Raw genomic sequence first — 71379 nt, 5'->3', positions numbered from 1 at the left:
TCCATTCTAAACAAGGAACCACTGTAGCTTGTTTGTTGGTGATGATGGGGAAGGAGAGAGGTTGCCAGAATGTAGGGCTGAGCAGCAGATGAAAGCGAAGGGACTTGATGTTGGGCTGGATACAGGCACGAAAGGGAGGAAAGAAGTGTCAAGCTGACACCATCTTTCTGGACATGTTTCACATAGGAGGAACCATGAAAGAACTAGGTTTGGTAATGTAGAGCTGTGCAATTAAGGTGATGAAGTTCTTTACATACTGAGATATCCAAGATTGTTAAGTGTCTGCTTGGTGTTCTGAAGAGAGGAGTGTGGTCTAGCTATACAAATTCGAGAGTCTTTTGCCTGTGAGTGATCTTGACACACACAGGGTGACTGAGATTATCCAATGGTATGAGAAAGAGTCTAGGGACCAGGAGGATCTTTCTTTTTAAGAGAACAGCAGCCTATTTCAGGACACCACTGAAGACCACTGAAAGAAAGGTAAGAGGGAATAGCTGGGGATTTAAAGTAGGTGACAGGCAGATATAAAGAAGATTGTTCTGTGCAGTGGCTAAGGCACTGTCTCCTGCCTGGAGGGTCAGGGAATGGAGCTCTAATTCCAGCTCTTTGATCTTGGGCTAACATCTTCTCACTTTTTGCCTATGAATTGTAAGGATAATAGTATGTTTTCTCCTGCATCTTGTGGTTCAGGGGAGGGTCAGATGAGATGATGTAGGGGGAAAAAAGCTTTGCAAGCTGCCATTTTCACAATGGATTACAAGGCTGCCTTGTGATGGTTGTGTTTAACTTCACTTCAGAATCAAAGGAAAATGTATGCTTTTTCAGCATATGTTGGATTGGCACAGAGCAAAGGGACTGTCTGATTTTTTTAAATGTCTCTAAAAGGTTTTTACATTTTAGCTGAAGTCATTGTGCTCTTTTATTCAGAATAATGGACAAAGTGATGGGGACCTGATGATTTGATGTACTTCAAAGATACCCAGAGCCAGTCAAGGTCTAGAGAAGGACATCTCATTTGATTAAGAGTGCAGAGAGCGTATTTTAAAAAGTAAGGGGTTGATAAAAGAATTAGGGCTCTACATTCTGGAAAGCCACAGGCTAAGAAAAGGGCATGATTGAAATTTATGAAATAATGAAAATCATAGGATAAAAATATGAACTTATTAAGTCCCAGAGGATAAAACTAAGAACATTTTTTTTTTTTTATCATTTTAAAGAAATAGTTTTAGGGCAAAGTAAAAATAGTACTTCTTTCAACACAGGAATGGTGAGCACAAAGATCTTATTACTTTCAAAGTTTGCTGGGACCCGAGTCAAATCAAAGAGATTTACAATATTAGAGGTCAGATTCATGGGGATTATAAAAGTAGCCTAAAATAATGTGGTGAAATCGTCCACGTCTTGAAGGGAAACATCACGGGGAGCAGCTGGGGTAGGCTTCCGGTCTCTGTCTGACATTCTTGTCCAAATCAGGATTCTAAGTGGGCATGCTGAAAGCTGAAGGTACAGAGAAGGGCTCAGAGAACCTTCCTGCAAACATGACCTCTCTGACCTTAAAGAGTCACTTCTTAATTTCACTTGCTTCGTCTTTTGATTTTCACGTGTGCATGCACAGATGTGAACATGCATGTGAAGACCAGAGGTCAACAGCTTCTTCGGGAGCTGCCTGCCTTGATTTTTGAGGCTATCATTGGGGTCTGGGGCCTTCTGAATAGGCTAGACTGACTGGCCAGTGTGTCCATGGACCCGTCGGTCTCTGCCTCCCCTGTGACCCTTCAGGGATGCTGCCCACAGCTCCCGTGGATAACCCGTCACCCCTTACCTCTTCACAGCTTCCTTTGCAGATGATAAACTTTCTGGCTTAATTTTTATCTTCTCCTTTAAAGGTTCATTAAAAAAATAAAGTTTTCCACAAGGAGACCCCGTGATCCTGCTTTTACTGACCCAGATAGTCTAAGAGCAGGTATTTTAAGAGACAGGCAGCGGCTCCTCATCTGGGGACCTAGGCTGGCTGTCAGGAGCCTGGAGCTCAATGTAATAATAAAATATTAATACTATTTCCCGTATGTGAAATGTTCTTCTTGTTTCTCCTTCCTTCTCAAACCCTCCTTCTCCTTTGGTGTAGTGTAGAAAAAGCTCTGGCTTTCAGGGCAAAAGTCTCCTGAGTTAAGCGCTGTCTGATCTTGGGTGAATCACGTCACACCTGTGAATCTTAGTTTACCCCCTGTAAAACAGACGCTAGACTCTCTTGGTGAGAGAGCTACGGGACAGCATCCGACCAGGCTGGTGGAGTTGGACCCAAAGAAGTACCAGATGCCAGTTAGGCCAATTGGATAATCGTGGCATCAATAACCTCTGTTTTTGAGCTTCTGTTTTGGTCTATTTACAAAATACAGATAAATTTTTCTTTTCTTTTACTTTATTTATTTAGGTGTTTTGAGGCAGGGTTAATGTGTAACAGCTCTGGCTGTCCTGGAACTCACTTTGTGGCTCAGACTGGCCTTGAAGTCAGAGACTTGCCTCTGCTTCCTGAGTGCTGGGTCTAAAGCTGTGAGCCACCATGCTCAGGTACATTTGGACTTTTTAACTATACTTAGTCTTTCATATCGGCTCTAATCTTTTTCACATCCCCGTCTGGCACATTAATTCTTGCAGGGTGGGGCTGTGCATTTTATTTTTCCATGTCAATGTTGCAGAAATGGGTACTTAATCCCTGATCATTGATTGCTAGAACACACTTAGTTTCACTAAATTTGGGACGTGTATACAACACGGGTCATTTTCTCGGCCTTCACCTCTCCAGGTGCGCTACATTCTGCTAATGGGGAGCTAGCAGGAAATCTTTCAGGCTTTCATTATCTTGTCAATTTGTGGCTTCTCGTCAAATATGAGCTATTCATGTATGAAGATATTGCTGACCTGCCCTGAAAGGAAAGTTTGTTTGCATTGTCTACTGAATCTGTGGATGGTTTTTCCCTGAATCAGCCATTCTTTCCCTCAGGGGTCTTTGAGGACACCCCTTCTCCAAGCAAGGTGCTTGCCTTTCAGACCACTCTCTCCTCTGCGTGGACACTGAGGTCCATAAAGAAAGTCCATTGCTGACTCTTGTCTAGCTGGAGTGACAGGGAGATTTTCACAGTGGCCCAAAGAGCCTGTGTTCTTTGTGTAAGAATGTCATTCCTAGCTGTCCCTAAATCACAATTCAACCCCTTCTTGAATTGTTCCACAGAAAGGATATGTTGACATTATAGGCCTTTGTAACCTGTTGGACATATGTATATATTTGCATATATAATCCAGCTAAGATTAGGTATTCTAGGGAAAGATTGGTTTACGTAGTTAAGGTTCAAATGAGAAATGTATTCCATAGTCTCATATGTTGAAATATAAAGTCCTCAGCTGGTGGCACTCTTTTGTGAGATTTAGAAACCTTTGGACATGGAGCCCAGCTGATGACTCATAGGGCTACAGGGGCAGACTTTGAGGGTCACATTCTAACCTTGCTTCTGGTCTAGCCTTCTCTACATCCTGGTTATTCACTGCTAGAGATGTGAGGGAGCCACCTCACACTGCCACCACCATGAACACTGTTACCTACGTCTTCTTTCAGGTATTTTGTCCCATCGACAAGAAAATAATACACACACACACACAAACACACACACATTCGAGGATGGGCAGCCATGAACCAAGAAAAGCCAGGACGGTTGGAAGGCAGCAGCCACTGGGGAGAAGCATGGCTAATGCTTGCTTTTGAACTTCTGGCTCTGGAAAAACGAGAAAGCAAGTTCTTACAGTTTTAAGTTTGCGTGTTTATGGAATGCTGCAGGAAATCAGCGTGCTGCCTATGAGTCTTAAGAAAATGCAGTCATGCCTCACACAACATCTTCCAGCCAAAAGTGGACCCGCAAATGTCACAGCTGTCCCGGAGGGAGCACCGGAGTGGGGTTGAGAGCTCCTGCCTCGTGACTTTGTGGACAGGCACCCATCGTCACATTTTGTGATGACGGTTGAAACAAGCCCGCGGTGATGTCAGCTGACCGGAGCACAGCGAGAACAGTTACACGGGCAGAGGGCATGTGACTGCTCCTGGTGTATGCAGTCACTCTCCCGCACATACTCCGTGTCATGTCAGAAGATGCTCCTTCCACTTAGGAAAGGCTTTACTGTAAACAGTGATCGGCAGCCTCCCGCCACCTATTCAGGCCTTCCACAGCTCTTGACTGCGGCGGGAGGCTGCACCGAGTGATTGACTTACACAACGCAGGTTGGAGTGTTTGCTCTCTCGTGTTCACATGATCACAACACCACGTAACGAGGCACTTCTCGGGACACAACCTGGTCACTAAGTGACATGTGATTCTACAAAAGAGAGGCTCTAAAAATAACCTATTATTCACTGTCCCCTGAATAGCTATGGTGGCAATCCTGCCGTGCTTTACTGGTGATTACCTAAACATAAGACTCCCAGCCTCTGATTCCTACACAATTCTGTATAGGTTCTGTGTGGTGTGTGTGTGTGTGTGTGAGCGTATAGAGGCCATAGGCCAACATCCTGTGTCTTCTTTGATTGCTCTTCCCCTTAATTAATGTTTTAAAAGATTTATTTACTTTTATTTTATGTGTATGAATGTTTTGACCGCGTGTGTGGATGTGCACAGTGTGTTTCTGGTCACCGTGGAAGTCAGAGAAAGTGGAAGGTTTCCTGGAAATAGAGTTTCAGATGGTTGTGAGCCATCATGTGGATGGTAGAAACCTAACCTGAGTCCTCTATGAAAGTGTTCTTAACTGCTGAGCCATCTCCAGCCTCATCTCCTTTGAGCCACATCCTCACACTGACCTGAAGCTCACCATCCAGTGGGACTGACCAGCTAATGAGCTTCAAGAACCTGCCTGTCTCCTTCCTTCTTTGCCACCCCTGCTGTGCTTGGCTCTTCATGCAGGATCCAGGAATGTGAACCTGGGTCCTCCGGTTTGTGCAAAAAACACTTCCCTGTTAAAGCTGTACTTTGATACACTGTTTATTTTACCTGATCCTCCATTACCAAGATCCCAGTCCTCTCCCCCTTCACCTTCAACTTCTTTAGCTCTATTTTTTTGGGTGGTGGTTGGGGACATTTGGGACACTCCAGAAGTGAGCTTATGTTCCAGACTTATGTTCCTCATGGCCATTCCTTGAGCATCGTGTCTTCCCACACCTCCCCACCCAAGTTCTAGGTCCCTAGAACAGCCACAAACTCGCCTATCTGTGGCTCCTCTCCTCCATGAGTGAAGCTTGGGGTTCCTCTTGATCTCCTGTGTTTTTTTCTTTTACCACAACTGCTGGCCTCCCTTGGTTGCTCTATTTCCCGCTTACGTTATTCTTCCCCAGTTATCTGGAGTCACTCCTCTGGCCTCCCCTCCTTCTGCTGCCACTGCCCAAATGGGCAATGAGAGGCATAATGATGGCTTGCTCCTTCCACCATGTGGGTTCTACAGGTCCTTAGGCCTGGCTGCAAGAGCCTTCACCCACTGAGACAACTTGCTGGACCCAAGTCACATGTATTAAAATTAACTTGATTTTATGTGTGTGGATGCTTTGCCTGAAAGTGTGACTGTGCACTACATGCGTGCCTCCTGCCATGGAGCCCAGAAGAGGGGTAAAGATTCCCTGAATTTGAATAGACGCTTTTAAACCACCGTGTGGGCACTGGGAATGGGACCTGGATTCTCTGAGAGAGCGACCAATGCTCTTAACCATGGCGTTTTAAAAGTACTCCCAGATCACTGAATTATGTGGCCGTATTTGGGAACCTTTCTGGTACAGATGATTCAAATTATATTTTGGCCTCTCAGATACCTAACCTGCTTAGTTCCTAATGACTCTTTCTCCTACCTCATACTGTCCCAGTCACACACTGTCACAGCCATACTCTGGAGAGGTCACTGCAGGCACTAGCCCCACATTCAATGTTCCTCATGCCCTACTTTGACTCTCCCCTCTTCACGTCCATCTAGCTCCCTCTAAAGCCTTAACTGTAACCGTTCTTCAGCCTTCCCAGTCCGCCATATACTTGTCATTACCCTCGTATCTCAATAACCACCCTTTCCAACATGAGTACAGGGTACCCACTCAACTCTCATGCCTCTGACCGTCTCACCTGGGAAACTCCCCAGACATGACAAATCTCTCTCTTACTGAAGACTGAACCCTCAGGCTTGCACAGATAGACCAGGCAAGGGCTCTGTCACTAAGCTACATCCCCAACCCAGGCTGACTTTGAATTTTCTATTCTCCTACTGCTACCTCCCAGGCAGCTAGGATAAGACGTCTGGCCAGACTTGCTAAATCCCTACTCCCATTTATCCCTGCATCTGAGCAGCCAGTGCAAGATAGACAGATCCAGCAGGATTATTGGGTAATTTAGGAACCCAGTGTTCCAGTAGCTGCAGCTAAGCCACTTTTCTGTTCTCTGAGAGGTTGTTTTACAACTTATGGCCACAAAATTACTCTCTCTGCTATCTCCTGGCTTCCTCCTCCACCATGGCGCCGCTCCGTCCCATTTCCAGACATTTGCACTTGCCCCATCTCAACACTTCCACCCACTTATCAGCATGGAAACCCCTTACATGCGGCGTCTCCCCTTCTGGGAGAAGTGTTCCCTGAGGCTTCTACCCAAAGCAGGCTGGCACCCCACCCCGGCCTTTCATCTTTTGACTCTTCCTCACAGTCTTTTAACATCATCTGACAGTTGGTGCTTATTTTTATTTCCTTTTGTAGCATGTACCCTCTGTGAGGGCTTCCTGTTAGTCTCTTTCATAACGCACATTAGTTTTTCATAAATCTTAGACCAGTTCTATGATTCGTCGATTTTGCTGAAGTGACAGCTCTTCTCTACGCAAGTCTGGCACTGAGAGCCTCTTCTAGTCTAGTTAATACAGACATGTGTCATTCACTTCTGACTCACACATGTTTACTTGACACACAGCCTTATGGTGACTGAGCATCTTGAATTCTCTAAACTTTCCACATTAGGCATTTGTTGTTCACCTAATTTTATGTCCATCCATATACTACCCTTTATTTATCTATTAATATCAAAATTTTCATACAATATATTTTGTGCTCCCTCAATTCCTCCCCCATTTGTTTTAATTTTAAAAAGTGCCCTCTCCTGTGTTCTGTTGTGGAACATGTGTTGGATGTTTGGTTATTCATCAGTTAAGAGCGCGAATTATCCAGTTTCTTGCCGTTGAAATAGACGAGGGATCAGTTGACCACCTCCACGTCATCATTCTGCGACAGGCATTTTCACAAATGATTTCCGAGTCATCCCTGGCAGCATTATCAGTATGGGCTGGCCACCTCTTCCAGCAGTGTCCCTGTGTGGGCCTGGGCCTTGGTTCCTTGTCACTCCCAAGCGGGGGGGGGGGGGGGGGTAGTCTGCTTCTGACAAAAGCCTCTCAGCAGGGGAGGGCTGTGGGAGCTCTGGGCCAGACTGGTGCTTCCCATTCCTTAGTGTGACTTGTCTGTTCCAGAAGAGGATAAGAACATCTTCAGCATTTGTGAGCATGTCTGGAGTGGAAAAAGAACACACAAACACTGCTGCCGCCACCGCCCCTCACCACCCCCACCCCCACCCCCCAAACCCATTTAAGATTCAGCAAAGAACTCAGAAGAATAAAGGTTCGGGCAAGCTACCACTTGTCAGTGGTTTTCACATCATAAAAACACCTTTCTGAGTTTTTTTCTTTCCCAATTACCTAAAAAGTTTTCCCCGGACACACTTAAAACTGTAAAGAAAAGTCATCTAGCACCCCACTGCTCTAAGATATCTAGTCAGCACTTCATAAACTTTCAGACTTTCCTTCAAAGAGACTATTTTGCAGAAAGAGGACATAACAGATGCTATTTTATCTTTGAAAAAGTGACTTCTGCTCTCCCAATGCTTCTCTCTCACATTTTCTCAAAGGAAGGACATATTAGCAGCTGCCACCGCACATCTCTTATGACCATTATCAATGTAGGTACATATAACCAAAGTATAACCTTATATGATCATATATAATTATATATATATGAATAAAATGGAAAAAGGGATGTTACAATTTTTTCTGCTCAAGAGTAAGTCAGAAAATGCTGCATGTCGATGGTGTCAGCTCTGAACTGTCAGTTATTAGTCTCGCCTTACAGCATATTTGCAGGAGTTTACGCAATTGTACCTTCTATTTTTAGCAAAAACCTTTTCTTGCCATTCTAAACACATAACTTAAAAAAAAAGAACTACCATTAATCCTGATACAGTTGTTGTCATAATTGCTAAAAAAAAAAAAAAAAAAAAAAAAAAAGCCAGTATGACGTTTAGTCTCTTCTGGAATTTTCATCAGACATGCAGAGGGCTGTGTGGTTTGCTCCCTAAACTTCCAAGCGGTGCCCTGTTTAGTAGGACCTTCTCAATATGGTGATCAGATCATGTTTCCAGCCTCAGGAGCTGCTACTAAAGTATTCCGTGGGGAAGCTGCTGCTGAAACAGAAAGGTTCTGTGTGGCTGACGTGGCACGGCAGTTTGCAGTGTCTGCCAGCTGTGAGGAACAGCAGGCTGTCATGATGGGATGTAGCAGAAGCAGCTGCGGCAGCCCCCGACTTAGGAGCAAAGATGTAAGTACTTATTTTCACCACTAACAACTTCACTCAGACCAAACCCAAACTGAAGAAAACTAAGAGGGAATATAATTCCCCCCCCCCCCCCAGAGACCCTTCTAACAGATTCATTAGAAAAGCGTTTAGTCTGGACCAGAGAAGACAGGCATTCCGGCCAGCACATGGTTTCATCAGAATGAAGAGCTTGGCAAGATCCTGTTTGAGAAACAAAAACAAAAACCCAAAACAAACCTTCAGTTCAATGGTGTCTGATGCTGCCTTAGACCCTCATTGTGTACGGGACTGCGCACTCTGGCAGGGGCCTCCCCTTGTTGGTTGGAATGCATGGCTAACGTGCGTGTAATTTCAACTTTCATAAAAACTGAGGCAAGTTTGATTAGGGCAAGATGAAAGGAGCCTCAGCAATTACCGTGTTTGGGGAGAGGATAGAGCCTGTTGAATATTTTAAGGAGGACTCAAGCTGGCTAGAGCTGACTTAGAGACAATGTGGAAACTTCTGTTCTCAAGCTGCATAGATGACGAGGGGCGCAGTGCCTGCCAACTCTGTGACAAATGAGGACTTGGCACACATCCGTTGAGCAAGCGGTGGCTCTGTGGCTGCTGTTCCCAAGGTTTATATCCTGAAGTCGTGTCCAGAGTTCCTGGTATTTGCAGAGCTCACAAACCATGTGTTGGCAGGTTGGTGATTCTTTTCCTCTTTCTTTTTGTGGATGCTCTGTGCTCTGATCATCAGCTTTGTGTGAAACCTCACGAGGGACCACCTGCCATCTACCTGGAGTGCAGTTAACTTATTGACCAACAGATATTTTTAATTGCCACCTCTCTGCTGAGAATACCTAAGCAAACAAGGCAGAAGTGGCTGCCCCTGTGGAGTTTGCAGCTCGGTAGGAAAAAACAGATGTTATGAAAGGAGGAGTGACCACTGGGCTGGGAGGAGAGAGATCTGGATTTGTGGTCCTGGCATGGGTCCCGATGAGCCATATGGCACTCTGGGCTCCAGCTTATGTGCTGTAAAGTAACTGCACTGGGATGGATAAGCTCCTCGGTAATTGATTCCTCACCTAGTGTGAGGTTCCCACTTGCTGAACAGTTTCTCACACAGCTCTGGATTTTATCCACATCCAAAAGGATGGATATTTTCCTTATGAATGCATCTCAGCCATCACCAACTGGGCCTCATCACATTGTGATATTCTGAAACAATGCGGAAAGATCCTTCTAGATGGGGCCCACAAGCAGTATGCTATTGTCAGGAACAAAGGTTGCTTACAAGAATTGCCTTAAAAGTAGTGATTCTAAACCACCTCATCTTAGATGTCTGGGTTTCAACTTTCACATGGTTGGTGCCTGGAAAAAGTACCCTCATAGCCGATGACTTTTGGGGGAGAGAGAGACAAAATGAAAGCTCTTAACATGACTTGAAAGAAATTTAACAGAGTCAAAAAAATACCTCCTTGAGGCTCAACTCAAGGAAAAAATACCTACTATTAGTGGCTGTGTAGAGTGTCTTGGCTTCCAGAAACTCATCACCACGGATCAACCGATTACATTGGAAACCATAGGAAATTCATAAAGTGTTTTTAATAGAGTGATAGATGAAATAGATTTCTTTAACATAATTATTATACACATATTCCCCCATCAGTCCTACCTCGCCTTGCTTAAAAAATTATCTATATGGATCTTCATACATCCCTTGCTGTCTGTCCTTCTGCATTTATTGCTGTTCTTCATGGTTTTTGGTTGTTTGCTGCTGTTTGAGACAAGGCCTGCCTGAAGCTTCCTATAGAGTCTAGGCTGGACTTGAACTCTTTCTCCTCCTACCTCAGGCTCTCCAGTGCTGGGACTACAGGCATTTGGCACCATACCCAGCTAAGGTGTGCTTTTTACCTGGACAAATCTCCTCTATTGGGCCTTCTGTCCCTGTCAGTCTCCTCAGGGACTAACGCAGCCACATCCCAGTCCTTCATTTTCCTGCTTCTTCAGCCTCTCCTTTAATTGGTTTCCCATTTGTGTTAAGTAAGGGTCTCCCATTTTATATCAATCCGCTAATTAGCAAACCAGCCAATGAAAACACACAGCTAATTTACATCATCTGCCCTCTTCTCCCTGGCCTGATCCTGCCATCTACCCCATGGAACTGAATTGACATGGTATCATTCTCTCTCTTCACTCTCCCCTCCTCCTCTCTCCTTTTGCTTGATACAGGATCTCACATAGCCCAGGTTGCTCTTCAGTCACTAGGTCATAAGGCTCACTTACTAATCTTTCTGCTCCATGCTGTTGTGACTCGGCCTTTTCAGTCCTCATGGACTCTTCTTTCTCCATTTCTCACCTAAACTGTAATTTTGAAGCCTGTGTTCACCTTTGATGGTCTCATTCTTTGCTGGGATTTTAATTACGACTTGGGTGTTGATGCTGCCTAACTTAGAGGACATGGAATCTTCAGGAAGGAAGCAGCGCACAAAGAGATGAACATCACCAACCACAAATGTACGTATGTCTCTTCATACTTCTCTTGGGAGCTCCTGACTCATAGTTACCACCTCAGACTTCTCCTCAAGCTTTCCCAGAGACAACTAAACCCCCCCCCCCAACATGCTTCTCCCATTAAAATTCTTGATCATGGACATCAGCATTCACAGTCACCAGTCTAGGACCGTGTAAGCCCAATCTCCAGATCCTGCTTATTCCAACTCCCTGCTGTCTCTCGAATCTGACACTCACCCAAGATCAGTCTTTCTTTCTACCAGTCGCTTAGTTTGGCCTCTCCTTACCTGTGGTCTGGATTTCTGGAACTATTGTCTCCACTAAATGCCAATATTGCTTTATTTGCCTTACCACCTAATGTCGAAAACACACGAGACAGAATTATGTCTTTTTTTGTATTCCTGATGCTTACATGGTACACAGTGGTTACCTAATAGGCTATTGCTGAGGGAGCTAATGGGTGGTGAAGTAAATGGCCACTTGCACTACCCATACTGGCATTGTGCTAGCTCAGCTAACCCAGTGGGAGGCATTTTCTTTTTTTTTCTTCTCCAGTGGCTTCAGGATAAGTTCTAGATGTCGGAGACATCACCATCTCCAGACTCCAGTTCAGTGATATGACTCTGGACATATGCTGGACAATTAAGTCTCTGTGGCTAGGGAGACAGGAAGCTCTTATATTTATGACTGAAATTTGTGCCCAGTCCTGGACCAAAAGATAGGGTATGTGTATGTCTCATATGTAGTATACAAGTTAAGAACAAACAGGGAAGCTTTTGAAAGGAAAACTGATGAATTATTGCCAGAAATGAGAGGTTGTTAGGCAGGCAGATATAGCAGATTTTTTTTTTTTTTAAAGTAAAGAACGCACGTCTTGGAAGAGGTGGGACTATGTGCCTTTCTCCTAGGGTGAGTGAGGAGCTGGGGTGGGCTCTGCAGTCTTAACTGACAACAGTGCCCTTTTGCATCCTAGGCTCAAAACACCAAGCCTATGACCCACCCACTGACCATGATTGCTGTGCACCCTAGGCCTTCCTTTGCTTATGACCTTTTTCTAGAGTGCACCCAACTTCCCACAGCACACTGCTCTCCTTCATCTATTTCCAGGAGCATGCACTCTTATCTTTCAGGTCTCCGTTGAGGCTGCTTTCCTTTGAGAAGCCTTCTTTGACCGGGTGTGACACCTTCACAGTGGATTTCATTTGCTTTCTACTCTCATTCTCCCCCCTCACATGTCCTTGTAATTAGCTTGTCTGTGTCCCCATTAGGAGGTTATCTTGGCTAATTTTATGTCAACTTAACACAATGTAGAGTCATGTGAAAGGAGGGAACCTCAATTGAGAAAATGCCCCCATAAGAGCCAGCTGTAAGGTATCTTTTATTTAGTGATTGATGGGGGACGGCACAGCCCATTGTGGGTGGTGCTATCCCAGGCCTGATGGTCCTGGGTTTTATAAAATAGGCTAAATAAGCCATGAGGATCAAGCCAGTAAGCAGCACCCTTTCATGGCTTCTGCATCAGCTTCCTCCTCCAGGTTCTGGGCCTGTTTGAGTTTCTGTCTTCACTTCTTTCAATGATGGACTATGATGTAGAAGCATAAGCTAAATAAACCCTTCCCTCCCCAACTTGTTTTTGGTCATGGTCATGGTGCTTTATCATAGTCATAGAAACCTCAAGACAGCAGAAAACGGCAAGAATACAAGGAGTGCATTCACCTTGTTCGCTTTATGTGGCTTAACTCCTAGCTTGGCACAAAATAGGTACTTACGCCCTAGTTATTAGGTAAGAATATGAACTGTGTAGAGTCTTTCTACATAGTTTCAGAACTTGGCTTCTTTTTTTCTTTCTTTTTTTGAGACAGGGTTTCTCTGTATATCCTTGGCTGTCCTGAACTTGTTTTGTAGAACAGGCTGGTCTTGAACTCAAAGAGATCCACCTGCCTCTGCCTCCCTGAGTGCTGGGATCACAGGTGTGCGCCACCATGCCTGGTGGGACTTAACTTCTTCACTATAGGGACTATGGAGAATAAGCTTGTATGAGAGAAAGATAATCCTATTTCAATTAACCAATGGATTAATTGTCTAAAATATTACTTGTTGAATGAAAAAACTACTTTTTTTCATTCTCTATAGATGAGCTCATACTCCAGTTGGGGTCAGTTAATGACATCATTTATTTGATGAATGACATCTGGATCAGCACAAGGACATGATGTCATTAATGCCATGGGGAATACAAAGTATATTCTTAGTGTTAAGGAAAAACAGCTGTAGCAAACTTGCAGCAAAGCATCACGCAAGCAGTGCCAGGAAGGGCAGTGTTTGCTCAGCGCACAGGGAATCTGCGGCAGTCATTTATAGACTGTCCCCAGAAAACAGCAAACTTTGGCAACCGTGTTGTGATGACTGCAGACATGCATGCTCAGAAAAGAACATCCTCCATCACTTTGACATGCCCTTCGATGTCCTCTAGAACTGAAGTTTGAACTTTGGTTTCTGGCAGCATAAGTAGCTCCTACAGAAACTGCCCTAATGTGCTAAATTCAGCACTAGAACAGCACCCCTGGGAGCTGCTGTATCTGCAGGCACTAATTCCAGACCGGAGAACAAGGGACGCAAGCGCCACTAAAGCACATGCACATGTTCACAGAGCACACACAACCGGCTATTTCTGTACATGAACAGTGGGCAGAGGAGTAGAACGCCAGAAAGGGGAATGAAACTTTGTTGGCTGACAAATTGGATGAGGAGAAAATACAGAAATGAATCTGAGTTCTTATTTTTATCATTAAATAGCTGTCTACCTACCTACCAATCTATCATTAGGCTGAATGAGTCTATTTATACAGGCTGATGACTTTGAAGGTTGTAATCATTGTATTCACCTGAAATGAATTTTTACATAATTGCATTTTTGTGTTAAATATATTTCATGCCTACTGCTAAGCACTGTTTTTTTTTTTTGTTTTGTTTTTTTTTTTTTTTTAATAAAAAGCATTGGGCTAGAAGTGCTCTGATTGATTTTTTGTGAAGTTCTTTATTTGGTGACTAATACAGATGCACGGGGTGAGCTTGGAAAAATCTCTGACCCTTTCTGGTCTTCCCTATTGTTACTAAAATGAACAGTCTCATTAATTTTACTAGATAATTAAATAACAAGGCACAGACTAGCACTTCTGAGGAAGACAAGATATGATAGCAGTGGGCCATTATATTGTGAGGAAAGGGCAGAATGACTTAGAGATAGTAACTCCAGGGTAGATTATCAAGTAATAATAAAGTATAACAAAGGGAAAAGTTCATTATGAAAGAAAGATAAAAGCTAAATGAAACAATATACCCTGAACAGCTGAGAAAGCAAATCTTACAGTTGTTGGGGAGGGGGGGATGGGGAGAGAAGAAAAGCAATAGTAAGAATTTTGTATTCAGGAAAACCATAAAGATCATTTGGAGTTTATCCTAGATGTCACTGCATAAGACTTTAACTTTAAAAATGCACTCCATATATATATATATATATATATATATATATATATATATAGAGAGAGAGAGAGAGAGAGAGAGAGAGAGAGATTTGAGTGTCATACTGCCATACTGCCAGCTTATAAGTCATTCCATTGGCACTGAATAAAAAAGTAATTCAAAAATATTTTATTGAATTTGCTCTTTGACAGTTTCCTATATATGAACACACACACACACACTTCTAACTCCTGCCATCTCACCTCTTTCTTTTGTCTCCCTCCCATCTCCTATCTCTAATGCTCCCCTCCTCTCTATAAATCTCTTTTCTACATTCATGTCTTTTTTCTTTTGTCTGTTACCCACGGAGTTTAGCCAGGGGCGTCTGTGTGATTACTTGTTTGGAATTATTCCCTGGTGTCTGATGGGATTACATCACCAGGTACACAACTGGAGACAATGCCTACTCCTCCTCTAGAACCCGTCAGTAGGTGATTGTTTAGCAGGGAGGCACAGAGCCTTGCAGGCCCCTCCCAGCTCCATGGTTGACTATTGACAGCTTCAGTCTTCTGCAGGCTTATTGCAGACAGCTGTAGGTGCTGTAGATCGAGATTGCATTGGTTATGTTATGCCCTACCTTTTGGCTCTTTTGTTTTTTGTTTTTTTTTCTTACCCTCTTCTTCGTTGTTGTTTGAGCCTTAGAGAGGGAGGTAAAATGTCCTCTTAAGAACTGAGCACTCAACCATCATGTGCTCTCAGCACCTTTAATAGCCATGAGCTTCTGTATTCATCACCAGTCACTGCAAAGAGAAACTTCTCTGAGTAAGGCTGAAAATAGCCTTTGTCTATAAATATAAACATCTAGAACGCAGTTAGGCCCCATGTCAATTTAGCTAAACAGTAGTGCTACGTTCCCCTCCCTTGTATCAAACACCTCCTCAGCCATGGATTTTTAAAGCCAATTTACAGTCCTAGACATGCTTTTACTCTTTAGAGTGGGCCTCAAAACCAAGTTAAGTGAGTGGTTAGTTACCTCCATAACAGTTGTGCCATAGACACATCTTGCCTGGCTTGCCGATTCACAGTTTTCATCTGGGTAAGACCATTGTTTTCTTGCCCTACTCCTTGGAGCCTGCATAGTAACTTCCTGAACTGTGAAAACTAGCCAGCCTGGAGGAAGCTTCCGGCCCAGTTCCATCTCAGATCTTTACACCTTGCAACCAAGACATCTTCAGTAATTGCGTCTTTTTAATTAGTTCTGATGGGCAACCAAAGGGAACGGCAAGAACTTGTATTATTTGGGGGGGGGGCACTCATAGGGAGGTACAGCTGGCACTGGGATTTGGTTAAATAACTATAGATATTAGGTGCAGCATCCAGTGTGCAGGTTGTGTCCTTTCTAACTATCTTTCAAAAATACATATTAAAATTGGTTTACAAATAGTGGACTTCCATATGGCTCTTTAAAATATCCTCTTTAAAATATACCTTCCTCCCTTTCTTCTCTTCTCTTCTTCCACTCCATCTCTACTTTATCAACACCCCCCATTATTTTCTGCTGTTCGCCATCCCGTGTGGTAACCATAGACCCAATGACCCTTTTCTAGTTTCCTGGCCTCCACAAGGACTCCAAGTTAAACACACAGATCCTAAAGCTAGAATCCCCGTACAAGGGAGAACATGTACAGTTTGTTTTTTCTGGGTCCTGGGTTACCTCACTCAATATAATTATTTTCTAGTATCACCTATTTACTTGTCATTTCATTTTTATTTACATTTAATACAATTCCACTGTGTAAATGTATCACATTTTCATTAGCCATTTATCTGTTGATAGACATCTAGGCTGATTTCATTTCCTGACTGCTGTGCACAGACAATCAACAACCATCTTTGAATGAGTATCTCTGTAGTAGGATATAGAGACCTTTGGCTTATGCCTGTGAGTGGTATAGCTGGGTAATATAATTCTATTTTTAGCTTTAAAAGGACCATCCAGCCTGATTTGCAGAGTGGCTATGCCAGTTTACACTCCCATCGACAGAGAATGAGGGTTCCTGATTCTCCACATTCTTTCCAGCATTTGTTATCACTTGAACTCATGATGAAAGCCATTGTGACTGGGTGAGATGGAAACTCATCATTCTTTTAATTTGTTTTTCCTCTGGTGGCTACTGATGTTGACCACCTTTCAAAGTTTTACTAGCTATTTGTGTTTCTTTCTTTCTTTTTTTTTTTAAATTAACTATTTTTTAAAAAATTACAACTATGTAATTTTTAAAAAATTACAACTATACATTTTTCAATTATGTTGTTTGTTTTTCTGTTGTTTAGTATTTTTTAAGAGTTCTAATTCTAGATACCAGTCCACTGTTGGATGTATATCTGGCAAGGATTTTTCTCCTGTTTTGTGAAACTGCCTCCTCACTTGGCTTACAGTTTCTTCTGCTGCACAGAAGTTTTAAGCTTTTAAAAATCACATTCCTTTAGTGTGTATAGGTATACACCACAGTGATTGTGCGGAGGTCGAAGGACAACTTGTGGGACTCAGGTCTTTCCTTCTACCATGTGGGTCTGGGGATTGAACTCAGATCCTTAGGCTGTATGGTTTGTACCTTAGCCCACTCAGCTAGGGCTCATCTGTCCATCTTTGGCTGCTGTGCTCTTTGGAAAGCAACCTTTGCTGAACACTTACCATATATATGCACTTTGCTAAATGCTTCTTGCAAGGGGAGCCTAACTTTTAAATGTTGCTACACAATGTGATCTGCAAATGTCTTGGCCTGCATTACTCACCACTCTCACGTGACCACACCTGTTAGACCATGTATGTGTTTGTTCCTAAAATATGAGTTAACCGTTGGGTATATGCCACAAACAGTGTTTCCTCTCACTTATTCTGCCTCTGTCTTACCAGGGTATCTATTATCGCCCACTCCTTTAACCACGGAGGCTACTTTGCTGGAGATATTAAGTAACTTGTTTGTCTCACAACTAATCCATGGAGGTGTTGGAAGGCAAATCTAATTTCAAGTGTGAAGGGCTCGCCACCACAGCACCTGCCCAATAACCACCTGCTTAGGTAGTTCAACTTGTCACACCTTTATAGAACGTGAAGAACCTAGATGAAAGGCAAATGTTTATTCCAAACCCACCCTCATACTTAACAGGCACTTCCTTCTAAGCTTTCCACATAGTTTATTTCATCCATGTCACAGTCCTTCAGAGAAGTGCTTTAAAGATTTCATTTTAAAGATGAAGAACATGGGATAGTATAACAATTGAGTGATTTTTGTTTTTCCTAAATGTGCATGGCTGGGAAATAACTGAGTGAAAATATTAAAGCTTAGTTTCAATTCCCATTTTTTGTAAGATTTAATTTAATTTGTGTGTATGCAAGCTGCGCGTTTGTCTCTGGGTGTGCATACTTGTATACATTCATATGTGCAGGTGCCTATGGAGGCTGGAAGAGAATGTTGGATGTCCTGGAGCTGGAGGTGTTTGTGAGCTGCTCCATGTGGGAGCTGGCAACTAAGTTCCAGTCCTCTGCAAACACCAAGTGGCCTGAACCATGGGCCATCTCTGTAGTCCCATCAATTCCCAGTTCTTTGGAACTTTGCTACTTTCCGGAAAGATTAAGATGGGAAATTTGATGAATGAGGTTGGGGCTGTATAATCTGGAGAAGAAAAGATTGTTGAGCTGCATGGTGGGTATTCCCTGTCTTCAAACAACTGAGCCGGGGTTCTGAGACACATCTATATGTCTACCCTTTAGGAAGGCCATATAAGCCTTAAAATATTGGGGTATATTTCTCTTTATATATATACATACATACATATATATATATTTCTCTTTATATCTCTGGGTAAAGAATGCTCTTTACCCAGAGATGAACCCCCATATGTTTCAGGAAAACCGAGACAGTACTAGACTATTAGGTCTCTACAAACAACTTAGTGAGTTGGTGCAGTGCTCACTAACACGGTTAGTGGGTGGTTGAGAGCTCAGGGTCTTATATAAAACAGAATTTTATCTAGCAGTAGAGAGCTCAGAATGCTTAGGTCTGGAAATGAAAGAACTTTACATCAGAGGGGGTCTTGGCTTGAGCCTCACTGGCATAGTCATGGCTTCACCTGCAGGGATGGATTTCTTCCAGAGGCTCTTTCCAGCTCATTGGCTCTGTATGTCTGAATGTCTGCTCTTGTTCAGAAGTCCCTGAAACTTTCCCACCGAGTGGCAAGAAATGACTCAGCCTGGGGGTGCAGAATATGTGTCTGTTTATTTGTCTCATAGCCAATGTGGAATTTTTTTTCTTGATGTCTCATGCTTGTCTTAAAAATGAATGCAAGTTTGAGCTTCTCTCCAGAATGTTTATATTGATGTTAGATAGAAATTCTATTTAAAATAGCTTATAGAAGAAAAGTCATGCTTCCTGGTGTCCTGTCTTGTTCCTGGAGCATCTGACTTCCTGTGTGGGATGCACTGGACCACACTTCCTTAAAGTTGCCAATGCTGACGTACTCACCTTAATCCATTCACTTTTTTTTTTCCTGTGGAGTCAAGTGATCCTTCTTTATGTCCTCCAAGTCCTAGATCAATGCAGGCACTGCATTAAGTGTCAAGGAGGATTTGTTGATTTCACAGCCGTAATAAATATTCAAGTCTCCTACTGGTGATGCGTGTAGAATACCTTGTGGGTGCATTTTCTAGTACATCTAGGGAAGTGGTAATTATTAACACCCATTGAGCATTTACTATATTTAAATTACATGCAGGTTTTAGATCTGATTCTTGTCTTTGTAATTCTGTAAGGCAGGGTTCTGTGATCATCTCTGCAGATGAAGAAAAGGGGATAGAGAAGTAGCTAACAGGTTTGCGCAGCCAGCAGATGGTAGAATGGGGGCTCATGTTCACACAGTCTTATTCCAGGACTGAGCGGTGCTCCTCCTCTTAGGAATTCACAGCCATTGATCCGCAGCAGGGAGAACACTCTGAGAGTACTAAAGACCTTTATTTCACTTGGCTGCTGCGTGAGTCTTCTCTGCCCTTTGGCACTTGACATGGGTTCTGAAGTCACAGAAACATCCCTCTCTACCAGTGCGCCTATCTTGACTCAGAGGGTACCAATAAAATGGGAAGGTGAATGGATGAGATGTAGGGTTCCCCTGCCAGCCCAGGACTGCCAAGCAAGCTTGGAATCCTTCTTGAATGATGCGCTGTCTCTCCTGCTCTTGGTATTAAAGCTGGATGTAGGAAGAACAGGTTTGGGGAAGGCCAGGTAAGTGTCAATAAAAGGAATCCACTGCCAAGGACTACCTACAGGGTTCTTCGTTGTAGTGGAGTATAGAGTGTGCCAACCTTTGTTTTTAACACTTCAGGAAGTCTCAGGACCGGTGCTGGTGACTGACAGTGTCTGTGCCAGATTAATTGACTTTGGCACAGGCACCATTCCCCACCCCTGCCCGCCGGCACTCCACCTCTCCATAATTGGAACTTTTGATCAGAGCATAATCCTGTGTCTTTCTTGTAACCCAGCTTCACCTAAAGGAAGAATGGGAACTTTGGTGCCCAATAAGTGGCTAAGGCTACAAGATACAATTGTGAGATTAGCTTCATGGGTGGCCTTGCTCCCCCATGAGCCCTGTGCCCTTTGATTCATTCTTGGAGTCAGAGTCTGTGAGACGCTCACTCGCTGTAAAGAGTTACATACCCAGACACTACTGGAAAGACACATATGGAAACCATCCAGTCTTCACCACCTGGACTGAGTTTTAAAAGTTATTACTGAGATTTAATGTTGTTCTTTCATTGTCGTGTTGGAATGTGCCTCTCAGTTATAGCTAGTGACCCTGGTTTAGCAAGACAGGCACATAGTGTGGGCCTGTCGTTGTTCATACTGCACAATTTATTCACTCTTCGGCCAATTCCCTTCACTCAGAGCCTCGGCATTCTCCCTTGCTTTCTTTGAATCTCTCTTTAAAAGTGTAATTCAATATTTGTTGTGAAAACAACTGGGTGAAATCACGGTGAAGCTGTCACTGCTCTACGTTTGAGATGTTTATAAATGAAACGTAACTGAGCTGTTACCGCATGCCAGGCACAGGGTATGGGACGAAGGACAGAAAGCCCATGCCCTATGGAGGTTAAAGCCAACAGTACTCTAACAGTGGCGCATTTCCAGTCCACTTCCTACTTGAGAGCATGTGCCTAGTTGTAGTTCCCTCATGTTTTCCACACTGGCCGTGTTAAACCTTACAGTGTCTCTCAAGTCCGTTCCCAGATGCTTCCCCTGGAGGCAGCCAGCAGAACTGCTCAGTGTTCCTGGGAATCGTTTTCTTTCTCGGGTGTAAACTCATCTTCGTCTGGACTGATTTTTACCTTCTGTGTCCCTTCTCAGATGAATGTGTCTCCCCTCTTAGTGAGGTTCAGATGTGTGCTCCCCTATCCTGGGTTCCACGTGCCTCCCCTCAGTTTCTTTCCAGTGTCTTCATTCTTCCACCAGAGAACCAGCAGAGTCATGCATGCTGCCTTGTCTAATCTAAACAGATTCTTCAAACCTGAGTGCCAGCGGTAGACCCAGCCCTGTTCTGCCCTTCCAGCCCTGTAGAAAGATCCATTGGCTTGCTGTGTCCTTTTCCTTACTTCCCTTTTGCTATCACATCACTTCAAAGTCTAATCCCTCACTGCCTTGAACGTAGCTCCACTGAAATGGGTCATGCTAGGACCTTCAGACCTCCTGATAGTCAAATTCAGTCAACCCAGAGAACTGTCACTTGTTGCCTGTCTCATCGTGGCCCTAAATTTGGAACTGTTGGCTGTTTTCCTGGTTTGGAAGCCATCGCCTCCTTGAGTTTATGGGGCACTGTTTTCTCCTAGAGATCTGCCTGCCATTTCCTTCTTGGCCTGCACAGGCTCCTTTGCTGTGTCCAGCTCTTACTGTTGGTATCCCTCAGGGTTCCCTCCCCAGACTTGTTTCTCATTGTCAGTTTTTCTCCATCATAGAATCCATTGCTCATCTCAGGCCTCTTTCTTGGTCCCCAGACCATCACGGCCAATGCCATATTGACTATATCTACCTGTGTCCTCCAGGTCCCTCACACTTAGCATGTCTCAAACTGGCACCATCATTTTTCCTAAGGAATCGGCTCCCCTCCCAAGATTACTGTATGTTAGAAAACAAATATAGCACGGTCTCATCTCTAGATATTGTCCCTGATTCATCTCCAGTAATCTGTAGCTAACAGAGTACCAACTCACGTTGCTTCTATTATAAAACACGTGGTGCTCACCTTCTGTGCACAGCGTTCTTTCTTCTTGTATAATATGTGTATAGTTCTGTCTCCTCTTTTTCTTAAACAGCCTCAAGTAATGTACCTCCTCATTTTGCCTCATGTTTTCCTCTGCACATCCTTTTCCCAGAAAAACCACCGATGTTTCAGAATAATCCTGAAAACAGTGTCTGATACTTCACTGAGTTTAAAGCTCTTTAAAAATCAAGGACCATATGCTGGGTTTCTATGTGCTTCAAATGCACATGATACAGTTGGGTATTATTCCACAGATACTTGCTTTGTAAATGAATGGTTCAAATTATCCACACAATAGCAGACGTACCACAGTTAACCAACTTGGAAGCTTTGTAGGTATGATTGCCTTACTTAGTAACTTGGGTCTCCAATTAGTTACTACTGTGACAACACATTTGAATATATTCAATCTATATATCAAATATATATATCCAATCTATACATTGGATATATGGATTCTATCTATCTATCTATCTATCTATCTATCTATCTATCTATCTATCTTTCCATCCATCTATGTATCTATCTATGTCTGTCTGTCTGTCTGTCTGTCTGTCTGTCTGTCTGTATGTATTACACTTGATCTTAGCCAAAAGGCCGAGAAGCGATGTATGTATGTATGTATGTATGTATGTATGTATGTATGTGTGTCTATCTATCTATCTATCTATCTATCTATCTATCTATCTATCATCTATCACAGAGAAGTTAGATTCTGTGAACAAGCAAAAAGGAAAATAAAATCATGTAAAATTCTATTACCCCAAAGCAGATAACTGCTGCTAACATGTTGACACAGAACTAAGTTTTTAATTTTGGTGAAGGAAGAAGGTCAAGGCTGGGGAACGGTCTCACCTGTTGGGCTGTTCTTTGTAATACTAATCAGTCCTGAGGTCACAGGACTGGGGCACTCCTGGCAAACCTGTGCTGGATCTGGGTTGGTGTCGGCAGCCGCCAGCTCCATCTGATGGTGGGAGACTCAGCAGCAGTGATGGCCTTCTTGTCAGGCACACTTCACACCTGGGTCATGCCAGCTCAAGCTGCTGCAACGGAATCCCGCAGGCTTGATGGCTTAAGTGACAGGAATTTATTTCTCACATTTCTAGAGCCTAGGAAGGGCAGGATCAATTTGTTGGCAGATCTGCTGTCTGATGAGGGCCTGCTTTTGGGTTTGCAGATACCTGTTTTCTGATTATCTCGTTCCAGAACAGAGAGCAGAGAGAAAGAACGTTCCCCCCGAGCCTTTGCAGAGGGCATTAACCCCACTCACACGGGCTCCACTAACATGATTGTTCACCTCCCAAAGGCCTCACCTCCTGACTCTATCACATTAGGATTTAGGATTTCAACTTGCAATTATTCAAAGAAAATCACATTCAGTCTATAGGCCTGGTAGTTTCTCTTGTTTGAACCAAGACCCTAGATAGTAGCCTGACATTTGGAAAGGAGGCCAGGGAGTGTGTGAAATTCACACAGATTAGCAAGCTCCCGAGGCTCCTCTTGATGAATAATTGGGATGCAGAACAAGAATCAGGTAGGAGGGCAGGACACCAGGGCAAGGATAAAGGCAGTAGCTGTTTGGGCATGAGGGAATCTATGGGTTCATGTGGGGGCATTGTACCCAGAGTCTAGAATGTCAGGACTAATTCAAATCACCCCTTAGTAGAGCCTGTGCTCGTAAAGCCTTGTCGAGCTAGATAAAATTTGTCTGGAAACCAGGAAGAATTTAGCTGCCAGGTAGAAAGACTTGGTGGCAGCTGTAGCTATTTGGGGCTGAGAAAACAGGGATTGAGAAATCCCAAATGCTTTGGAGTGGTGAGATCCCACCACAATCTATTTCCTTCTGTGACCCATTTTACTGTTGTATGCCATATGTCTATACAAAATAATTAAAGCTAATTAAAATTAATTTCAGTTGGTGAGTGTTTGAAGAGTTTCATAATAACTCTTGAGATAATTAGAGGTGCTTGGGGATGCCACAAAAGGAGCATTTGGAGTAACTGGGCTAGACGTTTAAACTAGAAACGTGCAGCTAAGGTTAGCAATGGAATGATAACTCTAAAACTGAAGGAACAGGGAATTAAGAGCTAAGAGTCTGGGATTAAACTCAGTGTGCTGGTAAACTTGTTTGCTGAAAAACAAACAGCATTCACCAGTTTCTGTGGTGTGGACACCCAGGGCATAGTGAATTTTGAATTACCTCTGGCTTTCTGACCAGTTCACAAAGCTCTTAAATATTTCACAATCAGATCTGGGAAGCCTGTGTAAGGCAGCTAGCTATAGCTAACATTCCAACACTCTCCTCACTGGTCTTCTATTTAGCTCCGTAAGATCTTGGGTAAAGCACTGTTCTGTATTTCTTAGTTTTATCTTTTTTTTTTTTTAAATTAAGGTGAAGTTGCTCAAATGATCTCTGAGATTCTTTTTACAGTTAGCACCCCAGGGACACTGCTGTTGCGACACAGGGTGAGTGAGTCTCATGTTAGAGTTTTACTCCTGGAATTGTGACATGTAAAAACATAATTGATATAGAGTCTGTCTGGTAATTAACAGTGTTGTGATTCCTGCTGTCAATGTCTGTGTGTGCCTCTGTTGCCTCTTTCCAGAGAGAGCAAAAGCATCGATGTAGCCATTGGTAAGCTAGGACTCAAGGCCTAGCATGGTAAGGAACCACCGTCTACAGTCTGAGACTTGTTAGGTGCTTGGGGTGAAGAGAAAGTCTTACGGCTTAGATCCGTTACCTATCTGACCACAAGAACTGATAATGGTGTTTTTCCCTGGACCAGGAACTACATGAAAGGCTAATTTGTTCTAAGGTGCTTGGAATCACGGACAGTATCTTTTCATATTTGTATGTGGCAAATGCTGGCAAGTAACAGGAACTCATTTAAGGGTTTGTTGATTGGGGCCTGGTGGTGAAGGCCTCTGATCAATTTCAAGGACTGCTTCATTTACCGAGTGAGTTGAAGGCCAGCCTGGGCAGTTTAGTGAGACTTCCCTCTCAAAAGGGGCTAAGCTGGTCAGTGCTGCTGCAAGCCTTTAATCCCAGCAGTTGGGAGGAGAGAGGCAGAGAGGCAGAGGCATGAGGATCTCTGTGAGTTTAAGGCCAGCCTGGTCTACAGCGTGAGTTCCAGAACATCCAGGGTTACACAGAGAAACCTTGCCTTGAACAACCCCTCCCCAATTAAAAAAGAAAACAAAAACAAAAGCAAAAAAACCAAAACCAAAACAAACAGAAAACAAAAAACCAAAACCAAACCAAACCAACCAACCAACCAAACAAAAATCAGGGCTGAGGATATAGCTCTTAGCACTTGTGAGTGCTAGACTTAGGACAAAACAAACAGGTTTATTGAAAGAATAAAAACTGGGCCCAATTTACAGCAGGATTTAAGATTTAAAATGTACATCCCAAAGGAGAAATGACAGCAGCTGTGTCTACTTAGCATTAAACTATATACTTTTCAAATGTGAGAAATTCCTTCCTTGTGATAGAAAACCTTTCAGTGCTGTCAGTTCAGTATTGGGACTGAACTCTTCCCTTCAGCTGGAAACCAGAGGTGACTGTGCAGCCGGAGCCCACTGGGGAAAGCCTGGGTGAGGGAAACCAGTGCGAGCCGTCGGCTCCTATCATCTGGAAAGGCTGTGCTTGCTTTTAGTGTGTACTTGCTTGTAGCTTCTGTACTTGACCAAATCCACCCCTGTCCATGAGCCTCATCAGACAAGTGTTAGAAAGGGAAACTGAGGCTCAGAGATGTAGAGTAACAGAGCCAGCCAGTGGCAGAGCCACAAGTCCACACACCGCAGATCAGTCCGCCTCGGGCCATTCTGGGTTTCCTTTCTCTAGTGTCCCTCTTCCGTATTTGTCGTGGGGAAGGAGGTGTGTGTGTGTGTGTGTGTGTGTGTGTGTGTGTGTGTGGTGGTGGGGGTTGGATGTATTCTCATCGGAGTGTAGCTGGCTTAGTGCAGGACCAGGTAAACAAAAGCACCAGCCCCTACCAGGTTCTGAGCAAATACGCCAAGTCAGGACTGTCCCAGCCCGCGGTAGCTACATGGACTTTGCTCTAATGAATCAGCTCCATGGAGGCAGGGCGGTTGCAAAGGTAAGTAATTGGCTGCAGATGTGAAGGTGAGTCTTGGTGGATGTGGCACCTGGACTTTGTCAGGCTCTAAGAAGGGAGAAGGCACTCCCCAGCAGGTCTCCGGAGCAACACTGAAGGAAGGTGGAGAGCCGGCAGAGCAGGTGCGTGGGGGCACTGGCCTCCTTCTTTCGCTTGAGTTGGCTTGAGTTGTGCATACTGTACTGATGGAGTCGGAAGTTCTTCTTATTGAGTCGTGGGGGGCGGGGTGGGGGGTCACTCATGTGCGTACAAAGCTGCGATTGTTATTATAGAAAGAATTCTGTCATTTTGATACTCTCAGAGGTTCGGAAATGAGAACCCTTAATTACAACACCAGGTCTAAACTCCTGGAGTTGGTGACTCTTGATGACAGAGCAATCCAGGTATTGTGCCTTTGTAGTCGGGGCCAGGATGCTTAGTGCAAAGTGAATCGATTACTTTTCAATCAGGACAAGGGAATCAATTTTCAAGTTCTTCTTACTCATGGCCAAGTAAGAAGACACAAGTAAGCATGGGACTTTAAGCAAAGGATCCTTGTATGGTACTGGGTGGGGGGGAAGGGGTGTTGCTGGTCCCTTCTTGGAATTTGCTGGCAAAGTTTTCATTAGTACTGAGTGTTTTGAGGAAGCAAGCTGGCCTGGAGTGGAAGGCAGCAGGTCCTGTGTTATGATTGGCCTGAAACAGAAGGCCCCTCTCTTGCCTGCCCTTCCTGCTGTCTCACAGCTCCTGGCTCATTGCTCTGGACCCTGGCTCTGTGGTGTTCAAACAGGGTAATCTTGCTTTCACCATATGCCCCTTTGACCTTTTCTTCTGATAAGAGTTTCCAGATGAACTTGGAAGCGTCCGCACTAAGATCGAGCTAACAGGTTCAGAATCAGATTGCCTTCAACATTCTGAAGGGAAAGGAGAGGGGAGGCTGCCCTTGCCTGCTGGTGATCCAGAATATCTCTGGACAGAAGCAGGGCCTGGCTGGGCTTTCCCTCCTTGATGGGCCTCTCTGCCGTGCAAGTGGAGGACCTGGGGAAGCACACCAGTCCCTGGAGCTCGTTCTTATCTTGAGGAATGAGTGGGGAAGCTAGTCTCATAGGAGAGAAACTTTCAGGTCTAAACGTCTTCAGTCAGAAGGAACGGAGACTTGGCTTTGTTTTTCCATAGCAGCAGCCCCAAACTTGTGTCTGTTGGTTCGCCCAGAGGAAGGGTAAGAGAAGAGCTTAAAGAAGGTAGTCAGAAGAGAAGTCTTTTATGGGGTCATTTGAAAGAGAGTGTGTGTGTGTATGTACACGTGTGTGCGTGTGTGAATATGTGTATATATGTTTGTGATATGTGTGCTCACATGTAAGTATGTTGTATGTGATGTGCTGTGTATGTGCATGTTTGTGTGTGTCATGTGTGTACACGTGGACATATGTTGTGTGTATGTGATGTGATATGTGTCTGTGTATGTGCGTGTGTGTGCCTGCATGTGTATGTGTATGCCTATGTATGCATGTGTGATACATGTACATGTACATACATTTTGTGTGTGTGTTTGTGTGTGTGTGTAGGCTAGACAGAGGTCAATACTGAATGCCTTCCCCTATGGCCCACCAGCTTAGTTTTTGAGCCAAGGTCCCTCACTGTATCTGAAGCTCACTGATGGTTGCAGGAGCACCAGATGTGGCTTCTCATGTGCGTGCGAGGGATCGAAACCCGGGTTCTCATGCTTATGCCGCAAACAGCACCCACAGCACCCAGGGGCGTGTCTCCTTGACCTCCAAATAGTGTACTGAACAATTACTATGTCCAAGGCCGTTCTAGGCATTTTCTATACGTCATGTTCAACTTTGACACCAATGCTGCTGCAACAGTAGCTCACAGTATCTTCTGTCTCCATGGGAACCAACATGGAGGGCGAAACAAATTATCAGTCTGGTAAGAGACAAATGATTTGAACCTGACCATCTCCCCACAAGGCTTACTCTAGTTCTTCTGGTTCTGATACCTCAGCACATCCGTTCTAAGTGTTGTATAAACATTTGCTGGTGGGATAAACCAGGAAACATTAATTGGGATTCCTTGAGAGCATTTAGTAGCTGCATCAAGTACTGTTATCTGCCTCCCATGCCACCCACATCTGCTGTTCCATATGTGCTTTCTTAATCTTTTAGTCAGCCTCAATCTAATTGTCTAGCCTGTTATTTATTTAATGTATCTGTTTGAGATTTTTTTTCATATTCCTCTATGTCTGTGCTCAGATGTTTTTTTTTTTTCCTGACAATTTTGAGATCATAGTTGCTCTTTTCACAGAATCTCATCAACTACCATGTTTGCATAAAAGCTTAAAATGCTGAATTTGTGTTTGTGTATGTCGTGGTGTGTGTGTGTGTGTGTGTGTATTTAGGCCAGAGGTTGACTTGGAGTGGTACTCCTCAGGAGCCAGACACCCTGTTTTTTGAGACAAGGCCTTTCACTGGGACCTGGGGATCACTGGTTAGGCTCGGTTGGCTGTCCAGTGAACCCCAGGGATCTTCCTGTTTCTCTCTGTCCAGCACTGGGGTTACAGATGTGCACTGCCATGCCACGCCTGTCGGCTTTTTATGTAACTGCTCGGGATAAAATTGACATGTTGGTGCTTGAAAGGCAAACCTTTTACTAACTGAGCTGTGTCCCCAGCTCTCCAGAATGACGATTTGTTGTCTTTTTGTGTGCAGGAAATTAAAATAACTACATAACAGCCTCAAGACCCAAGGGGGAAAACCCAAAGGGTCAGAAATGGAACCTTGGGTTCCCCAGAGGCCATCTCAGCCACAAGGGAGGCCCATGACACCATCAAAGGATGCGAATAGAGGCCTCCAGAGTGGACTTTATAGACCCCGTTCTCACCCTCTGTACCACCAATGGCAAGATGCCCGCAGGAGCTCAAAGCCACAGCAGGAGCCCAGGGCTGACCACCAACAGCTCCACTATGCACCCAGACCTGGGGAGTGGTCCCAGCCTGTGTCCAGAGCTGACTACTTGAAAGGATCTTATCCTAGTCATGTGTACTCAAGGTATGATTTTTCAGGCTACAGTGAGCCTAGCTCTCCTAAGTACCTATGAATAGACTGTTGGCTGTTCTTTATTGTTCATTTCCTTCTTCCTCCCCACCCCCTTCTCTCTTTCTTGGAATTTGTTACATAGAACAGGTTGTCCTCAAACCTAGGCCCTCACCCAGCCTCTCAAGCGCAGTCACCATTCTGTACTGCTCTTCCTTCCTTGTTATATTTCTCCTCCTTTTTTTCTTTAGCTCCTCCTCCTCTTTCCTAACTGTTTTAGTTAGGGTTTCTATTGCTGTGATAAAATGCCATGATCAAAAACAGCTTGGGGAGGAAAGGGGTTATTTCATCTTACGCTTTCACATCACAATCCATCACTGAGGATGGAAATCAGGGCAGGAACTTAAGTCAGGAACTGAAGGAATGGAAGCAGGAACTGAAGCAGACCATGAAGGAATGATGCTTACTTGTTGGTTAGCCCTGAATTGCTCAGTTTCCTTCTACAGCCCAGAACCATCAGCTCGGGAACGGCTCCGCCCCCAGTGGGTTGGGCCTTCCCACATCAATCATCAGCCAGGAAAATGCCCTACAGAAACTTGCCAACAGGCCAATCTTCTGGGGGAGCTTCCTGAATTACGATTCCCTCCTTCTGGATATGTCTAGATTTGTGTCAAGTTTGACAACCACCAGGGTACCCACTCTTCTCTATTGGCTTAACCACAATCTGTCCTGGCCTGATTTGGTTTTTGGTGACCGGTGACCGCGTTTCCCTCTTTTTTATCCCAAGTAAACCTTCATAGAGCCGCCATCACAGTGTGATTGTGGTAGAGGGATGGGCAGAAGGTAGGAATATCCGAGAGCAGATGGGACCTCTGTGCTTTGGGATTGTAAAAGGGAGCTTTTGTGGGCTTTGGAAAAGCTTTCCCTAGGACACTGAAAGACTTCACATCTTCTTTGATCTTAGCCTGATACCAACAGCACCAGCAACCCCAGGGGCTTGAACCTGGAGGGTGACAGACATGCAAAGATCAGCATTTCATATGTAAGAACTGTAAGAAAAACTTTCTTCAGAGAAGGCATATACAGATTTTTTTCAGGTTGTAAGGTGAGGAGGAAGAGACCACAGAGGTAATTCTCCTGGAGAATCTTGAACTCCTGCTCCCCCAATCCCACAGTATTGAACTAAATATTTCACGGAATATTGGAAGTCGTCTATGCTTTCCTTTTCTCTTCTACTTGAGATCATATCTATCTACTCTACAGTTTGAAAGTTAAAGTTACAGCAATTATTATACATAATTTTGCCTCTGTGGATATTGTTAATTGACATCAACACTAATAATGTTCCTTTCCCCAATCCTTCTGGACTGTTGAGTTCTTGAGAGAGATTGAGTATGTCAAGGACAGAGGCAATAAAAGAAATCATGCTGGTGATAGTGTCCCTTCTGTCTGTAATATGCATGGAAAGTCCAACGGCACATTGCATCTTATTATATTCTCCTCAGAAAGGGGTTTTTCTCAGTACAAGGGTGGGGCTTTCTAAGATAACAGCTTCTAAGGTACTGAATGTGTATATTTGGAGAGTAAGAATATTGCTATAAAATAAAAAAAAGAATTTTAAATAAATTCCTTTTTACAAGAGCATTTTAAAGTAAAAAAGAGCCTTACTATAAAAGCTGAAGTCTTCTCGTGAAGCATAGGAACTCCCCCTTTCTGATTTTGAATTTTCTGACCTACTGTGAAGCAGTCACGTTCTGGGCAGTCACCTTGTCTTCTGAAGTTGTCTGGTTTCCTCCAGTCTCCCTTTGGTTTCTCCCTTTACTGCCGTCGGTGGGTGACTGGCTGTCTTTGTGATGTCTCAGATCAGGCTACGAGGACCCCTATCAGAGGTACCACACTCCGACCCCGAGGGATGAATATGCTTACAGAAATTATTACTACCACGGACACCCACAACTGTTGCAAGAAGAAAGAGGTATGAAGTAACCTCCAGAAGCCTCTGGGGAGTGGAGATGCATGAGCAGCCTACTGCCAGGGCCAGAGACCACTGACGTCATGTTTGAAGACCCCGCCCTTTGACGCTACCGAGCCAACCCCTATCCTATTCTTTCTATGGATAGTGCACACTTCATTCACTTCTTCCTCTTATTGCTTATCATAGCAAAGGTTATATTAGCAGCAAAGTCTGTTCTTAAGCCCGTCGGGTATGCTGGGTGTATGAGCGCAACAGTCACTTCCCTGGGGGCAGCAGAGGGATGGCATTGGGAGTTCCATATCCTATACCCCCGCATAATAGAGCATTGTGCTATTCACGACTAGCTAGCATAGAGAACCTGTTTCATCCCTGAAAACACACACACACACACACACACACACACACACACACACACACACACACTGCTGTTGTTAAACTATGTAAAGGCATGTACACTGGTTCAGAGCGTGTTGGTGGCTTGCATGGTTAGCTCTCACCCATCGACCGACCCACCTTGGCAAATGTATTATCCCACTCCCCGTGCCACAATACCTCAGCCTCACCGCTCCCTAGTGTCTTCCTAAAAGGACTTCCAGAAGCAGCAAGTAACCTGTCTTCGTTTTGCTTTCTCTGAGGGTGCAGCAGCAAGGCAAGGGAGTCCTTCTGCCTGGCATGAAGATTATGGAGACAAAAAGTACTTCAGTGAGCATCGACGAGAAAAGCGCAATAGCTTGTTGGGAACAAATAGCGAGACCCAATTCCAGTAAGTGTGAAAGAACAAGCCATGCTGCCGAGATTTGGTTAGACTCTGTCAGGACGATCTTAGGGCATCTAAGGTCAGGCGGTCCCTGACCTGCAGGAGACACAGTCTGCTTTTGTTCCAGCTGCAGAGACATGGGAAGAGTCCAAGGTGGCCCAGGCCAAGTGCTGACATGATCTTGGGAAGAGAGATTATTATTATTATTTTTTTAATCTCTGAGAGCTGTTCCCACTCAGGGCTAGTCTGCATCCTGAAAGATTGCTTGAGGCCCATCTAAAGGCCAAATCCTATACTGGCCTCAGAAACAATGTGGTCCTTCAGTGATTGTAATGGCTGGACCCTCATTGGGGCTGGAGTGTGTCTGTGTTCCCTCTCCCTGGGCCTAAGCATGGGGCATCCTCCTGGCATAAGGCATAGCAGGGAAGACACATTACTGAAGTATTTTGCCTGGTGACCTTAGCCTTGGAATTCACCAAAGCAGAGGCTCTGACTTGGGCTCTTGCAGGAGGGCAGGCTGTAGTGACCAGCCATTCTCTGTAAGGTCTGGACCACTTCTAATAACTGTGTGTGGAACCAAACATTCCCTCTTTCTAATACATTGAGGCGGGAGAGGGGGGGAAATACTTTTCACTTTAGCACTCAAACTGGCCTGACAGGTTCCCACACAGCACCAGGCCAGCCTCCAGCAGAGTATTTCAGCCTTGCTGCCTAGCCCGGGACTTGTCTCAACACTCCTGTCATTTTGCTGCAGACACACCAGCAAGAATCCATACCAAGATGGCCCCGCTTCTATCTCTGGACAGGAGCAGCCTGGGGAGTTCTTCCCAGGGAGTGAGGCCCAGAAACGAAAGGTAACCTAACGTGACAGGGGGCCCGGAGGCCTGCGGCCATGGGGATGGGGGTCTGCAGCTGCCAGCGGACGGAGTCTTCACTCACGCCGCTTTCCCCTGCCTGCCCATCTGAGTCTTACCAGTCGGAGGCTCTGGTCTGACCTATTCCTGTTTTGTCAAGTGGGTAGGACTTAATTCACTGAGAGGTGCTCGGAGAGCCAGTAGGCTGCCACAGCGTGTTAGGTGTTAGGGCGCCCCGGGGGGGACTAAAGGTTTAGGAAATGGAAAGTTGTTAGAGTCTTTTAATTTAGGTTTGAAAAGCAGCCTTGATGTCTTTCCTGACTCTTTAATCTCTGTGCTCTAAAACAGGCACAATCTAGGTCATACACTAGAGCTCCTGATAGTAGTGAGATAAATATTTTATTATGGGATAATTTTGGATTTATAGAAATGCAAAAATATTGTAGAGACGAGTTCTTAATTGTTGGCAGGCTCAGATTTTTTTTTCTCCCTGATTAGAGTTGTTTGATTTTCTTTTTCTTTCTTTTTTTTTTTGTAGAATGTTTTTCTGTATTACTAGGCTACAGCAGAGGTTATAGTGACTGATACTACAGCCCCAATGTGTGAATATCACTTTACAGTGTACAATGAGCCTTTGAATCCACTGTTTTATTCATCTCTCCCAGAACCTAAGTTCCTCACTTGTCTGCGGGGAGTTCGCATTATCCAGAGGGCACAAATGTTCACAAAATAGCTAGTGCATTAATAAGTAATGTGTATAGGACAGATACTTTGAATTTATACCGCAGATGAAGGTATTAGGCCGGAGAAGCCCAAGTCACCTGTTTAAGGTCATAGCAGCAGGGTGACAGAAATTAAAGCTGAAATCGAAGTCCTGTGACCCCACTGGGCTGTGCTCAATGGGATGGTTTCTTCTTTCCGCGAGTCCACATTCAGTGTGTTTAGTGGAAAGCTTGAATTTCGTTTCTTTGAAGGAACAACCTGGGAAGAAGACAAGCTCTCTGAACCGCCTTCCTAGATCATTTAGTTGTTTTTCTCCCCTTTTCCCCAACAGCCATCGCTGACCAGCAAATCCAACCTTCTCCAGCACCACGAGTCTGGCCTCAGCTCTAGCAGCTATGAGCTCAGCCAATACATGACAGATGCCCCTGAGCAGTACGAACCAATGGTCTCGGCATCTTGGAGGCCTATTCAGGATGGTGGGTGCCACATGGCCACGGGAGCTGGTGAATTCTGATAGGGAAAGGTTGGGTCAAATGGAAAGCCACCCTTCTGCTCTTCCAGGAATGGGTCTATGTTTGCTATATTGGCTTAGGCAGAGAGGCCAACTTGGGATCCGTTTCCCACCTCTTCTCTAGTAATGGATCATGTAGTGAAGGTGGCTCTGGGAAGGGAACCCTGCTCCTAGTCATCATAGTTGGGCCAGGAGGCATGCTGGGGTGTTTCTAAGCAACAAGTGAGGAAAATGAAGAGGAGAGAGGATGGGGTGAAGTGAAGTGAGGATACAAAGTATAAATGTTAGTCTGGAGGTTTGCCATGTACACACGGGCCGCAAGCAGCTGCCTGTGTCCTGACCACGGCTGTGAAACCTGAGGGAGTGTGTTCAAATGGTAAAATCCTTGCATTATGATCTGGCATATTCTTAGAGGTTTGAATCAGATCGGAGCCCGACTTTTTCTAACTAGGCATCCCACCCAGCACCTCATGTTGGCCTAGGTGGAATGTGAACAGAAACTGACCAACTAAAGCGCAGCGAAGAGAAACCTAACAATGTCCATGTGTGTCTCTTGGCCAGATGATACCTCAGCAGCTGTCCCCAAGACACCCATGAAGTTTTACAATCCCCACGTGTCTGTGAGTTTTGGACCAGGAGGCCAGCTAGTATGTGTGTCCCCGAACTCTCCTGCTGATGGACAAACGGCCCTTGTTGAAGTGCACAGTATGGAGGTAATCAATATTTTGGGCCTGCGTGTGTGTGCGCGTGTGTGTGTGCCAGTGTGGGAATGCTCAGCTCAACCCAATTGCTCTTCTCATGCTTTCACTTTGCTTGAGGCTGAGTATCTCCAGGAGGGGGAGCTGAGCCACACATACCTTAGACTGTGGGCAGGAATGGGTGGGCTTTTCCTTGAAGAAAGTGATGTTAGACTTACGTTTTCCCTGAGATTCTAGAGGCTCGTCTTCACGATAACCATATCCACAGGGCACTGAGCCACACCACAGGACCACAGCCCTGGATTTGAAACTGGATTTGACTGATGGGCACTGGTGGGGACCTAATTTTATTTTCTGCTCCAGGTTTTACTTAATGATTCTGTGGATCAAGAGGAGATGAGAGGTTTCCCAGGGCCCCTCATCAGGTAAAGTCCTGCAAGACTGTTAAGGGAGTGTGTGTGTGTGTGTGTGTGTGTATTTGTGTGTGTGTGTGATATGTATGCACACATGTTTGAAGGTGCACGCATGTGGAATCCAGAAATGGAAGACATCCATTGTTTTCCTCTTTCACTCTCTTATCTTCCTCTTTTGCTCGATCATTTTTTTTTTTTTTTTTTTGGGACAGGGTCTCTCACTGGACCTGAAGCTTGCCATGTTGGTAGGCTGTCTGTCTGGATACTTAGCTACCAGGACTTGCCTGTCTCTGTCCTCCAAACTCTGGTCGTACAGACACTCGCATCCATGGTGGCTTTTATGTGGGTGTTTGGGATTTGAAGTCATGTCCTCTTGCTTTCACAGCCAGTGCTCTTACCCACAAAGCTTATCACCAACTCTTAAATAAAAGCTTTGGAAAGCTGAGGAATCTTCTTGCCCAGGTCTGGGTTTCCATGGAAGAAAATGTCTGTTTTATTTGAAGCCTATTTCTATATGTCAGTAGGTAGAAAAAGGTGGCTTGAGTCATTTTGACAAGCTGCTTCACATCTGAAGGGCAGAAAGAAAAGTTCGCATGATAAGTTAGACATCTAAAAACATCCATTTCGTAGAGATTAGTCGGTAGAAAGCTTTAGTGTCCCATGTACTTAGATAGGAAATGTAGCACACAGCCTTGGGAAACAGTCTTTTCTGAGCCGTCAACCCAGCTTTCCAGTTCCCGGACGTTGTGAACGTCCGCCCTCTGCAGGAATGAACTAGAACTGCGCTAGCATTTTCGGCACTTAAAAAAAACAAAAACAAAAACAAAAAAAAAACCAAAAACAAAAAACAAAAAACAAAAAAAAAAACTGTGGTTGAGTCTTAGGTGGGGTGTCAGAGGACCAGCCTCCCAGGTATCCTCCTGACCAATGTTTCGCCAGCCCTCTTTAAGTTTTCCCCTTGAGAAATTATATAGCACTCACTCTGCCTGCTCTAGAGGCTGTGAGACTCTACTCATGTGCCGCCCACTAAACGCCACCACTGCTTTGTACACAGAATACTATTCTGAAGCTCGCCCTTGAGGAAGTCCCGTGTTACAACTGAGTATTATGTTGGTGTGTCTGTGGGCGCGCATGCATGTCCGTGCGTGCATGTGTGTGCACACAAATGTGGGGACCAGAGGACATTCCTCAGGTGCCAAATACCTTTTTTTCCTCTCTCTGTGTCTTACAGGTATTCAGAGAACTAGGTAGTGTATTAAACAGTACGCTGTTGGTCCCACTTGGCACTGACTTGTTGAATGGTCTTGAGCAAGAAGTAATGCTCCTTTAACAATCATTTATTTGTGGATGTCGCACAGTTTGCTTATCCCTTTTTGGATATTGGCAGCTTCATTTTTCAGTCCTGTGGTAAGGACGGAATGGCACCGAGGCTCACAGTGAGATGTTTGCGTAAGCCAGACAGGGACTCAGTCTTGTCTGACTTTAAACCAGACCTTACCCGCAGTTCTGAGAAGTCACTCAGGGTTTCTGGGCTTCACTTTCCTCGTCAAAAAGATGGATGGATGCATGAGAGAATCTCTGAAGAGAGAGAGAAAGAGAGAGAGAGAGAGAGAGAGAGAGAGAGAGAGAGAGAGAGAGAATCTTGTGATTCAGGCCTGGGCCACTAGGCTTTTGCCATGTAGGCTTGCTCACTGTACAGGAGCCTGGGCCTGCTCAGGCCTTTCTTTCTGAATCGCCCCACAGGGAGGACATACACAAGGTGGATATCATGACATTTTGCCAGAAGAAAGCCGCTCAGTGTCTCAAATCTGAGTCACCAAGGAGCAGGGACTCAGCCCTGCTTTGGCAACTGCTGGTTCTCCTTTGTAGACAGAATGGGGTAAGTCTTTGATGCAGGGGGCAGATGGAGGGCGGGCTGAAGTTTCAGTCTTCGTGGGCCTTGGTGTACGGGCATAATGACAAAAAGCAGTCCCTAGGGAAAGCGCTGTTGGGTGCCAACACCAGCCTGCCAGTGCTAACCTTTCCCGAGAGTGCCCCCTGCTGGCTGGGGTTTGTTATACAGGCCCTGGATTACTGAATCTGCTAGAGTCTAGCGGAATTTTGAGTGGTTCTCATGAGCTCCGTGGCTGCCCGCAGGCAGAGAGTAACCGCGATAGCGAAGCTGATGTTTGAAATTGAGTCACTCACGAAAGGTCTACCGTGTATTTGCATGGCTGCCTCAAGAAGAAGGCAGAGGCCCTGCCGCCTTCCTTCCTCAGCCTGGGTCCAGACCAGGAACATCCCCGAGGATGGCTCTCTTTACTTTGCAGTCCATGGTGGGGTCCGACATTGCAGAGCTGCTGATGCAGGACTGCAGGAAGCTGGAGAAGTACAAGAGGCAGCCCACGGTGGCCAACCTCATCAACTTGACCGATGATGAGCACTGGCCGGAGCAGAGCTCCGGGACTCGCAACCTGCTCACTGGGGAGATTCCCCCCAGCGTGGAGACGCCAGCACAGATCGTGGAGAAATTCACCAAGCTGCTCTACTATGGAAGGAAGAAGGTGAGAAAGGCTTCTCCGAAGCATTCCTTCAGATGGGGGACCACCATCCCTCGCCCTGTCTCCCCCTCCTCCAATGACAACATCCATTCCCGTTTTATATATTTACTTCTAGTATTTCCCCGTTAAAAATCAGTTTAAATTACACAGACGAGCCAGGCACGGCTGTGCACTCATTTGGCTGAGGCAGGCGAGATTTGTGAGTAAGAGGCCAGCATAGCTATAAAGGGATACCCTGTATCAAAACAAACAACTTCAAAGAAATACACATGCAATTGTTTATTTCTTTTACATTTAATATCACAAGGCAAAATGCCCTAACGACATTAAATATGTTTAAATAGTGCAATCTTATTATTTTCGTAGCGCTAAGAATTCTAAAAATTCAGGGTCTTGTACACGATAGATAAGCACTCTACAAAGCAAGCAAATAAACGTTCTAGTGACCTGAGAGGTGGCTCAGTAGTTAGTCAGGTCTGCTGTTCTTCTAGAGAACCCAAGCTCAGCTCCTAGCACCCATGTTTGGCACCTCACAATCGTCTTTAACTCCAGCTTCATGGAGATCCATGGGTATCCAACACTATCCTAAGTGGCACCTGGACTCATGTGAATGTACTTCTCCTCTCCCAAACACATAATTTAAAAATAAAGGAAAGAAATTCACCACTGTTGGACACTAAGACATTTATAATTTCCTTACTCATTGCAAGTTATGCAATTGCACATTTTGCTAGGAATTAATAGATTAATAGACTGTGTATTTTTGTTTCTTCACATAAGCAACAGTTTAGTTTATGGAGAGATTGTCTTAAAGAAATATCCCTGCCACTGGATCTCAGGCATTCCTGCCAACACTAAATGCTTGCACGTAATGGGTAGAGAGGGTTGGCCTTGTTTAATTTTGAAGTTGTGCTCATATTTTATAAAAGTCATAAGGTAAATATGAATATTAAAAATATTAAAATCAAATAAGTTTAGCTAAAAAAAAGAAGGTAATAGGACTATAATGGAGGAAGATTCCCATCCCCAGATATTATATTTCTCTCTTTAAACTATCTGGAGGGGCTAGAGGGATGGCTCAGTGGTTAAAAATGTGTATCGTTCTTCCAAAGGAGCTGGGTTCGATGCCCAGCCCACATGTCAGGCAGCTCATTGATTCCTGTAACTCAAGCTCCAGGGCATTAGACACCTCTGGCTTCCATAGGTAGCCACACACATGGCATCCACTCACACAGGCTCACACACACATGGTTAAAAGTAAAATCTTAAAAGAGATTCTTTTTGGATGTATAATTATTTTCTCACGGCACCATTCCGTATATCCCTACTGGACTTCACGTTTTTTCATTTAACAACATATATTAGATAATAAACTTTGAGGTTGGCAAACTTTTCCCTTAAAGAGCGTGAGTGACTGTTTTAGGCTTTGCCAAATGTGCCTTTGAGGTAGAGGGTGGTCACAGGAGATGCAGTGTGAATGAGTAAGGCTTACAGCTGTGTTTTAAATTTATTTATGGACGGGTTACATGGATTCAAACTACACATGTAATGAAATATTATTTCTGTTTTTATCTTCTCCACTCATTGAAAAGGTAGAACCTTTTCACATTGAACCTGTGGACTGTGCCCAAACAGGCAGCATTCTGGGTTTGGCTTTAAGACTGTTTTGCGGTTCTTGTTCTTCATTATACTTGCTATATTACAACATGTATGTTAGCGTCCTCATGATCCACTTACATGGAGAGCAAGCCTTCAGCACATGGACCTTTTGTGGGGAACACTTCATACCCAAGCCAGAGCCTCGCCGTCACTTTGTCCACTATGAGAGAATATACACAAGATGAATTTCTAGCAGCAGAAATGTTGGGACAAAGGGTATGTGGTATATAATTTTGATAGATATAAAAAAATTGCCTCTTTAGATGCATCAATTTGCACCATGGGTAAAGGGTGAAACTGTTACTTCGTGTCCTCATCAAAGTGCCTTCACGCTTGCAATCTGTGCCTATCTGAGAGGGGAAGAAATACAATTCAGTGTATACATTTGCACTTCTGTTATGAATGAAACTAGCTTTACACCCACGATGATTCTTGTCATGGGCTTTCCCACCCTTTCCTGTAGAGCCTTTTGTCAGAGCATGCTGAGTTGCTTGTACTTTATTTCTTTAAGATTTTCTATTCCAAACCACAAGCCTTTCTTTTTAAGGGAGTGTCATAGTTAGTGTTCCCCCAACTTCCAATTTAATTTATAGAAATTAAGTTGAATTACTTTTGGGACTTTACTTGGACATATTAATTAATTAATTTAATAACTTAAATTGATAAATTAATTAATTTACAGTATTCTGCCTGCATGTGTGCCTGCACACCAGAAGAGGGCACCAGATTCACATTATAAATGGCTGTGAGCCATCCTGTGGTTGCTGGGAATTGAACTCGGGACCTCTGGAAGATCAGCCAGTGCTCTTAACCTCTGAGCCATCTCTCCAGCCCTTTACTTTGACCTTTTAAAAGATCTGTTTATTTTTATTAAATGTGTATGTGTAAATGCCCGCATGTATGTATGTGTACCATGGGCGTGCATGGTGCCTAGGAAGGACGGAAGAGGGTGTCAGGTCACTGGAATTGTAGTTACAGGTGGTTGTGAGCCACCATGTGAATGCTGGGTATTGAATCTGAGTCCTCTTTAAGAGCAGCCAGTGCTTTTAACTGCTCAGCCATCGTTCTAGCCCCTACTTTGATATTTTAACATTTTATCTCTTGAGTTTTTGTATATGATGTTTTATTTTCTGTGAGTACTTAACATGATAACTTATAAAAATAATGGTATCATTGGTATTTTTTATATATTCATTATATAGCATAGAATTGTGATCTTGATAGTGACTCATTTATTCCATTAAAAAAATATATATATGGGGGTTAGAGAGATGGCTTACCAGTTAAGAGCACTAGCAGCTCTTCCAGAGGACCAGGTTCAATTTCCAGCACCCACATGGCAGTTCACAACTGTCTGTAGTTCCATTTTTAGGTAATTCAACACCCTTCCAGAGAGCGTACATAAAAGATAAAAATGAAAAAAAAATCTATCCACAGTACTATTTCTCACCCAGTAGGGCATAAAGAGATAAATCAGTCTTGAACTTTTCCTTCAGGAAAGATGAACACTGTCTATAATAACAGCAATAACAAAAGCAGAGATTAAAAAAAAATATTTCCTACCTGTCAGGCACTAACTCAATATCTTCTCTGCATTATCTGATTTATCTCCATGGAAACACGTGTGTTAGCTTCTATTTTTGTTTTACAGATTTACAGGTTGGGCAGTTAGATTTTTGTGGGGCTTGAATCTGGGTAGCATGAGCCTAACCACGGGCTTCTGGGAATCTTGCTGCACTGAGCAGTAGATGTGAGTGAGTGGAAGATGGAGCGGGGGGGTGGTGGTGGTGACTGCGGGGCGATGAATGAGGAGCTGGGTACCAACACACCTTCATTCATATTTGACTCAGGTATCATTTCTGGGATTTAACAATCCTGACAAATCTTTACCTAAGTTCTCAGATTCTTTGCTTATTCATTAACTATATATATATATATATATATATATATATATATATATATATATATATATATATATATTTTGGGGTGGGAAGAGTTTTGAGTCAACTGATAATTCCATTGGTCACTTCTTTTTAAAAACTAGAAAGAATTATGGAATAGTTAAAACACACTAAAAAATGCTATTCTAATGTCATTGTTTCACTTTCTCTGTCTGAAGCTGTGGTTTAATTCCCTAATTGTGAGAATTAAATTTGCCCCCTCCAGCTAATAAGATTACAAGGAGGCAGAATTACCTCATTAGTGACTTTCTGCCAGAAATCATGTGTTTTTTTTTTTTCCTACCAAAGAAGTTATTAATACCACTTCTAAACCTCAACTGGAAGTTGAATTAAATGGGCAAATATATGTGAGTGTTTTAAAGCTTGCAGCTTTAACCCATCTTCCTCAGCGGTGCTGCCAATTCCTCCTGTGAAAGCGCCTGATGGTGGTTCACAAGCAGTTAGTCTCTTCAGTAGGCTTGTAGGCTAGCTCCCGTGTACACTGGCTTACGCACAGCGGCCGTTAATTACCTTTCATCAGAGAACACAGGTGAGCCAGCAGGTCACCCCTCCTCCATGCAGCCAGACTCAGGATGCTGTGATCTTCACCATCTTCAGCTTAGAGTTTCCAAGGTTCCAAGTCCTTTCCATTCCAGGCACCTGATGGGGTGAGTCAAGTTAGGAATGAGTGTGCTGGACTTTATGGGCCAAACCCAGAAGTGGCACTGTCTTACCCATGCTGTGGCCTGGACTCACCGTACTCAGGAGGCCCCGAGATGGGACATGTCCAGCTTTGTGCCAGGAGGGAAACTGTCCCCTCTGCCACTGCTGTTGAGAAGGGCTCTGTTCTTTAGTAGGGCTTCAAAAATACATTTTGCTACCCATATCTTGAACCTCTGTCTCTGGGGGGTGGGGAGCTAATTTCCTGATTTTTAGTTAGGTTCTTACAAGTATTTTCTAACTTTGCTAAAGAGAAGAAAGAAAGAGAGAGAGAGAGAGAGAGAGAGAGAGAGAGAGAGAGAGAGAGAGGACCTGGTGACCATGATTGAAGAGAAGCTAATGCAACGTCTAATGGGTTATGGCTGGAGGAGGGGACAGCTTAGAGAATGGTACCATGCTGAGTGGAACCCATGCTCCTGTTCTTTCTTCTTCATTTCCTAGGTTTCCCTGGGATTTTCTGTTGCTTGGGATATAGACATGCCTACGTATGGAAATTCGTGGTTTTTATTGGAGGAAAATGTTTTATTGACTGTCATGTTTTGTTTCTCAGGAGGCTTTAGAGTGGGCTATGAAGAACCACCTGTGGGGCCATGCCTTGTTCCTAGCCAGTACGATGGACCCAAGGACCTATAATTGGGTCGTGAGTGGGTAAGTTAAGTCTAGCTTACAAAGACCAGAAAAACAGAGAAACCTCTCTTCCAAAGGGATGTGTGTGTGTGTGTGTGTGTGTGTGTAGGGGAGAAGTAAAAAAAAAAAAAAAAAAGCATTGAGAAGTTCCCACACAGCTGCCCAAGTTCTCTTCATTGAGATGAGTGTAGCGTTTCCCATTTTCTGATTCTCCTCTCCTCCTCTTTCTCTCCTTCCCTCCCCTCCTGACCCCTTCCTTCTCTCCTCTCCTGTTCTCTCCTCTCCTGTCCTTTCCTCTCCTCTCCTTCCTCTCTCCTTCCTTCTCATTCTCCTTGTCCTCAGCCTCCTGAGTACTGGGATTATAAGCATACTACCTTCATGCTCAGTTCTTAAGCTTCTTCATTTTTATACATTTATTTATCATCTCTCTCTCTCTCTCTCTCTCTCTCTCTCTCTCTCTCTCTCTGTGTATGTGTGTGCACACACATGTGCCATGGAGCATATATGAAGGCCAGTGGACACTGTGGGGGAGTCAGTTGTCTTCTTCCATCATGCAGATCCATGGCGTCTACATCAAGCTTGGCCGTGAGAGTGCTTTAGCTGCTAAGCAATCTTATTGGCCCTGGATTCTTATAACTTAGGCAAAGAAGCATTCTTTTAACCCATTTAAATGGAACGAAACATTTTCGCAATATTCCCCAGGGTCAGTGTTTCCAAGAATTCAGAAAATTCTGCACCAACAACTGTCCTCTGTGGGAGGGGCTGATTTCAGAGAGTTTCATTAGTGAAAGAGGGGTAGGTGGTCACTTAAGTGTGGCTGGAGATCCTGAAGGCTAAGGAGTTTTGATTTAAGAAAGGGTCCAGGACTTGGTCTTGCACTGAGCTGTGCCTACTGAGAGGCTGGTAGGGACATGAGCCAGTAGAACCATAAACCATTGTAGAAAAGGCATTGATTGGGCTGGGAATGTGGTGAGAAGTGTGCTTAATAAGAAAGAAGCCATACCTGACAGTGAATCCAGCGCCCTGATAGACCAGGAAGGATGACCAAGCCAGAAGAGACAGGGATAGAAGCAGGGCACGTAGCCGGCAGCTGGAGTAAGTGGGATGAGGTACAGCAGCGGGGAGTCAGTGTGAAGAGGAGGTGTTGGGTTGATGTGGGCACTGTGGAAGCGTCTCCGTATGAGTCCTCAACACTCCTGTGCGCGTCATAGGTGGCGGGAGTGAGGCGGAGGTCTCCTGTAGCAGCAGGTGTGGGTCAGGGTGTGAGAAAGGTGCCATGTGTGCATGCTTATCTTCTAGAGCTGGCTGATGGTGTGCAGCAACTCTGTCAGCTTAGCTTAGGTCGAAGTGGCCACCAATCCTTTTGGGCAGAGAGTTGCATGAGAAGCCCGTAAACTCCATTTTAAGTTCTGTCTTTGCTCCCATTGGCTGCCACACTGCCCAGTGGTCTGTTCTTCATAATGGTTTCAATGAGACCATTACTTCAACTCCATCTTCCCAGGGATGAGCAATGCAGCCTTCCCTCCATGATGGCCTTCGGCTGGAGTGGTGGGCGGGCTGAGTGTACTGAGCTCCCGTGGCAAGGGTGCCATTAAGCAGAGGATGGTGATCTGAGGGACAATTTCCTCTTTGGGTTTTGGAAATGAACTCCCCCCATCCCCTCATTGTAGCATACATCTCTGCGGCAGGTTTTTGCCTCGGGCCATTGAGTTTTGATGGGGCCCAGTGAATTGTGAAAAATATCTCTTACTGAGTATGCTTAAATCTCAAATCAGCTGTAGAGCTTATTATAGCCTTGTTAAGCATATCTCACAGTTTGTCATCAGCAGGATCATTACTGGTCCCTCTTCCACGCCTCTTTGGTTATTGAAAATGGCTATTCGGTGCTTGTGAGTCAAAACTCTACAGACCCAGGCTGGAGATGAGGCAGAAAAATGATGCTTCGTGGGATGGGTTTGGTGAGAAGGAACTGAGGGTAGGTGGGAAGGAGGGGCCCAGGGACAAGAGCTCTCAGTTTTGCTGCTGGGCAACCCAGACAACCTGGAGACGTGGGTGGCCAGTTCACCAGTAGAAGGCGACTACCCAAGAATTAAGGCATTAGGGGGGAAATGCAGAAAACATCTTTGAACAATGAAGGCTACTCCGGGTGTGTGATGAGGTAAAGCTATCGTTGATCCTCCCTAAAAGGCCACAAGGGACAGCAGGGCAGAGAGAAGCCTGCATTTCAATACCAAAGCTCCCCTCAAGGGGAGTATTCAGGCCCGTTGGCTGGTGATGGGTTCCCTCTGGGATCAGTCCCCACTGATTCTCCTTTCTTCTCACAGCTTCACCAGTACACTGGCACTCAACGACCCCCTGCAGACCCTTTTCCAGCTCATGTCGGGAAGGATCCCAAAAGCATCCACGGTACTCTCTGTGACAGGCTTCCCTCTATACTCTGGAGTCCTAAGGGTTGGGAGTTGGGTGTTGGGAAGGTAGTGATACCTTTCAAGATGAAGCATGAATAACAGTTTGTTAATTATCTACAAAGTGCTTGACCCATATATGATTTGATACACAGTATTTAATTTTGTGCCTGGAGATAGGAGTTAGTACCCCTGCTTTGCAGACATGGAAACAGAAGGGCCAAGATATAAAAGGGCTCAGTCGTGGAGGTAGTGAAGAGTGGCTAGGCTCAGGTCTGTCTGGTTCTAAAGACCTTGCCCCTTCCACAAGTAACTGATTGTACAAAAGCTGTTGTTTTTCAGACTTCCCACAGCCGGGCAGCCCTTCTGGTCCCTGGTGGAAAGCTCCCCCTTCGCACATCAATTCTCCAGAGGTGGACATGTTAGGCTTCTGGCTTTTGGGAGAGAATATGGCTGAGGAGAAGGTGGAGGCCTGCTTAGGAGCTCCTCACTCTAACAGACCCAATCTTTTTGCCCCAATGTATTTTTTTCTTATCCAATAGCTTTACTAACATGTGTTTTGGCATTGACGGTCTGGGTCTGTTTTTTACTTTTATTTTTCTGCAAGTGCAGCATAGAGACTGCCTTTTGAATGTGCACGTTCATATCTTAGACTTCAGGAACATTTTCTTGGGTTATATCTTTCACTGTTTATTTTGGTTTCGTTTCCAGGAATTCCGTGTACATGTATTTCAGATGTATAAACTATGTATAAACATATGAATTATAGAAATATATTTATCTCCTATTTGAGACCCAGGTTGGCCTCAAACTCATTCTGTAGCTAAGGATAATCTTGAACTCCTGTCTTCCCATTGTGATCTCCCAAGTGCTAGGATTCCAAGCATGTGCCACCATACCGACTTTTACTTTTTTCCCCCTAAATTAAAAGTACTTTTGTTTTCTTCCTCCTCATTCTTCCCTTTGCCCACTCCTGCCTTTCTTTTTCTTTTCTTGCCTCCACCCTCTGTCCTTCACTGTGTTTTCCCCAGTGTCTCTTGCTCTTTTGTTCTAACATCTTCATCTTTTTTTTCTTTAATGTTTTACCCATTCCTTTCCTGAGCTCCTGAGCAGGTCACATTTGTTTCTTCCTGTTTGGTGCCATCTCTTTCCTGAGCTCCTTTTTGCTCGCTTGATGTTCTTTCTTCATAGAAGTATTGTTTCATTACCTCTGTGCCTGCTCAGTGCATCTCTATTCAATCTCTACTACTTTTTCTTGACACTTGAGTCTTTGCTAGCAACTGGTTTTAATGAAAATGAATTTCTCATTTCTTTCATGTTGACCTTCTTGTTACTGTGAATAATTCTAAGGAAAGCAAAGCAAAGAGAAATGATGCTCTCCACTCCCCATCATTAAACCAATGGGCTATTTTGGAATACAGGGTATGCTTCACAATTCAGCTGAACGGAAGTTTCAGCACTGCGATAAAATTGCATCATGTCATGAAGCACCTAATGGAGGAAGTGATATAATCAGCCTGTGGTCCATTGGGCCTCAGTGACGAGGCAGAGTTGGCTAATTTCCCCTGTTCTTAGATGAGAGAGCGAAGGCTCTGCAGGCGATATGCCAGCTCAGAATTTGATCTCAGAGTGTGAGAACTTCCTAGCCCTTCACACTGAGTACAAGGCTACCTTCTGCTGCATGGGTCGTGTCATGGGAGAAGCATGGCCATTGAATGCACAGATGTGGGTTTCATCCCAGGCTTAAGCTTGACTTTGCTCATTACTACGAGGCAAACTTGGCTACTGTTTAACATCATAGTTTTTCTCTTTGTGGAGATTTTGATGGCCAACCAATAGAATTATGGGCAAGGCTGTCTGAACCCATGCTACCATGCTTGCATGCCTATCCCATCAAGGTAATCACTTAATGATATCTCTCTCTCTCTCTGACACACACACACACACACACACACACACACGCACGCACGCACGCACGCACACACGCACACACGCACACAATTGGGTTTACACTATCCTTGCCTTGTGCCAAACCAGGGAGGAGACAGATGGTGACTACCAAGATTTTTTTTTTTGAAAGAGTTTCTCTTCTGTTTTGTTCTTGAAGATCTGGCAAGAAGAGGCCTAGCTTATATGTTTAAGTGAGAGTAACAATGTCCTTGGAGTATGCAATTATTGGCAGGAGAAATGTTTAGCCAAGGGTGTGGTTTATGGTCTAAGCCACTGTCATAAATTAAAATTGCTTTTACCAAGCTGGCTTCTTATGACCACATCATGATATATATCTATGCTGTGCTGTTGAAATAGGTAGGGAACAAGTATCACATGGAGTTGGATAAAATATCCTTAATTCCTTGTGATGATTATAAACACTAAATAATTATAAATAGTTCTGAATTGTAAATGTTAGTAATTACTGTCAGTTTTTCTCTCTTTTTATCTATGTAACAGGACTAGTTTAGACTGTTCTCAAATCACCTCTTTCCTCTATTGAATTTTCCGTGTGTTTGTAAGTGTGTACACACACATGTATGTTCATGCCTATTGTGAATTTATAAAGTGAAAGCCAAGTGTGAAGAACTGTGTTATATGCTCTATATAACTGTCTTGTTTTATTGTCACTAGGAGTCTTGTCAGGCAGAAATGATGATCTCTATTCTAGAGATGAGGAAGCAAAGGTTCAATGAAATTAAAGACTTGCTCAGGCTCCCACTGCTAGCATGAGGCAGGTCTTGGGGTGAATCCAGCCCTTTGTAGAATTTATCACATTGTGCTGCTTCTTCATCGATTCTTTTCCCCATGAGGTTCTTCTCTGAGGACGGTGGTGTAGGGTGGGGCTCAACATATGCAAGTCAGTTAATGGAATAAACCACAGAAATGGGCTTAAAGAGAAAAATCACAAGGTCATCTCAATAGATGGAGAAAAAGCTTTTGATAAGCCTTACCATGCCTTCATGCTGAAAGTCCTGGAGAGTAGGACTAGAGAGAACATATCTCAACACAATAAAAACTACATATGAGAAACCCGCAGCCAACAATCATCCTAAGTGGGGAGAACCTACCCATATTTGTAGATAACATATTAGTCAAGAGATCCCAAAAATTCTATCAGGGCCCTTCTAGAGATGGCAAGCTTAGCAATGTGGCAGGATAAAGGAGCAACTTGTATAAATCAGTAGCTTTTCTATATACTACCAACATGTATAAAGGAAATAGATTGTGAACACACCCCGTTCATAATAGCCTCAAAGAAAAGAAAATATCTAGAAATAAATCTAATCAGGAAGGTGAAGGACCCATATAATGAAAACTTAAAACCTCTGAAGAAAGAGACATTAAAATGGAAGTACAGTCCATGTTCATGGATTGATAAAATTAATATTATGAAAAGGAGTGATTTACCGAAAGTTATTTACATTTCAATTCAACACATATCAAAATCCCTTTCTCATTTTTTGCAAAAACAGAAAACACCATTTTAAAATTTCATACAGAAACACAAAGGACCCCAGATGGCCAAAGCAATCTGTGCAAAAAGAACCATGTTGGAGGGGTCACCTCTTCAGATATTAAGATATTAAAGAGCCACAGTAATAATAAGAATATGATATCATTACAAGAACAGACATGGAATGAAAGAAAACCAAAGACCCAAACATGAGTGCATGTAACTACAGCCATTTAATATTGGACACAAATGCCCAAAACATAAGCTGGAGAAAAGAAAGTATCTCCAACAAATGATGCTGAGAAAACTGGAGGTCCACATGCAGAAGAATGAAGTTAGACCAGTGTCTAGCACCGTACACAGGAACTAACTGTAAATGGAACAAAGACATGAAATCTGAATATGGGGAGAGCTGCATTTGTGTGGGGCTGCTCCGCCATTCTACAGGTCTGCTGGCTTTCTCCTGCAGCCTGACAGGGTCCGTGGCCATGTCACTGTCACCAGGGATTGGGTGGAGAGGGAGACTCATTCCTTAAGTGGTAATAGGAAGTACATTTCACAGCAGCATCATGAAGGTTGCCATGTGTGGAAGGGCCTTGTAAGATGCTGGGTAACCAAGAGTCCCTGACTTACATGATGGGTTAGCATGGCCTTCTCTACTCATGAGGAAAGGGCGATCAAGCTTTTAGTGAGAAAAGTTTTTTGAGGGCATAAGAACATTGTCTCTAGATATTTGAAGTGAAGGCACAGGGAAGAACCTTGAAAATTAGTAAGTTAATAATCTCATGTTATTTATCATTCAACATACTTGTGACCATGAGTGTGTGCATGTTTGTGTGTCTGTGTGTATATGTGTGTGTCTCTGTATGTGCCTTTATTCTTTTTTTAAAAATTTTTTATTCAACTTTTATTAATTACACTTTATTCATTTTGTATCCCCCATAAGCCCCTCTCTCCTCCCCTCCTAGTCCCACCCTCTCCCCCCCTTTCTGCATGCATGCCCCTCCCCAAGTCCACTGATAGGGGAGGTCCTTCTCTCCTTCTTTCTGATCTTAGTCTATCAGTTCTCATCAGAAGTGGCTGCATTGTCAGGGTTCTAGGTTATCTCCATGAATAGTCCTTGGTTGGAGTATGAGTCTCTGGGAAGTTTCCTGTGTTCAAATTTTCTTGTTCTGTTGCTTTCCTTGTGGAGTTCCTGTCCTCTCCAGATCTTACTATTTCCCACTTCTTACCTAAAATTCCATTCACTCTGCCCGACAGTTGGCCATCAGGCTCAGCATCTGCTTTGACAGTCTGCACGGCAGAGGCTTTCAGAGGCCCTCTGTGGTAGGTTCCTAGTTTGTTTCTTGTTTTCTTCTTCTGGCTTTCAGAGGCCCTCTGTAGCAGGTTCCGAGGTTGTTTCCTGTTTTCTTTTTCTTCTGATGTCCATCCTCTTTGCCTTTCAGGATGGGGATTGAATATTTTAGTTAGGGTCCTCTCTTTTGCTTAGTTTGTTTAGATGTACAGATTTTAGTGGGTTTATTCTATGTTGTATGTTTATATGAGTGAATATATACCATGTGTGTCTTTTTGCTTCTGGGACAACTCACTCAGGATGATCCTTTCCAGGTCCCACCATTTACCTGCAAATTTCATGATTTCCTTATTTTTCATTGCTGAGTAATATTCCATTGTATAGATGTACCACAGTTTCTGCATCCATTCTTCAGTTGAGGAACATCTGGGCTGTTTCCAGCTTCTGGCTATTCCAAATAAAGCTGCTACAAACATGGTTGAGCAAATGTCCTTTTTGTGTACTTGAGCCTCTTTTGGATATATGCCTAGGAGTGGTATGGCTGGATCTTGAGAAAGCGCCAGATTGATTTCCAGAGTGGTTGTACAAGTTTACATTCCCACCAGCAGTGGAGAAGGGCTCCCCTTTCTCCACAACCTCTCCAGCATGTGTTGTCACTTGAGTTTTTGATCTTGGCATTCTGATGGGTGTAAGGTGAAATCTCAGGGTCGTTTTGATTTGCATTTCCCTAATGGCTAATGAGGTTGAGCATTTCTTTAAGTGTTTCTCTGCCATTCGATATTCCTCTACAGAGAATTCTCTGTTTAGCTCTGTTCTCCATTTTTTAAGTGGAGTGCCTTTATTCTTTGTGTCTTTCTGTGTTTGTATGTCTCTCTGTGTTGTATAATGTGTGTCTGTGTGTCTCTGTGTGTGTTTGTGTATGTCTCTGTATATCTGTGTGTATATGTTTGTGTGTGTCTGTGTGTATATGTATCTCTATGTGTGTATGTGTGTGCATATATTTGATTTTCCGTCTTTTTTTTTTTTTTTGTTTGTTTTGAGACAGGGTCTCATATTGTGGTCCAAGCAGGTCTCAAACTCACGATGTGTACTCAGCCTCTTGAGTGCTAGGTTTACCGGTGTGCACTACCAGCTTGCTCGGTGCCACACGCCTGCCGCTCCACACAGAGAACCTGAATCAATGCGTAACAGCATCACACACAACGAGTAGCAGCACCGATAGTATAGCAGACATTCTCTCAACTCCACGCCCAAACATAAACAGTAATCTTCTTTACCCACATCCTGGGCTGTGCTAAATGACTCTCTGAATTGTTATTATTTTTCAGTGTTGTGGAGACAAACAGTGGGGAGACTGGAGACCCCACTTGGCTGTGATCCTGTCAAATCAGGCTGGGGACAAAGAGTTGTATCAGCGAGCGATTGTCAACATGGGGGATACCCTGGGTAAGCAGAAATTAGCATTATGCCTTCCCTAGGGCACCTCCAGGCCAACTTTCAGAGCCTGACATTAGAGTCTCATACTTGGTGGAGAGCCAGTTCATGGCCTGGGCCATCTTAGGCTCTGGAGGATCTGTCTTTCTGGTTAGGAAGTTCCAGAGAAAAGCATATGGATCCTGCAGTTCTGTTTCCCAGAATTCCCTTTGCTGGCTTTGTTTGTTTGTTTTACCCACATCTATTTCCCAGAATCCTTCCCCGCTGGGAGATTTGTTGTTTGTCATTGCTGAATAGCCTCCTCTTCATTCTCTAGTCACAGGTGCGGCTCCTTTACCTAGAACTAATGCAGGGACATGTCGCTTTCTGTTGCCTTGTGGCCTTCAGTGGCCCAGTATGATCAGATGGAAAGTGCTATTTTTGCCTAAACTATCTTGGTGTCTTGCTGTTGTTTTTTCTATTATCCGTCTGTGAACACAAGCACTTAACGGCTGTCGGATATTCCTGATCACTGCTTCACACATTTGGTCCGGGCATAACTTTTAGAAACCATGGCGTTCTTTGTGGAACCCTGTGAACATCTGCTCTTCTGAATTTGAAGCAGCCGTAAATAAGACTATAAGTGATGGCTGTCACCCGGCTGCCCGGTGAAAAGGGGGTCCGTGTTTACCCACTGGATCAGCCACTTTCTCACTAATGCGACAAAAAAGCTGACAAAGCCAGCTTAAGCAAGGGAGGGTTCGTTTGGCTCACAGTTACAGGGAACACAGTTTAGGAGTGTGATGTGACTAGAGGGCCTGGTATTTGCTGTCAGGAGGCAGAGATGAGTGATGGGGCTCAGCTTGCTTCTTCCTCCTACCCTCCTGGATTCTAGCCTAGAGAATAGTGCCCCTGACCCCATTCCAAGCAGGTCCTCCCCACTCTGTTAAACCTGTCTGGGGACACCCTGAAGGGCACACCCAGAGGGGTATAGCCCCTAAATTATTCTCTTCAAGCTGACAATGAAGATTAACCATCACATCCGCTCAATTCAACTTGAAGGCAGTGGAAAATGTACCGAGAACATTTAAAAAATCAAGAACAACTTGGTAATTGATGTGATTTCTAGGAGCCCAGGAAAAGCCTCCGACCATCCAGCTTCAGCAGAGGAAGCTGCTGTGCGGCATGCAGACGTGTTAAATTCATTTCACCATGTCTCACTTTCCTTCGGTCCAGGCACCTCTTATCGCTTCGCAGCCTCAGGAAGGACCATGACTTTTAGAAAATTCCCAATGAAAAATCCATCAGGGGAATGTGAAATAGCATTGCACTGTGGCTGATGAGAATTGAAGTGCAGAACCCGAGGTCAAAAAAAGCTGAGGTGGGAGGGAGTGAGAGGAAGGTGCCGGGAGAACTCGCCTGGTTTATTCTCACCAGGTTCCCGCCCTCTGACCCTGGAGCTCATTCTTTATCTCTCACTGTTTTATTCGGATGGTGGGTCCCACAGGGTGTGTCTCATGGCTGGGCTCTTGTTCTCCTCCTGCAGCTGGGAAAGGGCTTGTGGAAGCAGCTCACTTCTGCTATCTCATGGCCCCCGTACCCTTTGGCCACTACACGGTGAAGACAGACCATTTGATCTTGGTGGGCAGTAATCACAGGTATGGGACTTTTGCATGGAAAGGATATGGCAAAGATGTTTTCCATGGATTGTTTTAGCCCCTGCTGGGTTTCATAGCTTCACTATTGATTTCCTGTGTAAATTTCAGCTACCGCTAGCCCCTCCTCTGTATCTTCTGCATGGGTCTAGACAAGGAGGTCAGAGGGTGTTACATCACACTACCAGAAGGCTTTTGGTGTGTATTGTACCCTCCTGGCCACTGGGTGGCAGCCTAGCTCCACAACCAGAGATCGTAGAGGCAGAAAAATGACAAAAAGGAAGTTTACAAGTAGTTTCTTTTGGGCAGCTCTGGGCCTGTTCGGAGAGCCTACTTTTTGGGGCCTCCATAGTACTTCACTACATTAATTTGGCTCACAAGCTCCTTGGAGCCTGCCCCATAGGCCACAGTTGAGAATTTTTATTCTGAAAAACCCCAGAGCCCTGGAGAAGGAGCGAGCTGAAGCGGATATGTTAGCCCTGGGTGGCCCTCACTGTTCTGGATCTTTATATCCTCTTCTCCTTAATAGTTACGGCCTCTGAGCAGTTGTGGTACTGTGCTCCTAGCAGTCAAGAGGTGTAGACAGGAGCCAAGCTTGTAGCTGATGTTCCCAGCCCTCTGCCACTGTAGCCATGTGCCCAGCCTCATGGACCCCTCTCTAGAGAGCCTGGGCTCAGACAGCATAACCATCTTCTCAAGGAAGCCTATCTGGGCCAAACATGACCACAACAGTACCTGGGTTAACAGGCCTCCTCTCCCACGTTTATGAATCCTGGGGAAATTTCTGGAGATATGTTAGCTTCTGGAAATATTCTGCTGACTGGGATATTGGGCCCCTGGCAAGGTGTGTGTGTGTGTGGGGTGGGAGGGACTGGGAAAGTGTGTGTGTATGTGAGGGACTCATGGAGGATCTGTGTATGTCCCCCTGCCTCTTCCCTCCGCCCCACCTGCCCTTACCAGATCACATTCAGCTGGTTTTCTTCCGCATTGGCTGAATGAACTTCCCGTAGAAGACCCATCATTTCTTTCTGGCTCAGTTGTCCTCCCCACTTGCTGCCAGGCTATCTGTGTCGCTCCTGGACTCTACGGCTTCCGCTTTTGCACTTGGCATGCTCAGGCTGATCTGCCTTTCCTGGGGCACTCCAGGCATGTAGGGCCGAAGGCTAGTTTTCAGGATGAGCTGCAGTGTCCTGTCTTCCCTTCAGGACGGTGCAGAGCCTCCTTCCCGCATGCAGGCTCTTCTAGAACCGTCGGAACCTTTCGTTTGTTGCCCAAGCCCTAGAGGATGGAGGGCAAGGAGGAAGTGCCTTGGGCCCACCGTCTCTTTCCTCTCACGGGGCTGCCTACGAGTAGCATGCCCAATTCACCTCTGTTCTTGTTATTCCCTGGTTTCAGTCAAGAGTTTTTGAAATTTGCAACAATCGAGGCTATCCAGAGGACGGAAATCTTCGAGTACTGCCAGATGCTGGGCCGCCCCAAATCCTTCATTCCTTCTTTCCAGGTAACTGAACCCGGAGGGGCCCGTCAGCTCAGCTGTGGCCATGTTGTGGGCAGTCTTGCTGTTTGGCACCTGGTACCACTGGGCAAGTCATCTCTTGCATTTCTCCTCATTAGCGGGAGGGTGGGAAGGCTCCGGGTTTCTTTTCCTGTTCCCGGAAGGTCGCAATTTTACGGTATGAAAGCAGAGCCGGTTAGAGGTCTCTGCTGGAGGGTCTTGTCTCGCTCCCTTGCTGCAGTTCCGCCCCTGCCTTCCTTTGCTTCGGTTGCCTTGGGGCTGATCTCTCCCAGCGGTTCTTCCCATCTCCTCCTCTGCTCCCACAGTCATCCTGTCCCGCTGACTGCTCAGCTTCTCCCCTCCTTCTGACCACCCCTCTTTTCTCAGTAGCTTCCCTGTTGCTCTGTCCTGGCCCACCAACTCTGTCTGCCCGCTCAGGGCTTCAGCTGTGCAAGCGACAGCCGCGAGGCTCTGCTCTCTCCTCTCAGCCTCTGTTTGGCACCCCGTTGCTACCTTATGTCCATAGTGTCCGATGCTGGCATTGCACCCTCGTCCATGTGTTTTGAGACCTGGTACCTTGTAGCCTTTTCTCTCTTGATGGTGCGGATGTGAACTTCAGCGCAGTCTGTGCAGTAAATGGGCATAAAACCGAGGTGGTTTGTTTCTGTGCTGAGGCCATTCCAGCCACAGCGCTGGCTCCAAGGCCCCCAGCTCACATTTACTCGACACTGCTCTGTATCTTCCTTTCTGTGGGCAGGCACCTTTCTTCTCTGCCTTGAGTATCTTCTTCAGGTCCGAGACCGTTTCTAATGACTGGGTGGATGTTCTCCAGTGCCTGCGGTTGAGAGCCACGCAGCTGCAGTAGCAGTACACACACAACACGAAACACACACAACCTTGGGAACGAATCACTGTATTATCAGTAATTGGCCCATTTAACCTCTCTTCTTTGAGAGTTTTGCCTTGCCTAACTGCTCCTCCACATAGTTCCTGCATAGGTAAAACACTATGGTGTTTTCTTTTTCTTTTCTCCCTTTATTCATCCCACCCATGCATTTTGTGGACATTATTCTGGGCTGATAGTCATGGGATGGCTATTCTTTGTGACTGTTTCACATGCTCAGCATTGCACTATGGTTCTTCTGGAACAGTACCTCTAATCCTGTGGGGTTTTCACAAAGGAGGTACCTGAGGTTGGAAGGATTTGGTTACATGTCACCGGCTCACTGTGCACACCGTTTGTTCCAAGGACTTTGTGCGAATCATCTAATTTTATCTTTATAGATTCCATGGACTGGGTGGTATTGTCCAGCTATAATGGGGAAGCTGAGGCTAGAGAGAAGGAACTAGCCCAAATGTTCCTCTTGGACTGGCCTGGTTTTGTTTGACACCGAGCCATCATATTTGATCTCATCCTATAACTCCTTCTAGGAAAGCCCCTCCGCACTTGTCTGTACTTCCCTGTGGGCTTCACAGCCTTTGCAAAGGGTCTAGTTTTGTATCTTCATGTGGGCCCTTGTGCCTGGGGCAACATTTCACATGCTCTGGCTTTCTGTGAGGTGGGCTGTTGGATAAAAGGGCTGCTTTTCCAGTGGAGGCTTGGGTCTGGGAAGATGAGCTGATGCAATTCACCCACCTCCTTCCTCCATGATGCAGGAACTGTATGTAGGCCGGATTTGGAGTTGTGCCCACATACAGATAAATTGCCCCAAATGGCACAGGGCCCTTGCTATTTGGATGCCAGAGTGAGTGGAAGCTGGCAGTCAGCTGACTTCCAAGAAGTCTTATCTACATTTCTCTCCCTCTCTCCTGCCTGGATGGGCTCATCACTGGCTCCGTTCCTCTTCACAGGTGTATAAGCTCCTTTATGCCTCCCGTCTGGCAGATTATGGCCTGGCATCCCAGGCCTTGCATTACTGTGAAGCCATTGGTGCGGCTGTCCTGAGCCAGGGAGGGAGCAGTCACCCCGTGCTATTAGCGGAGCTCATCAAGGTGAGTATCTCAAAGGGGTCTCTATAGGTGTTTTATCTTCAGTGTTCAGAGAAGCCATTGTAGAGAGGCTTAGACGCCACATTTCATCTTCTTTGAACATGCTGCAAAATTGGAGCCTACAGCTGTCTTTGACCATGTATGCATGTCCCAATGTGATAAGGAGAGGCCTGCCTGCACAAAGAACAACTGGCTGGGCAGGGGGCAGAGGGGTCGAGAGACCGGAGAGCAGACATGTTCTGCTTGAGAAGTTCCACGTGTCTGCTTTCCTGGTACAGTCAAACCTCAAGCCACGGTGAGCTGTTCTAACTACAAAAGCGGGCCTTTGAAAATAGATTTTAGTGATTAAAACAGGAAATGATCCTTATTAAAATACCTTTGAATGCATGGAATATTTTATCATGTGTGGGGCACATTTAAAAAAGAAAACAAAAACATACCAACCCTTAGTTCCTTGGGAAGAAAACAACAATCAGGCAAACAGTTTTGTTCCAATTAATTGAGGAAAAGACTCCATTAGCTAGAGAGTAAAAAGCATCAAGCTCTTCAGTTTGTGTATTGCTCTACATGAAGTCCAAGTGTTGGATTCTATAACCAATAAAATCTGTGCTGCGGAGACCCGACATACTATGACATTTCTGCTAGTGGGCCGAAGCTCAGGATGGGTGACTGAAGTTTCCAATACAGAGCGAATGGCAACTTGAAGCAGAAAGCATCGAAGGTTGTTAGCAATGTAGATCTGAGTCCCAGCCCATACAGGAATCAGCATTAACCAGGTCCTGGAGTTACCTTGCATTCTAGAAACTTCTTGCAGAGAAGACAGCTTTGCAGAGCCACAAACCAAAAGAAGTATTCCCCTCACCCCATATTTGGGGGGAAAATAATGCCCAAATGGGTTGCTGAAGTTTTGGGAGTAGATCTGCTGAATTTGTTGTTTCTCAATTCTTTGTAATAGGATGTATGAATGAATTATGGCTCCTTCTCCCCACTTCTTATTGCCTCTCTCTCCTGTTGTCTTTCCACATGCCCCAATTTCTCTTTCTTCTTATCCTTTCTCACTTTCTACCCCTGACCCACCCTGAAACTCTGTTCAGCTTGCAGAGAAATTGAAGCTGTCAGATCCTCTGGTTTTAGAAAGACGCGGTGGGGACAGGGACCTGGAACCACATTGGTTAGTGCAACTGCGGAGGAAGCACAAGGAGCTGGAGGTAAGAGATGCCAGGGTCCCTGGGTACCCAGTGTTTTCCTTTTCATTCCCAGGCTAGGCTGGAAAGAGAGGTGCCCAGTTCCTCTATGGCCTGTGTCCCCGAATGTTGGGATTCAGGACAGTTTGCTCCCTGCTTCTTTTCTTTGCCTTGTGCAAACATTTCCCTGTGTTTTGCCACAGGGGGGTGCTCGTCTCAGCCACTCTTGCCACCCTTTCTCTGAGGTCCCAGAGAATGTTTCATGACCATCAAAGCTCCCCCATCTCTGTGAGGAACAATGGATCACAGTGGACCTGTGTCACTTTCATGTAATGTAGGCCATTGCTTAAAAGACTTCCGGGCCTTTCCTTTTTGTTCTGACAATTGCAAAAGCTGCTGGTCATAATCAGAAGAGTAATTGGAGCAGGGCCTCCCCCATTTTCTTTCTTCTACTCTGCTGTGAAGGCAGGACAAAGCGGACTTTTAAATACTCACTGCCTTTTCTCCTCCTCTGGATAGCAAACTCTGAGGCCCACAGTTTACTTTCTTCCTTTGGCCCCTCACTCTGGGGAGGATGGTGACACTAGCTGTTGCTTTTCTGGTTCCAAACAGAACTGGGAGACCCACTCTCATCTGTGAGATTCTGGGCACTAGGCATTCAGTGGAAGTTCCCTTATCTGCTCCTTCCCTCGGGGCATTTCTTATTGGTTTAATTTTTTCACTATCTTGTCTTCTGTCCTTATTTTCTTTTATACTGTTTTTATTTTATTTTGTTTTTCAAGACAGGGTTTCTCTGCATAGCCTTGGCTGTCCCAGACTCCCTCTGTAAACTAGGCTGGCCTCGAACTCACAGAGATCTGCCTGCCTCTGCCTCCCAGAGTGCTGGGATTACAGGCATTCGCCACTTCGCCAGGCTTCTTTATACTGTTTAAAAGGATTTTTTTCTTTATTTTAAACAGCAAACTAGAGCAAGATGCAGCAGAGTACCTGATTCTACTCCTTCAGATATTTATGGAGCCAGAGCAACAACAGGTACCCAACAAAAAACTGACTACCAGTTATCTGACTGAAGTATTTCAGCTGCAGTCATACTTCCCCTTCCTTGTTGCCTTCTGTGTCTGGAAATTAGACCTGTTGATCCAGGCTGGCCTATATTTGATGGCCCTTGCTGCTCTCACAGACCCCAAACGCACACCAAATGCCTGTAGTTGTGAGGGTTTCTGCCTTGCAGGCCAGGTTTTCCCAATATTAGACTGTTTCGTGTTTTTTATTGCTAGCTAATTGCTTCACCTGTGTGCATACCTTGCTCTATCTTTTGAGGCCAGAGAGTGTACATTTTATTTTAGTGTTCTAGATGTTGGAAGTGTGAAGATTTTGAGCTATCAGTTGGCCATATAACAGATATGAGATGCGTTTCAAAGTGTTTTCTCAGCCTCCTCCCTCTTCCCTCAGAATGCCTCCAAGTGTCTGGTTAGCAGGAGTTACATTCCAAATGAGCTCCACGTAGTTCACTGCAGTCCCCCCCCCCCCCCCCCCCCGTGGCGAAGTTCTGACAGGGGTTCTTGTCTCAGGTGTTCTAGCTGTTTGTACTTCCTTTCTGGATGTGCAGGGCGTAGGGAGGCTTTGGCTTCCATTTCTTGGATTTGCGAGAGCCTGCCTTGGCATCTCTTTATGATGATGTTTCTGCAGCCCTGGAAACTTGAAGGCTGGCAGCTCACAACTTTCCTGTGCCCTGGGGTCAAGCATTTCACACACCCATACCTTAGCTGATGGTATCAGCAAGGCCCCCTCCAGGGAAAATCAACCTTTATTCTTTGCAAGCAAAGCCATAATCTCTCAAGTGTCATTTGTGTTTTTAACTGTAAGCTTTTAAAATCTAATGAAGTCCCCTTAAAGGGGAAAGTGTTTATCCAAACATTAGAAAGGTGTAGAGTTCGATTGGATGCCATTTCTATCCTCTCAGCCCAAAAGAGAAGGGCTCAGAGATTACCCAAGAAGCGAGAACAATCTGGAAGACAGCAGAGAGGGCTGTTGTAGTCAGTGCTTTGCTTGCCATCAGTGGAAGCTACATGAAGCAGCCAGGCCATGGGGTGCTTTCTAGAGAGGACAGGAGCAGGAATGCTTGAGAAGGACTTGTCTGTAACGGCTGCATCTTCTTCTTCCTTAGCCACCCCCTATCAGGATCTTTCAGGATATCAAAGCTACTCGGAGGACCCTGGGTACAGCTCATCCCTGTGGCCGACACCTGAGCAGTCAGGCCTGCCCCAGCCCATCCCACAGCAGCCTTTCCCACAGCAGCGAGATACCTACTCAGAGAGAGAAGGTTCGGGGTCCATGGGAACCCCAGTGCCTCTTTACTCCGTTCCCGTGAACCCCTCATCAGTGACGAGCGGCGGCAGCAGCAGCAGCAGCAGTGTGGCAGTGACAGGGCCTCCTGGAGGAAGGGTTGAAGAGGAAATGCTGCGAATACATCCTGCTTTTGGTAGACCTGCCCGCCAGTCTGGATACCTTGGAGGGTGGGGTCTTGGTGGCAAAGAAGCAAAGGAGGGGGTGTCCCAAGACACCCCACTTTATCACTTCCAAGCCCACTGCTGGAAGAAGTGGGCTTGGAAGTGATAAAGGCACATGGGGAATGCACTTCTTGGATGCTCCTGTTAGCCTGCAGGAGCATGTTCTCTTCTAGCCCACCTCTCTCCTGGGACAAGCAGAACAGGGCAGATATCACCATTCCACTTTCTCCTTCGAAAGCGTAGTTTGAAATGCAGAGGCTACAAGGCAGCATGACAAAAAATATATCTCATGCACAGTGGTCCGGCAGGCCTCTTTTTAATGTCATCCTCTATCCAAGAGATTATTGACAGGACCTGGGGCCCTGTTTCTGGTCTGGTTCCACATTTCTTCAGGCCTGTCAGACCTTGGGGAGAAGAAGGTTAAATGTGGGGGAACAGTGTTGAATGATGCCAGGGAGATTCCGGGGACCACAAAAAGGATTAGACCTCAGCTCTTTAAGAAAAAGCCTTGGCTAAGATAGAGACACATGTGTGGAAAGAAGGTAGGGAAGACTCTGTGAGACAGAGCTCCATGCTGCTGTGGTTCCCTACACCCCTAAGGGACAACCCTGGTGTTTAACAGGTGGAGGTGTCACGGGGTGGCACAGATTGAGCGGAACCAAGCAAGTGGACCTACTTGTCAAATAAACTCTTGCCACTTAGATGCCTGGGTCCCCATTCGTTTTCTTTACCATGGATAGGAAGAGCACAAACTGAAGCCCCTGTCTTCATTTTCCTTTGGTGCTTCAGGAGAGAACATGGCAGCTCACGAACCCCTACAGAATCCTGAGGGTCTAGAGGTCATTTCCGGTCCTCAGGTGAGTGGATGGTGCAGGGGGACGCCAGTGACTGCTGTGACACATTCGCTTTTGCTGTCTGCCCCCTGGCGTCTCAGCCACACGCGGGCTCCTCCCCAACCCGGGGGACCCTTCTTCCGTGTGCAAGCCACTCCTCGTTTCTTTCCGCGTGAAACCTCGGGAACTGGAAAGGAGGCTGTGTTCTCACGTATGCTTATTCCTACCTGTCCCCAGTGTGTGTTACTGAGGGACAGTGCAGCGGAGGTGGCTTGTGGATGGATCTCTCTCTCTCTCTCTCTCTCTCTTTTCATTTTCTTCTATGTTGAGGAAGACTATTGATGTTTATTTTAGCATCCGCCTTGGTTTATGTCAGATCTCTATGGTAGGAGTGGGAAGTGCTTACGTCTCTTCTCCTAGCCATCCAGCCATTCTTCCTAGATGCTGACAGACTGCACGGCTCTCAGTTCTGAGGCCAAACCAGACGTTCTGTAGCTTCACGCTGGTTAACTGACTACATTATATGATATAGTTTTCTCGAGCCAGGAGTAGGCTATGTGTGTGTATATCTATATCTATATCTATATCTATATCTATATCTATATCTATATCTATATCTATATCTATATCTATATCTATATCTATATCTATATCTATATCTATCTATCTATATTTTTTTTACATTTATATTTCTTTATTTTTATGTGTACATGTGCTTTGCCTGCATGTATGTCTGTGTACCATGTGCATGGCTGGTGTCCTCAGAGGTCAAAAGAAAGAACTAGACCTCCTGGAACTGGAGTTTTGGATACTTTTGAATCACCATGTGGGTGCTGGGAGTCAAACCCAGGTCTTCTGTGAGAAGAGCAGCCAGTGTTCTTAACCACGGAGCAATCTCTCCAGCCCCAGGGTTATGGAATTAAAAAAAATATATATATTTTTACTTTGCAGAAAAAAATAGTACATTATTGTTATAGAAAAAATTAAAAAGAAGAACCAAGTAAAAACTGATCAGAATTCCACAGTAAATATTTTGGTTTTTTCCTTATTTTTTCTGTGTATGTGTATATATGTAAATATATGTATATTAATAAATTTATGTACACATATGCTTTTCAATAGTTAAAACAGTTGTGTTTATATATCCTATATTATTTAACACTATATAAGATTTTTTTTTTTATCATTCGTAAGTATGTTCTTAGAAGTGTATGACAAGATCCGTTGTGGGAAGGTACTCCATTCCTTCCCAAGTGTCTGCCACGCTCGTACAGTGTGCCAGGCACTGTGGTGGGGCTAGACGGGGCCAGTGGCCAGACGCTGCCACCCTTGCACTCTGCTGCCTGGTGGAGGTGGCTGGATGTGAACAGCACCGTGCTTCGGGTAGAGAGGGTGACTCAGGGCTATGTCTCGGAGGAGATCTTTGAGCAGAGATCAGAGTGCAAAAGGACACAAGCCAAGTGACAAGGGCACCAGTGTCATTGCAGAGGGAGCCCTGAGTGGACACACATAGATTAATGAAGAAAGATTCCTGGGTTAGACAGCCAAGCACACGGGGGACGGGACTTAAGAACAGGCCTTTTCTTCTCTGCCTTTTTCTTTCCGACCTCCCTCCTTTTCTCTGTACCTTTCCCATCCTCCCTTTCTTTCACTCTTAGACAACCCAGATAGTGGCTACCCTACAGGACAGGCTCTTGACTCTATCCTGACTTCCTGAGTCAGAAGAAATTCTTAGGTGGAAAGCCAGGTTGGAATTCCTTCTCTGCATTTGGCTAGCTGTGTGTCTCTGGGCCTTGCTACACACCGGCTTTCTCACATTTTAAACCAGATGACAGTAACAGTCCACCTCTCACTGCGCTGTGGCAAGGCTTTAGTCGATTGCGACATGGAAAGCGCTTAGAACAGTGCCTGGGATGCTGAAGACATTATACCCAAACGCAGAGAAAAATGAAGCCCTCTCTGTATTTTGCTGTAGTGTTTTGCAAAGTTTAAAAGAAATTACTATGAATTATGCTCTGTTGAGAGTATACAGTGAGAATGCGATATAAAGAGCGATCTGTTGCATTATCTCACTCATATGAGGATACCTGGTGTAGGCAAGCTCAACGAGATGTGATGGAATGGGGCGAAGGTGGCCAGGGTGTGGGGATGGGGAGTGGAGGGGATGGTGTTTCTGATGGGATGCTGAGAAATTCTGGGGTTGGGTACTGCTGATGGCTGGATAGCATTGTGGATATACTTAGTGCCATCGTGTTATATGTGGTTACGGTGACCTTTATGCTACACGTATTTCACCATCGTAAGGAAAAGTCAGTGGTCAGGGGACTGTGGGTATGTTTGGCTCCCCTGTGGTGTACGAGTTCTTGGGAGAACCTGCTGGGAAATAGGGTCTGAGGTTAGATTCACTGGCCGCTAAGTTCTCTGGCTTTGGAGTTAGAGGATCTTTCAGAGGTGCCTTCAGAATCTTTTCCTCTCCAGTAGTAGCTTCCATGCTCGTTCTTCAGGTCTTGGCCTGGTTCTGAGACTGCGAGCTTGAGAGGTTATAGGGCAGACAAACCTGCTAGTTTAGGGAGAATATGGAGATGGTGGGTCCTGACATGTCCCTCTCCTATGACCAGGCATTTTCGTGGGTATGCCTGCTTCCCTCCCCAGCAGGGTGGGCTCTTCAGAGGGAGAGGTCATACGGCATTGTGCTCTGCAACCTCTCGAGCACCATGGAAGTCCCTGCTGTTTTGTATGACCTCAGGCACCACCTGTTCCCGGGGCTCAAAGGTTTTCTGAGGATTCCACCATGTCAGCCAAAGAGGATGAGGAGAGGTCTTCTGATGGAGAAGACAAACCATCTCACCAAGATGCTTCGCAGAGAGGAAAGCCAGGGGAAGGGAAAGAGAACTCAAAGGTAGAGGACTTGGTCTTTTTCTGTACTTTACCACCTTTCATCCCTGTTTCAAACAGTGGAGCAGAGTCCAGAGCCCCGGGCCCTCCACACTCATCTCATGCCCGGCTGGCAACTCTCACAGCTGGTGAGAGAAACAAGTTCACTGGCCTTAACAATTCCCCTTGCCCTTTAGAGATCTGGATTTGGCTGGTTCAGCTGGTTTCGATCAAAGCCCGCCAACAGCATGTCCACCTCTGGAGATGAAGGCTCTTCAGGCAGTTCTGACTCCGAGGTAACCTCCACAGATGGACTCCACAGTCCCAGCCTGTGGACCCCAGAGGAAATCCAAACACATCACAGCACCACCGCCACACTCTGCTTTGGGCTGAAGGAAAGAGAGGCTTTGTGCTGGGAGAGTACAAGAAATAGGTTTTTTTTTTTTTTGTTGTTGTTTTGTTTTTTTTAAGGCAAAGACAGAATGAGACAGGTCTTGGAAGTCAGACATGGTGTAATCACAACCTGAAATCACAGTATTTGAGATGCTGAGGCAGGAGGATTGCTGTCAGTTCTAGGTCAGCTTGGGCTACACAATTTGGCCTCATTAAAAACAAAACAAAATGAAACAAAACACCCACATCCACATGCCAGACACACACATACACGCGCATGGCAGAGAATGGAAGAGTGTGAGAGCGAGAGAGGGGTTGAGGGGGCAGAAGCATCAGAAATTAAAGATGAAGAATTTGTACTTCAGAGCCTCAGCAACAGGAAGCTGACCTGCACTCTTAGCAGAGGCTTCACAGAAGGAAATGGTGTTTGTGGGGAATTGCCTATGTGGAGATTACCATTGTGGATACCAGAGCACACAGAAGTTGGCATGAATTTTCTGAGCACTGATGTCACCTTTCCCGCCTCTTTCCCACTAAGCAGAAGTCTCCTAGATCATCACCTTCTGGCCATACTGGCCAGGGCCTCTCACCAACACCTCCTCACGGGGCTCCATCTCTACCAGGTGCCAGCACCTTCTCGAGAGGCACAGGTACTGCCAACTGCTCATCTCCTGGGTCATGGGTAGCCCTGTTGATGCTCCTAGATTGGGTGTACCCTCATGGCATGGGGACTTCTCATTTCTGAGCATGTGAAACAGCTCTCTAATTCTTTGCCTTCTAGGTGGGATTGGTCCCCAGGGATCATCAAACAACAGTGGAGTAGCTGAAGGAGCTGGGACTGGAGGGTCCTCGGAGGTACAGGTGAGCAGGCTACGGGCTGGAGCCTAGGACTCCAGAAGATACTTGTGTGTAAGGACTGGTTTGCCTGTGAAGGATGACTTCAGGATATGGAGAAAGCTTCTACATGACTTTGCTCCAGTTGCCTGCCTCAGCCTGGAGAGCTTAGACAATGGAAGATAGTTCCTCACAAATCTGGGGCACAGAAATACATGGCCACATTGCTGGCTGATCTGATTCCTTCTGAGGCTCTCTCCTTGGTTTGCAACTGGCTGCCTTCCTCCTGTGTCTTCATTGGGTCTTTCTTCTGTATGTGTCTGAGTTAACTTTCTTCCTTTTGAAAGGACATCATACATCTTGGGTGGGTACCCATACACTTTGAAGATTCTGTTTCATGCTGAGACACTGGGCCCTTAGCATCTGTATTTTGGAGGGTCACACTTCAGCCTGTGTGGTTTAAATTGAAGCTCAGGGAATGGCCTCTTCTCCTGTCTTAGTGGGAGGTGGAGTTCACTCACGTGTACTTGGCTGGGACTACCATAAATTCTTCACAAATTGTCTATATAGCAAGGGATTTCCTGACTATTGCTAGGGAAATGTTTTCATTTCTTGAAGCCTGGTTGGAGTGCTCTTGTAGCATTTGAGGCCTTCTGAAGAGTTTGATAGTGATTCTTATGACTCGCTATAATTTACTGTGACTTTTTCTCCTTACTTTCTTTGGGTGTAAGATCTCCTGCCTCTGCCTGGTCATCCTGGGTCCTGGCATTGGTTGTGTTCACCTGAGTTTTATAAGAAGTCCTTTTGTCCTTTGGCAGAGTACAGGGAATCGTAAGAAAGAAGAGGAGTTAGTCTGATGAGGAAAGGATAGGAGCTCTACAAGGACCAAATATATCTGGGCACAGGGTCTTTTCTGAGACTGACATGCAACCAAGGACCATGTATGAATGTAACCTAGAACCTCTGCTCAGATGTAGCCTGTGGTAGCTCAGTAACCAATTGGTTTCCCATTGTGAGGGGAACAAGGACTATTTCTAACAGGAACTCAATGACTGGCTCTTTGGCCTCCCCACCCCCCAAGGGAGGAGCAGTCCTGTTAGGCCACAGAGGAGAGCTTTGCAGCCAGTCCTGAAGATACCTGATAAAACAGGATCAGATGAATGGGGAGGAGGTCCCCCCTATTAGTGGACTTGGCAAGGGGCACGTTGGAGATGAGGGAGGGACGGAGGGACTGGGAGGGAATGAGGGATCGGGACACGCTGGGATACAGAGTTAATAAAATGTAACTGATAAGAAAAATAAATAAATAAATAAATAAATAAATAAATAAATAAATAAATAAATAAAAAAAGAAGTCCTTTTGTTGGTCAAAATGGATTCTTGTGGAAGGGCTTAGCATACCAGGAAGGAGCCAGGTATCAGATTCTCTGTTGTTTGCAACCACAGGGTGTTTCTTCTGAGTTCTACTCCCAGCCCGGAGCTCTCCCTCCTCCACCTACCTTGCAAGGCGCTGTTCCTCTCTACAACCCATCTCAGGTCCCTCAGGTAAGGACCATCCTTTTGGGAGGTAGCTAGGAGGTCAGGTTATAGATTAGGGCGGGTGGTATGCAGTTCCAATTTTCTACTCACTGAATGTGAGTTCCTACACCTGTTTCTACACCATAGGATGGAGCTAAGAGTAGCCATCCCAAATACAATATGTATGCAATATGGTACCTAGAAAATGCTCAAGAAATATTACACATCTGAGCATCACTCTTCACCTGGAATTGATCCTGAGATATGAGCTACACAGTGCTAATGTTCTGGTGTGGGTGCCTTCTTCTGTCTTGGGGTGAAGGTGTTCCTCAAACTTTGAGAGCAGCCACAGTCTCTGCTCCTCTGCTCCTCCTCCTGACTCAGCAGCTCTAGTCCTTGGCCTTTGCTCTTTATAAAATCAAGCTCCCTTTCACCATCTTTCAGAGGCGGAGGCTGGCCATTAGAGTACAGAGTTAGGAAGCCACCTGCAGCTAAAAGGGGTGCCCTTGCTCAGCCCACTAGTCCCCAAGTGGAGCCATTTTTGATGCCATTTTCTAGCGTAGTGTCTCCTCTTCTTTTCCAGCTTCCCACTGCTACTAGCCTGAATCGGCCAAACCACCTAGCCCAGCGCCGCTATCCAACCCAACCATGCTGAGAATGATCATTTGTCCCAGGAGCAGGGGAATGACCACCCACCCTGGGACACCTCCCATAGCACAGCTTTCTGTTGCTTCCCGCTTCTCGGCGTTCTTTTCACCCTTGCCACACAGAGGGTACCTGGGGATCAGAGGCAGGATCTCCCTGGATACAGCTTGGTCCAAGCTTCAGCTCAGCTTTAGAGCGATAGGAATTATCTCATCAGGCAGAGAAACAGGCAACAATGTCCGTGGCTGAGGGTCATGGTGGCAGCACTTGAAATGGAAGCTTGAGAGGCTGAAGAAAATGAGGACCCTGGGAACCCCATGGCGAGAACCAAAGATGACACCACTGGACTACACAGCAGGGGCTTGGAGCAACATCCCAGAATAACTTGGACTTCTTCCTTAGATTTGTTTAAAGACCAGCTTACGGCTCTTGTTAGCAAAGTTTTTACATTGAATTTGAGTATTGCTGCCCTTCAGTGATTCCCTTTTCAGTGACATCTCAGCAATTTTCCTCCTGGTCCTAGTTTTTTTGTGCACATTTTCTGTGTGGTTCAGACTAATTATATTTCTCTCACTTTCTTAGCTGGTCCTATTTTTTTTTCACATTCTGACATCTGGCTATCAAGTTAGATTGCTGTAGGCATCACATTGTCATGGTAACTACTGAACCTAATGATGCAGATGGGTGGAATATCAGTATAATAAATAATGGAAAACGTTTCCTAAAACGTCACCCTCTCCGTAAGAGGGGGGACTGAGTGCCTCATATTATTAATACCTGCCTTCCTACCTCAGGCCTTTGCAAATTGATGTTCTGAGGGTCACTGGAGCCTGAGAGAGGAGGGAGGTGTCTTGGAAATTTCCATTTTTTCCCCCTTTCAAACCTCAAATAGGAATGATTCTTGCTGTTTGTCAGATTTGCTTAAAATTGCTCCTCACAAAGAACATTTTTTTTGTATATGTAATTGTACATAAAAGTTTTGTACTTTAATGTACTATGGTTCTGATGTTGATAGCGATTAAATCCAGATAATTTTATAGCAAATGCTTGTCTCTGGCTGGTTTCTGCAGAGGGAGAAAATACATTGATGGTCTCTTCCCCGACGTTGTTCTAATAATGGTTCCATTGTGTGATCAGGTGTGAATAGCTAGAAAGAGCCCTTTGTTAATGGAGAATCAAAGACTGGTCTTCTCAACTTCCAGGTCTACTCTCTAATGCTATCTTTTTTTTTTTTTTTAATTTAAGAAACACGGACAAAAGCTCCCCTTACAACTAGTCACTTCGCTGGATGAATGTGGCATATTCGGTTTCCTATTCTTTTCATCTTAGATGAAATTAGGAACTACAGACATAAGCATTTTGTACCTGGAAAGCCCTCACTCTGTGCAGTTTTTCTTTCTCCTTAAGATGGCTACTTTCTAGGTTTAGTATGCTGACATACTAAGCCTTAGTAAACATAACAGCTGTTGCCCGTGAGTATCCAAGGCACCAAAGACTTGAACCCTGCTCATGCAGCTCACCTTGCAACCATGGACAAAGTTGCCCTGTTGCCCCTGTGCTTCAACTTTTTTTCGCTTATAAAATGATGGTGATGATAATAGTGCCTATCTTATAGGGAAAGGGCTATAATTAAATGAACAAAGGTCCTGGAAATGGCAAGAACTTTGTGTTTCCAGTTATTCGTGTCTTGCTAATAAGCAAAATACTGGACTGCAACTTTTTCTACCGGATTTCCTGTGTCATTTTGATAATACGTGTCTGGCAGGAGTGATAATTTTAAAATACATATCAAGATATGTCTTAATTATAAAGCCAGTCTACCCAGCATCTAACCTGCCACCTTGTTAGGACAGAGGAATAGTTCCCTTGGGAGCAACAACACAGGGAATGTCCTACCCGATGAAAGAGAGCGCTTCAACGGAGGAGCCTGAAGACCCAAGAAGAGGGCAAGACCCCCGTGTTCAAGTCTTTACTTCTCTGTTTAGACATTCACAGAAAACCAACGAGAGCAAGAACTGAGCTTACTTGAGTCCCCAGCAGAACAGACAGCTCTGAAGGCATTTTCCCAGGAGGACCTGACAGGATGTTTTATGCACCAGAGAAGGAGGAGGTTCATGATACTTACGCTAATTCATGATTGAAAGTTTTCACAGTGGTAAAGTCAAAATGTGTCCATCAGTCTGTCTACGCCTGATTAGAGCAAATCCATTGCTCATTGATCAGGAAAGGTAGGTTCAGGAACGGTCTGACGAACTGGGGTCACTCACAGTTCCTCACTGTTTATCAGCTTTGGAGGTATAGTGGTGGCTGTTTGCTGACGGTCATTTAACAGCTTTGGCTGGTAGAAACAAGTTGTGGCTGTAAGAAAAGAGTACAGCTGTAACAGGAAAATATTTTCTCCTTTTCTTTTACAAGCTGGGAGGGAAGTATGGAAAATGGGACAGCAATGGTGTTGGAGACCTTTTCCTCTTCCACAGCCCCAGAAGGGTCTGCAAGATTGGTTGGTATTGTGTTCAGTGAACTGGGGCCATAGGGGTATTATCCCAGGGATGGCCAGGTCTGTGATGAAAGGTAGAGCCCTAGGCAGAAGGGAATAATCTAGAAGAAAACAACTGCACAGTGTCCCCAAAGGCTAGAGGGGACCAGTGGTATTCAGAAGATAATAGGTCAGGTTTAGACAGGAGCAGAGAAAAATACAGAGAAACTGTGTGGGCCACAGGCCCTCTCTCCCATCAACACATACCATTTGAGGAGAGGGACTACAAACAGAATTCCATCTTTAAACAAAATAATGGCCAAAAGACACCATCTAACGAAAGCACTTGAGACAGTATTAATTGGCAAGTTTGTTTTCCCCTTGTTCCTCAGTAGAGCACAGGCTCAGAGGGAGGATAAATCAGTGAAGGAAAATAAAGCCACATTTTCCTTGTGAAACTGAGTGGTAAGTGCAAATTTGCAATTCAGCTATATACATATAATTTAATATTTATATGAAAACATTTAAACTTAATGTTCAGTAATTTGAAAGAGAACAAACCGTTAAATTCCATTTAAGTGTCTTTATCACATATCACCGCCATTCCGCCCCTCTGTCTAACCCTCTTCCGTGGCTCTGGAACTGTGAATGTGTGTGATGCCTCCATCACCTTCATACAGTTCCCTTCCAATGCCACACAGGCTTCAGATTCTCCAGGATCAAAACCTTTGTTAGAATTTTACTTTTCCAAGACAGCTTCATTTTGGGGGGAGATGGTTTCGACTCTGAGAAACCAAAAAGAGGAGCAAAAGACATTACCAAAATCAGAGTGTTTCCTACCCAGACAGAGTTATGCAAGCACCTGTTTGGCTTGAAAAGGAGTAAGAACGATGAGATTTGGTTCTCCCCATTCTTAGAACTTTTTCTAACCCTTCTGCCATGAGAGAGTTGTGGAAGTCATTTTCTACTTCATCTGCCTTTTGTCTTCAGCTAGAAACTGCCCGAGCAGCAGCGCGATTCTGGAAGCGAAAGCAATAGGACGTAGGTGCTTGACTGAGCTTGCCGGTAAGTATGCCCCCAATCCTCGCCCATGCTCGCCCATGCTCATGGCAGACTCATACCTGGCCATCACTCTTTCAGATCCTTCAGAAATGGCTTCTTAATGAGAGCAAAAGTTATTCTGAATGAAGATTAATAGCATGTTAAGGTGTTTCCATCACCATTTCACCAAGTGAAGAGCCTGCCTCCTACATGTTCTTCCTTTCCATGCATTCATATCTCCAGGTAATAGCAGTTCTTTTGATCAAATTAACAGCAGTTTAAGTCAACTTCATTGACCTGTGAGAACTGCTTGTTTCTTTAACATGAGGCGCTTTCCCTGGCTTCTCCCCCTTGTGGAGAGTGCATATTCACTTTTTAGAAGAATATTAATGGGGAATTCCATAGCGTCCATCAAGGTTTCATTGTGCTTTGAATATGAAATGTCTCTCATAGGTTTATGTGCTTGCTTGAACATTCGGCCCCTAGCTGGTGGTGCTGTTTCAGAAGGTTGCGGGACCTTTAACAGGTCGATCCTTCCTGGAGGAAGTGCGTCACTGTGGGCAAAGCCTTGAGATTTTATAATCTGGCCCCAGGTCCTGTCTGCTCTCTGCTTCCTGGCTGCAGACACAATGTGGCCATCTGTTGCCTTTCGCCCCCATTGCCACGCCTTCCTCACCTTGACTCTCCACCATGTCCTTCCTCAAACTGTCAGCCCCGATAAGCCCTTCTTCCCTTAGGTTGATTTTTGTCAGGTCTTTGGTCATGAAAATGAGAGAAGTCATTAATACATCTCCAGCAAAGACAGGAAGCAGATGCTCACTAATGCCTGGAGCTACGTCACGTGCTAATCAGGCACAGATCACTTTCCTGCGTGTGAAAGGAAGTCGTACAAAATGGGATTTTCTTCACAGTAGTGAGG

General features: G+C 45.0%; 1 protein-coding gene across 5 annotated transcripts; it reads left to right on the top strand.

The window, feature by feature from the left end:
* The first annotated feature begins 26029 nt into the window (after positions 1 to 26029).
* Sec16b (SEC16 homolog B, endoplasmic reticulum export factor) lies at positions 26030 to 67987 on the top strand. 5 transcript variants are annotated; one of them, XM_055624391.1, is made up of 26 exons: positions 26030 to 26144; positions 28713 to 29051; positions 30899 to 31011; positions 31657 to 31774; positions 32523 to 32622; positions 33677 to 33821; positions 34418 to 34569; positions 34918 to 34979; positions 36711 to 36846; positions 37277 to 37510; positions 42377 to 42474; positions 44778 to 44859; positions 50929 to 51046; positions 52560 to 52671; positions 54064 to 54169; positions 56015 to 56155; positions 57247 to 57360; positions 58296 to 58368; positions 59504 to 59818; positions 60636 to 60703; positions 63426 to 63578; positions 63751 to 63849; positions 64485 to 64596; positions 64728 to 64807; positions 66227 to 66325; positions 66882 to 67987. In XM_055624391.1, the coding sequence occupies exons 2-26, from the start codon at positions 28774 to 28776 to the stop codon at positions 66951 to 66953; spliced, it is 3180 nt and encodes a 1059-aa protein (XP_055480366.1). In that variant the 5' UTR covers positions 26030 to 26144; positions 28713 to 28773; the 3' UTR covers positions 66954 to 67987. The 5 variants fall into 5 exon arrangements, with proteins under 5 accessions (XP_055480366.1, XP_055480363.1, XP_055480365.1 ...); XM_055624388.1 differs by having other exon boundaries at positions 31654 to 31774; XM_055624390.1 differs by having other exon boundaries at positions 26031 to 26144; positions 31654 to 31774; positions 64488 to 64596.
* Positions 67988 to 71379: the final 3392 nt, after the last annotated feature.

The sequence above is a fragment of the Psammomys obesus genome, unplaced genomic scaffold, assembly GCF_907164565.1.
Source record: "Psammomys obesus unplaced genomic scaffold, mPsaObe1.curated_primary_1811, whole genome shotgun sequence".
NCBI classification, from domain to species: Eukaryota; Metazoa; Chordata; class Mammalia; order Rodentia; family Muridae; genus Psammomys; species Psammomys obesus.
The sequence above is the reverse complement of the archived record's forward strand: the minus strand, read 5'-3'. Positions and strand labels throughout refer to the sequence as shown.

Coding starts and splice junctions, on each gene's coding strand:
- Sec16b (XM_055624388.1), top strand. CDS start 28,774: ATGGAACCTTGGGTTCCCCAGAGGCCATCTCAGCCACAAGGGAGGCCC. Junction 59,819..60,635: donor GCGAATACATCCTGCTTTTG/GTAGACCTGCCC, acceptor TTGGTGCTTCAG/GAGAGAACATGGCAGCTCAC. Junction 63,579..63,750: donor AAGGGAAAGAGAACTCAAAG/GTAGAGGACTTG, acceptor CTTGCCCTTTAG/AGATCTGGATTTGGCTGGTT.